The sequence below is a fragment of the Prosopis cineraria genome, unplaced genomic scaffold, assembly GCF_029017545.1.
Source record: "Prosopis cineraria cultivar Desert tree isolate PC_DT_omini unplaced genomic scaffold, ASM2901754v1 PC3, whole genome shotgun sequence".
NCBI classification, from domain to species: Eukaryota; Viridiplantae; Streptophyta; class Magnoliopsida; order Fabales; family Fabaceae; genus Prosopis; species Prosopis cineraria.
This window is the reverse complement of record NW_026555334.1, coordinates 37,082,286-37,147,456: the sequence shown is the minus strand read 5'-3', so window position 1 is coordinate 37,147,456 and position 65,171 is coordinate 37,082,286. Positions and strand designations below refer to the sequence as shown.

Here is a 65,171-nt window from a genome sequence, read left to right as displayed (position 1 = left end):
AAATATATTTTATTTACACTTGCACTATATAGTTGTTTGTAATGTTTGGATATATTTTAGACTTTGAGACATTGTTTATGATAACTTGTAAATATTGATAGGGTCAAAATACTAGTGCAAGTATAATAAGATTATTTTAAACTTGATATGGATGATTTTTGAAGAAATGCAATGCTAAAACCTCTCCCTTTTATTTTTGTTATTAAAGAGGTTGGGAATGAAATTTTGATATAGTGGAGTATCTGTGCATGTGGTATATTGTATAAGTAGTCATAGGTCTAATAAATATGGTCTAGATGTTAGGAATGATTTTTGACACTTGTATAGGGTGTTGGATACCCTTTCGTTAAGAAAGTTGAGAAAAGTTGTAAAACTATGTTTGGATGTCCAACTTCATAGTATGACTTGTTTTAAAAGTAAAACTTATACCATTAGCTAGTTTATGAAACAAGCTTTCTATAAACATCTAAATTATCTCATTCGAATGTCGGATAAAAAAATAAAATATGTTAGAAGTTGCCCAAATCTGCTAGTAGATGATAGCAGAATTGTTGTCATGAGCATGCAACACGTTGTGGTGCATGGCGCCTGCGTTGCAACGCATGACACAGAGAGTGACAAGCCACGGTGTACTACTTTATTTTTAGCAACTTGAGATTTTTTAATTGTTTTCAACTCCTTTTACTCCTTTGAGATATCTTATACTTCCATAACATAATTTTACTCTAATTAAAGGTTTAATGAATGGTTTTGACTTATTTTAGATTATGAAAAATTAGATCCTGTTATTTCAAATTACAAACTTGATAATCTTTTTATGGGTTATTCCCTTGATTATCTTAGTTTTTAGAGTTAATTGTAATTAGATATAGGAAATATTTTAAAGCTAGTCTAAGGAGAATAACACCCTATATTGTGAGAGTTAGGGAAAACCATGAATCACAAGTGAGATAGGTTAGGGTAGTCTCTGTAACATCCCAATTTAAATTTTAATAGTTAATTTGGATTAATAGAAATTTTAAAAAATATTTAGAGGTAAGCAAATTAGTAGAAAATGATTATTAAATCTAACTTAGGATATAATTCTAAATTAAATTTTTTAAAAAAAATTAAATTAATTAATTAATTAAAAAAATATATTATTAAATTATTATTATTACTATAAAAAAAAGAGAAAGGTATGAATCAAAAAAAGGGGGGGAAGAAGAAGTAAACTTTCGGTGCTCTCCCGGTGCAATGATTATGTTTATATAATAATAATAAAAAAAAGAAAGAAGAGAGAGGAAAGAAGAAATAATAAAAAAAATGTGGGACCCACTGAATTTTTTATAAAAACTCACCTATTTTTTTCATTTCTTCATTCTTTCCTTCATGCGTGAGCTGAGGCAGAGAGAGCGTCGGTGAGCCAAGTTCACCAGTGTTGGGTTTTAAGGTAAGAGTTTTTAATAGAATATTTAGGATATGATTTTAAGCTTTTCAAGACTAAGTAAGTGTTCTAAAAATTTTTTTTAGTCATCCTTCCTCTTTGGTTTCTGATTTTGTAGTGGTAGAAAATTTAGGATCTGGAAGAGGGATGAATTTATGTTGAATAAATATAGTTTATGAGGTTGTTAGTAGTATAATAAATGTTCTAGAGTATAAATTTGTTGATGATCTTTGAATTTGTGGCTTATGGATCAAATTCTAAACTAGATCTGAAAATATATGTTGATTTATTGAGGTTTAGATAATTATTTAGGATGAGAAATGAATTATTATGGCTATACGATTATGATTCTAAGCTATAGACTCAATTTTTAATGTTTGAATATTTTAAGTGCGAATTTATGAAATAAAAGAAAATTTTGATAATAGAAATTAGTTTAGAAGTTGATTTTTAGATTATTAATATTTATTGATAAGTAAAAGAAAAGTTAAAAATTTTACTTAATAGTATTAACTCTAAATTTTTATTAATATTTAAAATTAAAAATTATGTTATATTTTTAATTCTATTATTAGAATTATTTTATTAGTTTTAAAAATTGAAACTAAAATTTATAAATAATATGTTATTTGTAGATTGTATTATTGGTGAAGATTGTGGTGGGAGAGAAATTGTAAGAAATAATTTATTGAAAAAGCCACAAGGTAACCATGCTTTTAATTTGTGATTAGTGTTACTTCATGTTAATTGGGTGATTATTGAGAAAATTATGAATTTTATAATATTATATAATTGTGCAATATTGTTATGAATTTTGTTTGATTATTGTGGGAGGTGTTGGGAGATTTGCTATTGTTGTATTTATGTGCCACGTGGTACGCCACTATTGGAGCTCAATGGGTGGCTTGTAAGGGCTCGGGCTAATCTACTTTTGGCCGGGTAATTTAACACCGAGTGAGGGCTACGGCTCGAGGTTAATAGAGGGATATAAGGATGGTTGTTTGTGTGTATTGTAATATTTCTTATATTTTGTTGGAATTATATTATTTTTGGTTCCCACTTAGTAAGCACACACTTAACTGTTTATACACACTATCATAAATTGGCTTTGGTTACTGGAACTTTTGAGTCTCATTACGTGGTTAACAATTTTCAGGAGAAGAGCCACGAGTGACACGTGGAGGAGTCCCAGAGGCTTAGTGGCATAGATCCACTATCTCTTGTGGGTATTTGATTTATAATTTATAATGTGTTATATTGCCAATATTAGGGTTTTTTGTTTATTATCAATTATATGAATATATAAATGTAATCATACCTTTCAAACTATTTCTATTTTTTGGTACAATTTGGATGACTGTAATTTTAATATTTGGTTTACTTTGGATTGGTTAAAATGAAAAATTGACTAAATTATTTATTTTATTTGTTGGAAGTATCAAGATGGACAAATATCATTTAGTTTACTTGTTGGAAGTATAAGGATGGACAAATGTGATTTAGCCTAATGGCATGTGGGAGGTAAAATTTATCTGAAATGTTATATTGTGTGAGTTGAAGCCAATTATAAAATATTTTATATTGAAATTATTGATATAAAAATGTGTTGGGTGGCTGTAACTCAACTATGGTTGAGTTAAATTATTTTTTAAAAAAATTAGTGTGTTACAGTCTCAATGTCACAGACAATCCCAGTATGTTATAACCCATGGTTTCATGTCAAAGGTATAAGCATGATATAAGGGAGACGTGATCATGCATCTTATGATAAAAAGGGTACATTGTTGTCTGTATTGTGACTCCTGTGAAGAACACAAGTGATTAGTGTTATAACTATGTGAAAATGAAATAGTGCATTACCATTCTATGATTATATGTTTACATTGTTGTAAAGTGCAAATATGTGTTCGAACACGTTAAATTGTTTTATGAATGACAATAATTGCCACACACATATAAATTAATTAATATGTATTAGTATAAGTTAAATAAATTTTTGTTACTAAGTAATTATGCTCACCCCATTATCTTCAATATTACAAGAACTAACTCATTGAGATAAGATTGAGGAAAACAAATTGAGGCTTAGGACTATGATCCTAAAGATTTATATGCCTCCTTTATTTTGAGTGTTACATGTGTGTATTTGTTGATGATATTGCCAACTAGGGATTTACATATACACTTGTTTGCATTAAGTGTTGGTTAATGACAAATTGTGTACTTTGGGCATTAAAATGTGTATGTATTGAGTGTGAAATTAAAATGGGGTTAAAATACTAATGCAAGTAAGGGATCAGAATTTTATATGATGGATGAATGATTTATGACATTGAGGCTCCCCTTATTGTTTTTGATATTAAAGGGTTGAGTGTTGAAAATATGTTAGAAGTGATAAGTTTGTAATATAATGTATTGTATAGGTTTATTATGGTCTATTATGTTTGGTCTAGGGTGTAATTGAGGCTTTTGGCTCTTGGCATGAGTTTTGGGCACCCAAGATATATGTAAATTGTGAAAATGAGTGAACTTGTAAAATAGGTGTCCAATCCTTGATTGAGAAACAATTTAATTATAAAACCAAAGCTAATGGCTAAAGCTAGAAGAAAGTTCTTTGTAGACACATAAATCACCTCAATTAGATGTTAGATGAAGAAATGGAGTGTGTTAGAATTTCACCCCATTTGTTATCATATGATAGCAACAATGCTGTCAAAACCACGCAATGCACCATCATGCATGGGGCACGAACTGTGGCACATGGCACAAAGGCAACGTGCCAGAACGCACATCTTATAAGCTGTGATGCATTGTTTGTCTTCTCTTACCTTAATTTGTTATTTATACTTATTATGCAAATGCTTTAAATTGTAAATGATTCCATGCTTTCGCATATATTTAATTACTCTAATTTTGAATTGTAAAGGATACGGCAATTTTTTTAATTTTGAAAATTTGGGACCCTCATTTTGTAAAACTTATACACGTGGTAATCTTTTAGGAATTCTTGATTACCTAAAAATTTGAATTAATTGGAGAATAGTAAGGAAAACCTTACACTGAAAGTCATGTCGCTCCATTAATCAGGATAGGACAAGACGAGATCCTGCCGTCCTAATAAATCGTACAATGTGAGAGAAAGATTTAGATAACAACATTTATTAAAATTTTAAATCACATAATTTATTGAGTTTAAAATCACAACAATACAAGTATAAAAATCATAATAATTTAAAATCAATTATTGAATTACATCAATCACAACTTCAAAGTGTATAACACATTATGATAGCAATTATAAGTGATTTTTAGGCTATAAGAGCTACAACAACAAATAAGTCAAGCACAATATCAAGTCATTGTTCTTCTTCTTTTGTTAAGATATGAAAATAAAGCTAGAAATACAATATAAATAAAAGTTATTAAATAGATAGATATAAGAATAAATTATATTAATATAATTAATATATTATAAAGAAAGATATTTTTACCCTTGATTTTTTTCTCAAGAAGCAATTCTACCCTTATACTGATAAATGAGGCAATTTTACTTCTAAATTATTTTTTTGAGGAGCACTAGACACTCTGTAGAAAGGGTTTTTTGCTATTCAAAAATATAGTTCAAAAGTAAAATTAGCTCATCACTTATTAGCATAGGAATAAAATTTCTCCTTAAGAAAAAGTTCAGCGATAAAAATACACCTTAATCTTATTTTAATTGGTATAATTTATAAATGTTCCATTGATTTCATGTCTCAAATTTTCATATTTTATTGCCGGATGAGATAAAGAATAGCGAGACTAACATTGCAGACAATAAAAATTGTAAGGATTTAGAATAACAAAAATAGAGTAGAAGGACCAATAAAAACATTATAAAATTATAAGGAACAATAATTGCGTTTTCCTAAAAACAATTTGTGTGCCTGTATATCTTGTTGTCATTTAATTTGTATGGGGAAAATAGGGCATTTAATCTAAATGAGTATGCATGGTGGTAATTGCAGACCGGCATGCCTCCCCGGGAATGGACTTAACAAAGACACTTTCTAAGAAATCGTCGACAAGGCGAAGACATGGCTCTCCAAATAGAAAACAAGCTCCAGCTTGCTGGCCGACCATCCTTGACTTCTTCTCTGTTGCCTCTTTTTGATATTTTAGTAAGTTAAAATATATTTTATCCTTAATTTTTTTTAAGAAGCAATTTTATTTTTGTACTGATAAGTGTGACAATTTTATTTGAATTATTTCTTTGAGAAGTACTAAACAGCCTGTAGAAGGGGTGTTTTGCTATTAAAAAAATAGTTCTGAAATAAAATTATTCCGTTTATTAATGTAGAGGTAAAATTGCTTATTGAAAAAAAATATATATAATGAAAATACACCTTAATCCTATCTTAATCGGTATAATTTATAGATGTTCCATTGATTTCATGTCTCATATCTTTATATTTTATTGCCGGATGAAATAAAGAATTTTATTGTACACTTTAAATATATCTCTCATATTGATTTATTGGATCGGTCAGTATTACAGGAGAGGGCTACATGACCCTTGTTTGTTCGGCCAAGAACTCAACAGCATCTACCATTTAATGGTGCGTGTGTTTGGATTAAAAAAATCAACAATTAAGGTTAAAATTAATAGATGTTATGTTGTTTGGATACTTTTTTTTAAAGTCAGCTATACAAATTGAAATTTATTTAGATTATTTGATTCAAAATTTAATTGAAGTGTATAATAATAAAAATTAACATGAATTTTTTTGTATATATTTTTGTGATTCATTTAATATTTTTGGGAAAAAATATTGAACTTAAAGTAATAATTTTTTAAAAAAGGTAGAATTTAAAAATATAAAATAAATTGATAAATAAAAATATTATTTTTTAAAAAAAGTATAATTAAATGATAAATTAAAAAATATTCAATTATGGAAAGCCAAAATAAATTCATAAATTATCAAATATTAAATTAAAAATATAAAATAAATTCATGAATTAAAAAATATTAAATTGTTGATGGTTGATCATCTGAAATTTAATCACTCGGAATAGCCAAGTATGATTAATTTGATATTTCTAGAAAAAAAAAATATCAAGCTTAAGATTTTTTAAAAAAAATATATATTTTTTGATAAATGAAAAACCTTAAATTTTAAAAAGGTAGAATCAAAGGACAAAATTCAAAATATTTAATTATGAAATGTTAAAATAAATTCATAAATTGTATATATAATATCTAATTCTAAAGGAATAAAATATAAAATAAATTTATAAATTCATAATTTTTTATTTCTTAAAATATTACTGATGTATTTTAGTATCTCTATAAACCCACCTATTTTATAAATTTATTTCCTTGTTTTCTTTTACACCTTTAATTTTCTTCTACTCACGGGCGCCCAACAACAGTAATTTATTTCCTCCGAATCCTTGAAGACGTACAGAACGCCCCTAGTCCGTCAATTGTATAATAGCAGTTCACCAGTTTTTTTTTTTTTTAACTGAAGTTCACCAGTTTTTTATATACAAAGTTTTTTGGTAAAGTTATTTTTATATACAAATTGTCACTCATTATTGGTTTCTGGGTCCATGACATGCTAGGCCCAATTATAATGACGCATACAATTGGGCCCGTTCTCCCTTTTCCTCTAATGCAGACATGGTCGTTTGTTATTTTCTTTTTGTATACAAGATGGACAGAGCCCAAAATAAAAGAAAACTAAGAAGGATGGATTTTTTTGGACCAACTAAGAAAGATGGTCCTTTACAGAACCAAATTTTGTTTCGTGTAAGCTGCGCTCAAAATCATCAAAAGTGATACCACTCACAGGTGAAGCAAGACAAGTCATTTCAAATGTCATGGAAATGCATGTCATATAATCGACAAGACATTGCTTTTAGCTCACGCATACCTACTCCAAATATATATTTTTCACAATAAGTGATAATTAGGAGTTGAACTAAACAGGTGACCTAGCGCCAACAAGAACAAGTGATGTGCCACCATGCCGCAAGGGCATTGACACCTACTTCACGTACTTTATTTGAATAGTCAACATATAAAATCGGTTGTTCAAATGTATCATGCATGTATGCAATTATTTCATAGAACACAAATGAAAAACAAAAAAATTAAAGAAGCATGTATTTAGTAGTAATTAATACAACTGAATTCACTAACAATGGCGAGTGCAAGAACGAGATTCCTTCTTTGTTTTCTTAACGAAAGTGAGTATAGTTTGCATGTAATTAAGCATGAGTATGGATACATATAAATCAAACAATAAACACTAGCTTTTCGTCAACAGTTTGACATGGTAGGAGTGGGTCATATAAGATGATTTTTTGTTCTTTCGACGTTTCATGAAGAAATTGATCCATTAATGCACGACACGCAGCTAATGCAACAGCGAAAGATGTTCATAGATATGAGGAAACGCTAGTTTAAACGTTTCACCAAAGCTTGAAGTCCGGATGACTATTGCTTTTCCATTTTAGCATGCATCTGCTAAAACATTAGTCAATACGACATCATTCCATGATAATTAATTACATTTGGTTTGGATTGATCGTTCTAGACAAAAATGACAAGCACAGTTGCTGAGTTACGCTAACTAATCATCGTTAATTAAAAAAGAAGAAAGGAAAAAGACCAGAGTAACCACCACTTTTTCTTGATATGCTCTAGATATATCTACATATATAGACTTGGTTTGCTGGATCGATCATTACATCTTTTTGGCAGAATCTGATCTGTGGTAGCAGTAATCATGAATCTTGGATCATTCACCAGAAGAATCAAATTAATTCCCTGGATATGACAAGTCAAATCCTTGCATGCCAAAAGATGTGCATTATGAATAAAGTTCAGTGATTACCTGAAGGGAAAAGCGACCATATAGTTAACCATGCCTGCCCTTTAAGCGCCAGCATTATATGGTACCGAGAACAAATCTTCTTCGTCGTATTGCTTGCAGATCAAGATTTGAGAAACCCAGTAAATCTTGTTTCCATCTAGTGAGCAGCATGATGAAAGTTCCGAAATTTAAACCATCATTATAGGTCTAAATGCAACGTCACTAAAGACTCGAGTCTTCTAATTCACCTTCCTTTTTTGTTTTGTTGCATTATTTTCAGTCCTTGTGGGAGAGAAATTTGCTTTAAAACTGATAAAGTCCTCCAAACCATGAGGTCGAAATGCAAAGTTAAGGATACTTTAGTCTATGATCTTTCTTTTGGTTTTTGTTTTTTGTGCTGGGTTCAGTCTACTTAATTATGGTGGAATAGTTAGTGTAAAACCTAGAGTCAATAATGACAGCGGGTGATCATGCACGAGTTAAGAAAAAGCGAAGAACAAGGAAAGCGAAAGCCACATATATACACAGTGCGAAGTACAAGCAGCAAAAAGACAAAGAAAGACAAATTAATGCCGGAGGACCAAACTAATTAGAATTAACACACACACACACTCACACTCGCGACTTTGAAACATGATGGCTTTTTTTTTTTTTGGTCGAGTTCAGTAGCAATTAATTATTGCTATGTACGCAAAGATGACTGAAAGTTACGTTTCGGCGAGTAATGATATGTATTCATAGACATGAAAAGGAACTCACAAGGATGAGAGAGAACGGGAAGGAAATCAAAAGCAAGTGTGTGTGTGTGTGTAGTCAATAAAACATGAATTCATTTGCTGTGTTAATGTGGGAGCTGGAGAGAGGAAGACAGGGTAGGTTAGGTGAGACCAAATTAATGTTGTCCCCCATGGAACATAATTTCTCTATTTCCATATACAAAAAAAAAAAATTATATTATACAATTTAAAAAAATTAATTAATTATAATAATTATATTTAAAAATAAAATAAGTGGCTAAAATACCTTATGTTAACTAATATAAATATACATTAATTATTTTTAATTAATGTAAATTATGAGGGGTGATTTAAAAAATGTATAATAAATATTTATTGAAATGAGTGATTTTGCTTATAAAAAATACATATTAAAAATGATAGTTTCTCTAACAATAAAAAATGAAGGGAGTATAGTATTTAATATTAAGTTTTTAAAATTTGGATTGGCTATTAAATCAATGGAGGCACTGGTTCATGGTTTATTAATCATATTAAGGTTAGACCAATTGTAGTTAAATTAATGTATTTTTAAATAAATAAAAGAGAAAATAATGTGTTATAACTTCCCCTCTATTTAGTTTAGCAAAGTGAACCTTGTGATGAGTTATCACAATTACTCTAAATATGTAACATTTACTAGTCCATACAAAAAAAATAGCAAAGCACCAAGTAATTTTACAAAATATATAAAATCTAAATTTAAAAGATTAAACGTGAACTCTTGGCCCCAAGTTTCAAAAATTAATGTTGATGTCTTTTTTATTAATTTTAATTGAAAATTTCTCCTTTTTTTCTTTTTTTATCCTATTCTTTTAAGATTTGGTCTGATTTTAGCAATTTTATCTAGTTGTTGTACGATTCTCTTAATGTTTGATTTTGGAGGCTGTATCGAACCAAATACCGGTTTTCAATTCACTCAGTTAAACTTGAATCAACTAATCTGATCCCATTTTTAAAATCTTGTTTGATATAACATCCCATACAAGTATAGGACAATCATGAATGAAGTTAGTGCTTTTAGATTCTCCTATATATTTGAACTGACCATGATATGGAAATCTAAATCACATTTCCGACTGAACAGGTATACTGTTAATATGACCTGTCGAATAACCAGTCCAGCTTCTATAATCTTAATTAAAACATCTTCCTATCCGGCTGCTGGGATAAGATCAGAAACGTTCTGTATTTGACATCTATTACACACACACACAGACAGAGAGTGCACAATGGATATAACGGTTTCTGTGATTGTGATGATGATGATTGTTGTCCGGCGAAAAGCAAGAGGCAAAAAGGGATTAATTGAGTTTTGTTTGGGAGAAGACACGAGGGCAAGTTGAAGCGCTAATGTAGCAGATTAATGATTGTGACAGATATGTAATAATAATTCACGTGCAGGAGAGGGAATGGGTCCCAAAGATATGCACATGTATGTATTTACAATATATATCGATATTAAAAAAAAACAATACTAAACATTCGCAGTATTTGGTACAGTGAAGAATCAAATTTTTGCGGTAGAAGACAGGACGTGATAAATAAGCGAGAACGTTAAGAAGGTCAAATAAGGGAAGCAAGGCGGTGGCACCACATTAAAGCGCGTATTAATGTCAAGAAAGGCTGCTCTGGCAGAGTTGCTTTTTATAACTAGAGAGTAACAAATTTCAACGAAGCTCAAAAATTGTCAGTTTGTCACTAACGCTCAAAAAGATCTCTGTCCCGTCTGCGGGTTTTGGCCCAGTGAAAGACCACTGCTATGTGTACATGTGTATAAATAAGCGTTATTAGGCAAAAATATCCAATATATTTCTATTAACATAAAAATATAAAAATATTCATCAACTTATTTTAAAGAGTGCAATAATTTCTTTTCCATTACAATTGACTAATGTCTATTAACATTAACTATTAAAGAAAGGAAGTAAATATTAAGTGTAAAAATATTGAAATATTTTTTTTCATGAGCTTATTGTATCCTTAAATTAAACAGTGTACTGCTATCCATTAATTTTTATAAAATAGGTCATATAACTAAATTTAACCCTAAACTTAGGATTCAACCTGGCCGAAATATTCAAATTATTAAATGTTATTTTATTTTATTTTTCATCAATTTTATTTGTGTCTTAAAAAATTAAAATTGTCAATTTTTATCTAATTTTAATTTTAACTTATTAATAGTAAAAAAATTTGAATATTCAGGTTTGATTTGCATTTTTTCAGACTTCTTTGGGCCGCTCAAATAAGATCAAAGTAAAAAAGAAATTCTAAACCCTCAAACCTTGTCCTAAAATTGTATAGATTTATTTAAATTAACTCGTTGAGCTTTGTCTAAATTACTAATTTTTATATTCTCTATTATACTAAAATAACTTGATGTTAATCGTGAAATTCTTAAAATATAACTTAATGAATTAAAAAAGATTTGCTTATTTTATAAATTTAAAAGATACTTACACACCATCATTGATTTAATGATACAAGAAACTTATCAAAAAAAAATTAATTATTTTTACAACTTATGTTTTTTTTTCTTTTTTTAATGACCAACGCTAACAGACATCAATCAAATTTAACCATATGATTTGTTGCATTCATTGAAACAAATTTATGGATATTCGTTTATTTTCATTGATCAGCATAGTTATTGGGTCAGTTAATTTGCCAAGATGCTTGTACTAGTGGTTAGGAATTTGGACAGTTTAACCTAAGATCTCAAATTCGAGTCTCAATACATACAGTAACGTAGCTAAATATATAAAGTAGGTTTTGTTAGTGGTACCCGCAAAACCTCCTCAGAAAATGTCCCACCTAAGCTGGGATTCAGATTAGTTTGGAGTAAATTAGGTGGAAAAAAAACTCAACAAAATAAATCTTGTCAGTAGTACTCGCAAAACCTCCTCAGAGAAAGTTCCATCTAAGCTGGGATTCAGATTAGTATGAAGTAGATTAAGTGGAGAATAAACTCAACCCAAAGTAAGTCTTGTCAGTGATGCTCACAAAACTCCTCAGAGAAGGTCCCACCTAAACTGGGATTTAGATTAGTCTGAAGTAGATTAGGTGGAGAATAAACTCAATATATCCAAACGTTTTAGAATATCATGTGCAAAAGCAAAAATACAAAAAATATTGCCAAGACGGTACCCAATGCCAGGATAATATGTGAGTATTTAACGTCTGACTCTTGAGTGATTATTGAAGCTAGAATTCACTATCTTGCAAATTAAACGACATTGATGAAATTATAATAAAAATATCCCAGGTTGTATTGTGCTTAGAATGGAACAGGTCACCGACCGAAATTTGGACTCTTTGACATGTTTGATTGGATTACATGTAACGGGATACTAATAAATTTTTATTTTCTAATTTTATAAAGTATATTTATAAATTATTTAATGCTAACACCGTTAATTTTAAATAATTAATTTTATGCTAATTATTATTATTTTAAAAAATTAAACTAAATAAACTAAGATTTAAAAACATTTTATTAATTATTAATATTTAAAAGTATAATATATTATTTCTCTTCCATCTTCATCAAACGCACAAGGTTCGCAGCCACAGTGACCCATTTGTCGCAAATCTCACCGCTGCAATCTCCGTTTTGGTTCAGATGTCGCAATCCTCTGTCCCTATCGTTCAGAGTATGTGATTCTGGACATCGTTTCTGCCAAGGAAAAAGGTCATCAAAGGGAACGAGTGGGGAAAAAATTGTGATGATAAGGGAAATTCAATATTTTCATTTTTACAGTTGTTAAAATAAATAGAAAAAAATCTTATTTTTCTTAACATTGTACCAAACAAATTCATTGTGATCTCCATTATATTGTATCACTATCCTCTATCGTTACAAAACATTTCATTTCTTACATGATTCAATGAACCAAATGGGCTATTTGCAACGTGCAGTGTGGTTATGATCTATCACGTGAAGACTAGGATTGGTTCTGATATGTCAACATCTTTTTGTTTAATATGCTTTATAATAAATCCCCACAGCTATTTTATTTGTCTTTCTCATTGTTTTCGGCGCCCAGAAATATTTTGTATGTCCTCAAGTTTGAATTTGAACAATCTTTCTAGTTTAATCATTGGATTGATTGCCCGTTCTTGTTTTATAATTTGCGTTAAATTTGATTTAAAAAAACTTAAAATTTAACGTAAATATGAAAGTATGTCATAGTTTAAAAATTATAAATAATATGGCTTGATCTTCAAACGCTATATAATGATAGGGAGTTAATACAAGTATACGTATTTTTTCTGAAACAGAATACTAGTTAGTAAACTGTGCCATTTTTTCCCGAGGTCTTTGGATGCAGAAAATGTGAAGGGGTTTATTTCTTTCTTGAGAACTGAAATTTTTATTGTTCATTTGGCGAAACTATTCTTTATTACGGAGTGGCTAATAATTATGTACTGCATGAAAAGTCAGACGTGGGTCAGGGGCCGGGAAGGTTATATATGAAAATAATATTTTTATTATTAATATAAACATAATCATTGATTCATATAATTTTATTTAATTTCACTTTTAATTTTTATAATTTTTTTAAAATATTCTTAATTTTTATAAAAAATAAAAAAAAATTAAAATTATAGGAACTTAAATAACACGTATCATCTAATCTTACTAAAACTAAATGAATTAAAAACACAATCTAATAAAACTATAATGATTAATTGATAGAGAATGTGAAAGCAAAATTGTTCTAGTTAGAAATCAAATTTTGAAACAAAAAGCAAATACAAACACAGAGGAAAGGAACACAAGTATAGAGGAAGAGGAATAAATGAAGGAAACAAAGTAGCAAAGGAAAGATAGAGATCAAACAGAAGATTTTCTAAAACACTTACCTTCAACAATCTTAACCTTTAAAGATGTTATAAGAGTTGATCGAGCTCTTGATCACGTTTATATTCACCACGAGATGCCACCATAAGCACTACGGCTTATAAAAGTTATAAACTCTAAAAAAATAAGAATATAATTCAACTTATTATATGATGAAGAAGTGCGTGCTTAGACATAGGCTCTCTCAAGACTTAAAAACTTTAATTTAGAAATTATAGCTTAAATAAAAATACTAATAAAATAATAAAATTTTGCCACATAATTGAAGAATTGTATCTTCTAAAATCATGTAACTCCGCCTTGCCACCACACCTCCATCACCTTGGCTATGGCGCTCCACTCTCCAATGCAATGGCAACACTAACCTTCTCTCCAGCTTGAAGCTGAACTTTGGCTCCATCACTACCATCGGAAGCCTCACCTGTCATCGGGAACACCGCTAAAACTTGGAAGAAAGCATGTTCGGCTAGGAAGATTAAGCTAGTGCTTCTTGAGACAGCTGACTTTGTCGATGCACCATACGAAAGGATTGATCTAATTATTGGCTGGGTCCTTTGAAATTAAATACTAGGATCTTGGAATTTCTTTTAATTTTTTTGGGTTTTGATTTAAGTTTAGTTGAGGTTTCTAGACAATCACGGTGATATGGTTGCCATGGAGAGAGGAGAAACCCAATGGTAGTGGTTGACGGTTTTGATTTCCAATAACTTTTTTAATTTTTATTCGACAAGGATAATTTAGTAATAATCATAACTATGCTTATCAAATAAAAATACATTTAAATTTTATTTTCATACTAAATATATTTTTATAGTCCAATTATATTCAGTTTTTATTTCTAATTATGAGTTCAATTCTAATTTCTTCAAAAAGTCTTTCATCTTAGAGGTAATACAAGATAATTATGCTAATTGGGTTATAAGTTTTAATGCTTGTATTGGCTCCTTTTCTGTTCCCATTACTAAACTTTTAGGAATCATGTATGGTTTATAACCATGCTGGACCAAAGGTTTGAGTTTTTATTAATTGCGTAGAAACTCTAAATCTAGTACACTGTACTGACTATGAGTCACACCTGTACAAAGATATTATTGATCAAACTTGATTGATGCTGTTTTGGAGTTGAGATGTTACAATTAATCTTATGTATAAAGAGATAATTTTTTGTGCACATTTTTTTAGCGACTAATGCTACTTCTAATCTAAGGTAGAGTTTCTTTGATCATCTCCCACCTTGTTGTCTTAAGTTGATGGATGATGATAGATTTTGATCTCTAGCTTTAGACTAAGTTGTTTGTATTTTTTGATGCTTTGATCCATGTTCTATAAAAAAAAAAAAGTTTTTCACCTTACCAAACGAGACCTTGAAGAACTGAAGGCATGAAAGGCACTGGACTCTTGCCTCTATTCGGCTCTATGCCACCCCCTTTGTTGAAAGAGCTGGGAAGATCTAGGCTAGCCAAATTAATTTGGATAATCCAAATGTAAATAATATTCATTAAAATAATTATAGTAAATATATTGATCACACATATAGACAATACATATTTAGTTGAGAAGGTTTAATTTAATGCTAAATTTGTTTATAATTTTTATAAATTGGATATTCAGACATGCCCTAATGTAGATTTCAAATTTTTAACTTGTATTTTTTTAAAAAAAATATTTTTGGAAAGTGCATATTAAAAGATTATTTTTTTTAATATCTCACTCCCTCATTTAAAAAATATAAAACGTTTTTAATCAAACTTTATTTCTTAATAAAATAGTTAATTATCTTCAAACTAACATCACATTTTTATATATACCCCTATCTGATAGGATGATTCACTGTAAAGTAAATATAAAATAATTTATTTATTATGAACACTTTAAAAATAAATATACTGATTACACATTAAAATATTAAAAATATCTTATATTTTTCAACATTTAATCTAATCAAAAATAAAAATAAAAGTCTACAAAAATTATGAAACATTTTAATATTAAATCTGCTATCCAAAATGTATTTAGATAGTTCATTTAAAATTTTTTTAAAAAAATTAGTATTAAATTGAATTCCCACATTAAATTAGTACTAGGTTGATTATGAAGAGATTTATTAAATTCTTTTATAATTTTTTGAAAATTTCATTTTAATAGATATAAAATAAAATCTTTAAATTTCAACAATCCAAATTAATTAACGGTCCAAATCTTTCCAGCCCTCTCAGCGAAGGCCTCCTCACGTCAGTGGAGACTGGAGAGAAGCCGGATCCAAGGGCATTTGGGTATTTTGATGGTGATCGAGACAATGGGAGGGGGTCAGGAAAATAGAGCGGGAGTAGTAATAGAAGTGATGGGTCTTGGGGGGGTTCGCAGGAGTATATTTTAATTTTTATAGGGAAAACAGCTCAAAAGGGTAGGGGAAGAAAGGCCCAGATCCGTACACGTGTAGGGATCTGATGCAACCGCACGTGTAACCGATGCTCACGTCATGGCCGCAATGCTCCCTCAGTCCCTCCCTCATTTCTTCCCAGACCAGGCCAAACCAAACTACTCTTTGCCATCAAAACGCACGCCCCTGCACCCAAAACACCACCTTTTTAGGCTTTTTAAAAGTGAGAATCACACCTCCCTCGTTATAAAAGTGAGAATGATAATTGAAATTAAAAATTAATGTAAAACAAAAAAATTTTGAGTTAGAAATTATTGAAGTTTCAGTTTTAAATATTTAAAATTTCGACGATAAAAGGTTGTTAATATTTTTTTCAAGAGTTCTTGTTTATCATTATCCCAATATAAAAAGAGCTTATTTTAAATTGAAAAGAATTTCTTTCCCAAAAAAAAAACGAGGGAGGGAATGATGGCGGGGAGGATGAAATTAGGAGTGAATCCCGTGGGGGGAGGAGGAGAAAAAGCTGGAGGGCATGATGAGCACTGAGGCTCACGCGTGTGCACCCGCCCTGTTTCCCTCTTTGGATCATTGCTTCTCTCCCAAGCAATCTCCAATCTCTGTTTTGGAGATTCACTCGATTCTCGTTTCCACTCTGGTCTCTGGTCTTTATTAATTACCATAATTACACATCATTAACCGCACCAGCAATGAATAACCTCCTCACAAACTAACACTGTCCTTGCATAGTTGTATCATAGTTATTCCGGTTTTGAAGCCCCCCGCCTGGCTGCCTGCTTCACGTGCTCCTTGACCTTGAACAGCAGCGCCCAACAAACGACAAAGACAAACTCAACAACTCAACTCAATACTCTACCCTACTCTCCTCATTCTAATCAAAAACCGATAATTTAAGCTAACTCTAACGAGTCAGTTTGAATTCACTCAAAAAAAAAAAAATAATGTTTAGATCTAACAAATATCAAAGTAAAAATATAAAATTTTTAATATATATATATATATATAAATAAAATAAATATTAATTAATTTTTTAAATTTTATATCATTGTATACTAAAATACTATATATATGAGTGCATTATTATAGTTATTTTTAAAAAACATTAAAAATAATCATATTTTTATTAGTTTAATCAATAAGATATGTCAAAATAATATTTAAAATATATTTTAATATTAATTTTTATATTTTAAGACTTAATTTTTTAAAAAAAGATTGAATCCTATATATCATTTGCATATTTACAAAATATATTTTATATTTTTATAAAATAAGATAATTAATTTTAAAGTAAAAATAATTTTAAAAATAAAATTTGGACATATAGGAATTTCCGGTTCTACTATTACATAAACATAATAAATAGAACAATATTTTTGAATAATTATTTAGTTATTATCCACACCAAACTTAATTAAAAATTAAGAACAAAATAGTGTAAATACCCTTTGTATGAAAGAGTTAAATAATATAAAAATTTAAATAAAAAATAATTTTTAAAAATAGTATTTTACTTATAATTAAATAATTTTTTTATAATATAATGATGACTATTTTTCTCGTATTTTAAAAAATAAAAATTATAATTTTCCTAAAAGTTATTAAAATTTTTGAACAAATACAAACAATAATTTTAAATTGATGGTGTAATAGTGATTGAATTGAGATTAATTTAATTATAATTAAAATAATTTAATTTAATTAAAATATATAAACTATTTATATATGACTATGATAAGAGTAATATTTAAACAACTAAGACATTAGTGTATAAGTAAAGGAAACATTCATGAATAAATTACACATAATATAGCAAAATAGTAATAGAGCTACTTAAGTACAAATTTGATAAGTTATTATTTTTTATTTTATTCTTTTAAAGTTAAAACAGTTTATATGCTTAATAGAATTATTTAAAAATTAAAATTAGATCAATAAATAAAAAAATATTTTTAAAAAGTTTTAGGCATTCAAGCTGACCTAAATAAGCTCGAAGCTCAAAGATATTAAGGTTGGACACTTAGACTTGGCTATATGATTTTTAAAAAAGGATAGGATACTTTAAATGTAATCAAAATTGAGGCCGATTCATAAGCTTATCCCAGTTGAATTACTGGCTGTATTCTAATATATTACTTGTCTTGGTTCGCATTTTTTTTTTTTGGAAGAAGAAGACAAACTTCAAATTAAAAAGTTAAATGATTATAAGTAAAAGAGCATTAGTTTTGTTGTTAAAACTAATGGCGAAACAGCACGATGAAGACCCAATGCAGAATAGAAAAACAAAGTGAAATATATAACAAATTTATAAAATATTTTTAGATAAAATTATATATTTTAATAAAATTTATTAAATACACTTTACAATAATATTTTTGAATAAAAATATAAAATTTTAAAAATATCTTTTATTTAATACTTTATTTATGACAGTGCATGTGTTATTTACAGAGAAAAATACAAAACAACTACTCCTCTCGTCCCCATATATAAAATATTTTTAATCAAATCACGTAAATTAATAAAAAATAATTATCTAATTAAAAGCATAGAATATTTTAATTTTGTCCTTAATTGTTGTAAATAAAAAATGAATTTCTTTTTTCAAAGTAAATTAATGAGAGTATTTATTTTTTTAATTTAATAAGGATATAATAATCTATTTATTAAAAATTATGCTAACAATTTTTTATATTTAGAGATAAAAAAATTTTTAAAATATTTTTTATATTTAGAGATGAAATGAATAATTAAGAACAGAACATGCCCAAGGACAACATGTCATAACAAATCTCCTCCAATATACCATCTAGAAAGTGCATAAAAAAAAAAAAGCAAGTCAACGGGCACGCTCGTAGCTTCCTTAGCAAGTAAATCAACTACTCTATTCCGCTCATCGCCGCAGAAGCAAGCCTCTACTCTCCAATCACGCCGAAGCATACAACTAGATCTCCTTAAGGATCGTGAAATTTGGGTGCTCAAAGGCCTGTCGCTCATATGCACCAATTGGACAACCTCTCCACACTCTAGAGTCACATTCGCCCCTCTCTTTAACCCATCATGAAAATCCCTATCAACATTGATCTTCATCACCCCAACAGTAGGATATAACATTCTAAGAAATTCAATCCCTGATTAACTAAATAAATAAAGTTAATTACGTGAGTTGATGTAATTTGTGTAGCTAAAGAGGTCTAATGAGTATATTTGATTATGATTCCAACCCTAAATATAGCTCTAGAGTGGAGTCGAGCCACTCAAGTATCAAAATGTGAAAAGAGTTAAAGAGGGAGCCCCTATGTCTTCGGACGCGACAAATGGCAATCAGTAAAGGAGAACCTTTTTGTGCCATTTGCCGTGGTGCATGGTCAAATATCAAATAGGATAAGTCACAAATTTGGTGCAAAAACAAAAATAAACAAAAAGGGAGAACGAAGCAAACGTGTAGAGCTCTGTTAGGGCTAAATACTTGGAGGGATTGGAAACAATTTTGGAGCTTGAGAATACCCAAAATAAGTGTGTTAAACTTTCTTTTCCATCCTTCCTTCCTTTTCTCTAGTTAGATATCATATTTGTTTTGATGAGCTGGTTAGAAAAAACTTACCACTTATTATAGCCTTATATATAAAGTAGAGAGAAATTGATTTCTTTTGTTTCTTTTTACAGGACATATTGTTAATATTTTAATATCACAAATTTCACTTTTTACTTTTCATAAATATTGGTGAGATAAAATATATTGTTAAAATATGTATAATTAGCGTTTTGGCAATTGACATTAGTAAATTATAAGGCCTGTCAATAATTTAAAACTGACGTTAATAAATTAATAAGTAAAATTAACACTTTGACATTTGATTTTGCTGCTTATGATTGAAAAACTGATATCAAATCTTATATAATTATTAACACGTTAACTCATGTAATTTATAACTCATACTCGTAAATTAACAAGTAGAGTAAGAAAATTAACAACTAATAATTATACATAACAAGTGAAGGTGTTTTGGTCTTTTCACCATTGAAGATTTTTTAACTTTTTTCTCTTGAATTGAATTGAAATTGTACAAATTTTTTAAACCTGCTTGAAATTAAGTCTGTATGAATATCCTTGATAGAAATTATCCAAGATTATACTCTTCTAGTCCTATTTGTAAAACAGAGAGAGAAAAAAATTGATCCTATTTATAAGGCACTTGTTAATTTTTAATGCTCCTCTTTACATTTTTATCCTTATTAAATACTTTGAATGAACACACTATTAATAAGATTTAAAAATATTTATTAAAAGTAAAAGTAAAAATTTGTTAAATTTTAAAATAAATTTAACAGGATTTAAAATTTTTTTTGATTATGACAACACATATTAAAAATGATTTATAAATAAAAATAAAAATAATATGTTATAGTATGAAATAAAACAATGATTCAAGTACAAAGGGGGTGCTTGGCTAAAAGGAAAAAACCAAAAGAAGGTACAAGGGAGGTGAATAACGTTAGGGGTGTCGTACGCAGACTGGAGAAAGAGGTGGGGATGTTGGAAAGCGGGAGGGATCACGTGTGGAGGGTTGAGGTATTTGCCGTTTAGGGGATACGAGGAGAGATAGGCCTCACATGGGTCAGCCCAACGGAAAGCCAGAAACGGGGAAAGCGTGTGCCTCCCCCTCTATGCAATCCTCCCACCTCTTTTCCTGTCTCCTCCCCACGCTTCATTTCTCTCTTCCCCGTCACCAACTCCTCTAATTATATATCACCAAAGCTTGTATTTATTTTCTCTGATTCAATTATTATTATTATTATAATAAAATATAATGTTCATATCCTATTGTACGGTTCATCACGGAGAAGAGTCCCTCATCCCTTGCCCCTCCTCATATCTATTATTATCATAAAATTGAAAATTACACCAATAAATAACTCTCTATATATGTTACATTAAAAATAAAATACACTTAAAAAAGAAAGTTGGAGACAGAGGGAGTATGGTATAGCTTTCTTGTTAATATGCATCCGTCATTATTGTATGTATTTTGAAATCGACCAATTGTGCATTTTATGCTGGTTTATACATGTCGGCGAATACCCTGGAGGCTGGAATTCATGGGTCCGCATGCAACTGAATCACTGACCGATCTCGTAAAATGAGAATCCATAATTGGATGCGCTGCATTAAATGTACTTCCTTTCACTGCTTTCCCCCGCCCTTTTATCATCCCAAACATGCGAGTAAAGCCTTTCTTTTCTCCCCCAAACCCCCCCCCCTCCAAAAACGATTTTAAAACGAGGTTCAAAATCCTGCTTCCTATTGTCTGTTCCTCTGTTTTTCCACTTGTAAAAAGACGTTCAACTTTAATATACTGTATTAAAAAATATAATATATTTTTAGTTAAATTTTATCTTTCAGTAAAATAGTATTAATTTTATTTTTTTATATTTACTCTTATTTAATAGAGTGTTTCATCCTACAATAAATATAGAGTGATTTTATTCAATTGAGAAACTTAAAAAAAAACAATGATTGCATCTTGAAAATTAAAAATATCTTATATTTTTTAACATTTAATCCTTTAAATGTCTTAAAATTTTGAATGGAGGAGGTAATATTTTTGGTTTTATTTATAAATTATTTTTAGTATGTTTTACCAAAAAAACTTTAAATTTATTAATTTTATCTTAAAATTTAATAATTTTTTACTTTATTTTCTAATAAAAGAAAAAATTACTTTTAATAACCTTTTTTAACATTTAATGTTGACAGAAAGGTAAAAATGTACTTAAAAAAATGAAGAGGTGTTATATAAATATAATCAAAATTAATCTTCCCACCCACCTTATAAATAAAACAAGGGGAGTAATACTCTTTTTGGCAGGAAATAAAATGATACTCTCATATGCGTGTTTTCCCATTATTACAAGTGCGTCATTGCAAGCTGGAAATTAAATTGAATGAATTGACCAGAAATTGGAGGAGCATTTTCCATACGGATGTTTTATTTTAAACACAAAATAGGACCATGGGAATGGTCATGGGTCAGAAAAGCGAGCAACAATTGGGGAGGATGATGCATCATGCTTGTGCAGGTAACCCAAGACGTTCTATATTACCGTTTCGTTTTCGTTTCTTAAATAAATAAATAAATAAATATATATATATATATATATATATAAAGTTCACAGGCAGACAACACCGATGCTGTAGCAGGAAGGGCAGAATTGCACGCAGAAAGAAAAATCAAATAAGAATTGCTTGGCATCCAAGTCTAACACACCCACACGAGCGGATCTGGAGCTGCATCTGCATGTAGCTCACAGACTCTGCTCCACTTCAAATCCCTTTGTTTATTATTTTCTCGCCGAGAGATTGAGGATCCATCTCCGTGACAAGTGACCCTCCATTCTCCTCTCTTTATTTTGCCTTTTCCGGAGCGAGAAAAAGAAACCGGAGTGAACAGAATCGTGTGTGGGCTCCCCCTTCTGCCTTTTGTTTTTATTTCCCCCTCTCGATTCCATTCCTCATGTTTGATTTTTGAAACGTTCTTCTTCCTTCCCATTCTCACAAGTCTCTCTCAACCCCACAGCCAAACCATTACTCTCTCTCCCCCCCCCCCTCCCTTCTGTAGTACTCATCCACCACCGCATATGGATGAAGGAGAGAGGGAATATGCAATGCAATTGTATCGGGTACCCTTTTGATTATTGTATCCTGCTCTCATCTGACTCAAGATCACATCATTTTCTGTTTTTTTCTCTCCCACCAGAAAGAACCCCCTCTGGGGTTTTAAAGTTGAGTCCTTTCGGTTTCCTAACGCTTTTGTCTCTTGTTCTGCCTTCCTTGGTTCCCTGCCTCCATGAGTTCACGAATCTTCAACAATGGGGGCGACGGTTTCGGTAGGGATGTCAATCTCTTACCTCCGGTTCCTTCTCATGTTTCCCCTCTTCTAGTTCGAACTCCCCAACTTTCTCTGTCAACCACTTTTGGTCAGACTGGTGGCGAGATTGGTTTTCAGATTCTGAGCCTCCTTCAGGGGAACAGGGCAACAATGGGAGGAGGCGGTGAAGCTGTTGAACCTCTCGAGGCTCAAAACGTGAGCTTGCCTTTCAAACTCGGCGAGCAAGACATAGAAGCCAAGAGCTCTTCTGGGTTGAGAAACGGACACGCAAAGCTCTGTGCTAGAGGCCACTGGAGGCCAGCTGAAGACGCCCGACTCAAAGATCTCGTAGCTCAGTACGGTCCTCAAAACTGGAACTTGATCGCCGATCATCTCGAAGGAAGATCAGGTAATCCGCAACCCTGTTCTTAAGATATGGCAGTGCCTCTCTCTTCCCCCTGCGCGCCCCCCCCCCCGCCTCTCCTTGTTGCAATGCTTCCGAAAGTCATCAAGTTACTCAACTGATTTTCGAATTGTAAGTTATCGTTCTGAAGGAATTAAAACCCTTGGATTTTTGTTTCTCTTGACTTGTTGTAATTGCAGGTAAAAGTTGCAGACTGAGGTGGTTCAACCAGCTTGATCCTAGAATTAACAGGAGGCCGTTCTCCGAGGAAGAAGAGATGAGACTGTTGTCTGCTCATAGAATGTACGGGAACAAATGGGCCATGATTGCCAAGCTGTTTCCGGGGAGGACAGATAATGCAGTGAAGAACCACTGGCACGTGATAATGGCCAGGAAGCATAGAGAGCAATCAAGCGGTGGCAGGAGGAGGAGATCTTGTTCTGAAATCATTCGTCCAAAGCCTTTAAATTTGACTCTCTCAAATAATGCAGTGAGCGAATCCACCAACTCCGGCAACCTCTTGGATGAATCCGCCTCATCCTCCACCGATCTCTCCCTCAGTCCTACATTTTTTCCTAACCCGAGTTCCCAAGGCCAGGGATCGCTAACAATGGGTATGCTAGCTTGTTTCATCCAATTCGTTCGATGTAATGTATCTCACTGTCGTTTATGTTTAAGCCGTGGGATTTTTGCAGGCCTTTGTCATGAGATGAAGTTGAAGACAACTGGGGACGTGGAATTCGACAAGTATTTTGCGGGTTGGAAGGGATGGAGCGAGGGAGGAGGACAAATGGGGAAGAAGCTGATGGGAGCGGTGGACCTATCAAATTCAGAGTCGAACTCAGAAATCTCAGCATCTGGGTCAGTGCCCACCATTTCTGGGGAAAGCGAGAACGTGGGTGATAACATGAACATGGCATTCATCGATTTCCTTGGGGTAGGAGCTGTATGATGGGAATGGCCTGAAGAGAGAGTGGGTGGGTGTTGTGTGTCAGGAGCAACACCATTGGGGGTCGCTAATACAGTAGTAGTTGCAGAGAAATCAGGGGTGCAGCAGAAGTAGGTCCTAGACGCACTCCATTCTGTACAGTTAGTTTCGCAAAAAGGTAAAAGGGCACATAAAAGTAAAAACGAACTCATTAGAGGGAAGCTTGAAAAAAGAAAAGCGAGAGGGTAGCTTGAAAATATAATAATAATAGTTATAATAGGAACCAATTTCATGGCGTTGGACGGACGCAGGAAAACGAGAGGAAGAAGGGAGGATGGTGGGTTTGTTATTGGGTGACGTAGACTTGGTCGTTTTGTAATTGAGGTAAAGCCAAGGAGGGTTGAACTGGACTGGACTGGACTGGTCCGTGGAATGAATGAGAGGGGTGGACTCAGTATAATTGGTTGTTTACTTGGAAACACATGTCAGTGGGGTTTGGCACTTTTTGAATTGGGTAAACGTTTGATGTGGGATATGTTTGACCCTGCTCTGTAGATGTACTGCCCGTGACATTTAAATATGACTCCACCTCAATAGTTTATAATATATATGTGTGCGCGCGCGCTCAGCTCCTCACCTCACATCTTATTATATTGATTCTGAACGAATTGCAATTGCATGTCTTGTTGCATTTCTGTTCGTGTCGGCATTTAGACAGAGTTGATGTTCATTCAAGAAATATAATAATGGATGGATGGATGGATTCTCCAATTTTAGCAATTGAAATGGTTAAATTAGGACGTACAGTTTGAGTTAGTGTTATTTTATCCACAGATGACGTGGCAAAGTTTTGGATGAAAAACAGGATGTGTGCGACGGAATTAATACGATGAATATAGAGGGCTGTCTTTGTAAACGTGATGAAAAAAGGGAGTCATCATGGGACGTTATTAATGTGTGAAAGAGAAAGTAGAGTGAAACGTGGGGGAATTCAAGTTCATTATATTCCGACATTGTTCGTTGAGGCCACTAGACCCGAATTGGAGAGCCGAATCAGGTACGGTGTCTCCTTGCACGTGTTTTGGGCCATCGTCCACACAACCGACCAAACTTTTGGGCTTCCTTTTCTTGCCCACCCATCGCTCCTTAAGCTGTCTCTCTCTTCTCAAATATTCATGCATGTTTAGTATGTTCCCTTAAGCAATTGATATATACATAGTCAAAACCTCCCATTAATTAACCTGCTAAATAAATTTAGTTGTCATCATTGTAAGTTGTGCCAAAAAAAATAGTGAAATTGAGGGTGAAGTCAAATACAAATGGCAGGGGCCGTGTGGTGGCACCGACGTGGCGGAGAGACGAAACAACAAGAAAAAGGTAAAAGTGTTATCAAAACTCAAAAGTTAAAGAGTGGGATGCGGATGGATGAGTCGGAGTTGAGGCATAGATAAGAAGGATAAGTGGAGGTGGAAGTCAGGAAAATTGTGTGATTCAAAATGTTGAGGTTAGGGATTAATGATAGGGTTGGTTTAAAAAGAAGAGGAGGAGTTTGTAGAAGCACATGGGAAATCCAAGAGTGAGATATTTGTTGGGGGAATAAAATAAAAAATGGAAGGCGAGGAATGGATATCCTTGGGACATGCATGGCACGAGAATACTCGAGAATATAGAGATTGCTCGGATGCCATCCAATAAAACTCAATTTGCAAATCCAGCTCACGTGCTCCTTCCAATGAAGCGTGCCTTCTTAAATACTCTTTCTACCAATATGGTAAGTTGTGACAAGATTATATTGTTTATTTAGGAACTCAAAAACAAGAATCTAACCATACATACATGCATACATATATATGAGCGTTACAGACATCCGTCTCATGTACATTGTTTGTGCTTGTCGGTGCCGGGGACCAGCCTTGCAATGCACCTCAAGTGCGTATTTTCTGGACTAAATAGGGTTTTCTTTTTTGGGCTTTGTTGCTATTATTCCGTACTCATTGAGCTGTTCTTTTATGCAGGGCGATCTCAACTTTTCAATCGGTCTTAAAGTGCGATCTTGGATGTATTAAGAAGGCCCCGGGTGAAACCTTTCAAACTCCATTTATAATTTAATTTCCAACTCCAAATTAAACATCATCAACAATTAATGTTTCAAATAATATCGTGACATTTTTTTTTAGCCATCAAAGAGTATTCTAACAATTACAATGCACTTATCTAGGAATATATATAGACATCACTTCATTTATACAAAAAAAGAAGATTGCCGACATACATACATACATATCTGTGTGTGTGTGGGTTATCACTTACCAATAACATTGACATTATGCATCATAGAGCCGATAATTTAGGCAGGTCACATTTATTTAGATCAAACATAAAAATATCATATCCTTATTAAAAAGCTCATACAGTCAAGCTCGACTCGAATATTTGAAACTTTTTAAAAATATTTTTTTATTTTTTGAATAATTCTAAATTTTGAATAATTCTGTTAAGCATAAATATTATTTTAACTTCACAAGAATAAAATAAAAAATAATAATTTATCAACTTTATACTTAAGTAGCCTTGTTGCTGTTTTGTTATATTATGTGTAATTTATTTATGAATGTTTTCTTTACTTATAAATTAATATCTTAGTTATTTAAATATTACTCTTATCACAATTATATATGAATATTTTATATATTTTAATTAAATTAAATTATTTTAATTATTATCAAGTTAATCTCAATTAGATTACAATTAGATCACTAATTTAAAATTATTTTCCTGATTAATTTAAAATTTTTAATAATTTTTAGGTAACTATACTTTTCCATTTTAAGAATATGAGAAAAATAACCATTATTATATTTTGTAAAATAAAATTATTTAATTATGAGTAAAATACTATTTTTTAATTATTTTTTAACTTTTTATATTGTTTAACCTCTACATATAAAGGGTATTTACTCTAGTTTATTTTTAATTTTTAACCAATTTTAGTGTGGACGATAACCAAATAATTATCTAAGAATATTATTCTATTTATTATGCTCATCTAATAGTAGAGTAAGGAATTTATACATGCCTAAATTTTATTTTTATTTTAAAATTAATTATCTTATTTTATAAAAATATAAAATATATTTTTTTAGATGCGCAAATGATGTATAGGACTCAAAACTTTTTTTAAAAAAATTGGGTCTTAAAATATAAAAATTAATATTAAAATATATTTTAAATACTACATTCATTTAAAAATATAAGGTATTTTTTAAAGAATTGAATGCTAAAAAATATAAAATATTTTTAATCTTTTGAGATATAATCATTGTCTTTTTTTCTTTTAAAAGTGCCTCTATTGATAATAATTTTATATTTATTGTAGAGTGTTTAGCATGGGTAAATATGTAAATATAGGGTTAATTTAAAAGTAAATAACTACTACTTTATTGAGGTTTGAGATTTGGTTAAAAATATCTTATATTTTTGAATGAAGGAAGTATTATTTTGAGACATTTTATTAATTAAAAATAATAAAAATATGAAAATGTAAATATTTTTAATTTTTTTAAAAAAACTATAGTAATGCATTCAAATACATGATATTTTAGTATAAAATGACATAAAATTAAAGAATAAATTAATATTTATTATATATTATATATTTTTTAAAAAGTATTTTTTTATTCGGTATTCAAACCAAGCTTGAATCCTATCTGGCTTGGCCTAAATTTTCTTGGGCCTATTTGAGTTAGCCGAATAGGCCTAAAGATTAAAAAATTATTATTTTTTAGGTTTGGCTCTAAATTTTTTGAGTTGATCAATTAAGCTTGATTTAAATTATCGACTCTATATATAAAGAGGAGATGTAAATATGGTGATGCAATATCTGGCCATACAAGGTATATCCTTTGGTTTTATCATTTATTTTTTCCTCACTCATGGATGTGTTCTCTTTTTTATGGCAATCATGTTCAAAGTACAATTAGGTATTAAATAATTATTGTGAACACATTTTTTTACACATGTGATTATTTGATTAGATCAAATTTGAATATTGAAGATAGCTTTTCTAAGGCACTGTTTGGAAAAATAACATCTCATATCCAAAAAGTACATTTTTACTTTTGGGATGTGAAATATTATTTGAGAGAAATTTTTTATAACAAAAGCTCTTTCCCAAAGTACATGTAAAACATGGCTGAACGTGAATTTTCTAACTCTCCATTTGGTTACTTTTCAAACATGAATGTGATGATTTAAGCATTAATAACTAGTATTTAATTTTATATTTGACCACAATACCCTTGTCATTCTTGTTGTGCGCGAGAGCTCTTGTTCTATCACTCCCATCTCTTTTGGCCGAGAGCTCTCTCATCTCTCATCTCTCATCTCGTGTTACTATCTCTCCACCCATCTCAAAGCTGCTCCCTAAAGGTGGCATCTCCACCATCTTGCCCAGTTCCTTCGGGGTGGATGAGTCGCCAGAGGAGGAAGATGACATTGCCAATGACAACGAAGAAGAGGAAGATAAGAGCGACTTCATCGGAGGACTTAATATCTTCATGGCAGCAACCTTAGCTGCGGTGGCCTGAACATCTATGGGAGAGTTGGAAGCAGGTTGGGGCAGGGAACTTGCGAGTTCAGGGAAGTTAATGGCAGAATGGCCTTTAATAGCGAGCGCAACCACGTCGTGGGCACACGTCGCCATATTCGGCGTGGCGAAGGTGCCAAGCCAAATCCAGTTCTTTTTCCTAAGCTCTTGGATTTTTGACACCCACTTGCCCGATGCCCTCATTCGAACCCCTTTGCACATGGGATGCTTGTTGTTGCTGCTATCTTAGCCCCTCTTAAGCTTCCTCTGTTGTGCTGGCAATGGATTAGAAGTAGAGTTTAGCCATAATTAAGACGGAGACAATCCAAATGTTGACGAGAATGACGCGATGATGGAGAGTGTATTATTATTACATATTTTTTTAATATTAAATTTTTTATTTTTTATTCTTATTATTTAGCATCTTAAATTTTATGTTATTTTAAATTTATTTCAATTTTTTAATATATTATATTTATATAATAAAAATTATACATTATTATAAATCAATGTCCTTTTTGGTCATTCTATATTTTGAAACACATTTCAAAAGTATAAATTTTTATTAATCTAAATAACTTTCAATTTGTCAAACTGATTTTTAAAAAAATATATCTAAACATAGTTTTTATTACAACAATTGACTTTTATCAAACTGACTTTTATTAAATAAATTTTTATCAAACTAACTTTTGATAAATTAAAAATCAAATACACACTAAGTGTATTTCTTGCGTTCACATGGGCTTAACCCCGAATACTTTGTGCCGAAATAATTGTAAAACCTGTTCTTCTTCTTCTTCTTGTTGACCAGTAAACCTGTGCTTCTAGAATCAATGTTTGTGAAATAACTGTTGTATTAAATAGATCTAAATCTTAAAGGTTAATTCATGTAAAGCAAAATGTAATTTTCAAAGTCTAAAGGGCTTAATCGATTAGTCTGCTAACCAGATATTGATTAGCATTAATTTATATTTAAATTCAACTTGGCACGTACAATAACACACAGATATATATCAAATTATTATAAAGTACCATGTGATATACACGTTCTATATATATATATATATATATATGTATAAGTAATAACTACACATAAGGATAAACCAGCGCCAAAGAGAAAAGAAGAAAAGACCTCACCTGTGGGGTTGAATTTTTTTTTTTAGTTGTCTAGAGTAGACATTTCTCATTAAATAAATCTTTGATATCCAGAGAGTTTCTAGGGTGAAATTGTTTACAATTGAGGCTTTTGAAGATAATTAATCCTCAGGAGCACTCCAAAAATGTTCATTTCTACAAGAGCATTAATGTAAATTACTAAATTAATCAGCTAATAGCTAATGATATGATTAAGGTTAGCAATCAAAACCAAATAGTAACATGGGAATAAAAATTTGGGGACAGGAGGAGATTCAATGAACATGGGCTTGCTAAAGAAGAGGCAGGAAGCCGTATGCTGGTTCACAAAATGTCAGCCTCCCCAACTTTACTCTCTCACAAAAGGAATTTATATCACAAAAGATAGACAACACGAGTCAACCAGAGTTAGATATGTCTCCAACCAGTGTGCGTACCTTCTTCTATATTAATATATATATATATATATATATATATATCACTTTTCCTTTTTTAACACTCTCACCGCCTTTTTCTTCAATCCTCCTTCCTCTCTCGCTTCTTCTTCTTCTTCTTCTTCTTCTTTTTGTAATATATATAATATTACCTCCAGTTTTTATATAAACCACTTCAGTTTTTTTACGAGTCATATTATAAATTTATGAAGCAATTAATATTCTTTTTCAATAATACCCTTCACACGCACACACAATATTATCCAATTATGGCAGCGATCGATAACAATTGAAAGAGATAATGAGGAAGATTTTTATGCTTAATTATATTAACAATATTTTTGCTTTTATAAGATTGATGGGATAGTTTTAAACTAGTTTGAGATCACTAGTTTCCTTAATAGTTATACGTTAAAAAATTAAATATGACTTATAAATAAAAATGAATGGAGTAAATTAGAGTTTATCTATGCATTTAAATGGACTTTAAGATGAGCCACATTGTTCACCACTTATAAAAAATGATGCTTCCTACAACTTTATAAGTAAGACGATAATAATTCATGACTTACACATTCATAGCACGTCGAATTTGTAACACAAACGCAGAATAGATAAAACTGATAAAACATATCATTAACAGGTTGGTTAAGAAGCATACAATAGATAAATAATTATATGAGGGCTGTATTATTTGAGTCACACACAAGATAGAAACCAAAAAGAGATTGGAGATAAAAAGAAAAATCATTAAAGGAGCATATATGTAGTGCGAGGCAGCCTTCCTTCTACTGTCATAGTTGCTTCGGTTCATTTTCCTTCTTATGCGGCCTTTAAAACCTGAAACCCAAATTCAACCATCTTTAGAATTTACAATCGCACCAACAAAGGAATTAAAACTCTACATTTTAGTTTTCCAACATATATCAAAATGGATCGAATCATTAGTTGCGTTGTTAGAGTCTATTTCCGAAATCAAATTTAGCCAAAAAAATCTCATTTAATTCAGATTTCTCAACCCTTTTCTGACTTCTAAATTATGATAGTTTCTGTAATATATACTTAAGGTATTTATTTCATAGTTAAAATCAATACTGATATAAAATATAGAACTTAGATCAAATTTCACTATATACATAAGTTATAAACAAACAACATAATTTATCTCGAATTTAATATATAAGAAAATGCGTCTAATTAAAAAAATATTTCATAAGAAAAATATTTTTATAAAATGCACCATTTACTGTCGTAATCTCAATTGAAGGATGTTGATGACATTGTGTGGGGATTAATAAGATATTATTTTATCATAAGCCGATAAAAAATTAAAAGAAAAAACTTAAGAATAGAACATTGAATTAAACAGAATACACACTGGGGGCTAACCAGAAAGTAGCTTTCACCAGGCTGCAAATCGTGCAATAAGAAGCCAAAGTCATTGGTAGGAACTGGAACTCCAGACGAATGAACTAACATCACATCTTCACCAAACTTTGATTTCATGTCTATGGGTCCCCTCTCCACCTCTGTTGCAACCCCATTGATAAACACATTGATGCTTCCTGAAACTTATCAAAATTAAACAAAATAAAGCTCAACTTCTGTCGGTTAAAACGCTTGAGCTTCGCTCTCCATATACAAGTAATAATAAATTAGGTGGGACACTTTTCTTAATTCCTTTAGCCAACCTGCATATATGACTATATATGTTTGACCCCACGAACAAAAAAAGACCTGTACACATATGTGACTATGAGAGAAGCAGTAGGAAGAAGCATCATCCGATTTTCCGAAAAAGGGGTTTTGGAGACGGCCTAACCAAGGACGAGAAATCAGAAATCAAGTGTTGTACATGAAAAAGGAGTTCGGAAGAGACCCTAAAAGGAAGCAGAAGCAGAAACTGAAATGGTAAAGTGGCTTCATGTTATTCCGGGAAAGTACAGCTTTCATTACAATTCAAGCGCAGGAACTGTCGAATCATGAAAAAGTCTCCGCTTTATTCTCCTGCATCCTTAAACCTAATCAATCACCCCTCCAAGAGAAGAATTTTCTCCATGTTCAAACAACTCACCCACTTGGACATAGTCATACAGTAGTATTTTGCCCTATTACGGGCTGTAATATTAACGATGTAAATTGCAACGAGGAAATACTATAAGAAGAGTGAAGAAATCAGACCAAGCTCATGCAAATTAATTACCAGAATGGAAATTCAGATCAGAATTGTGATCAATTTCGGGGAAACCCATGTGATCAGCAGGGAAAAAAAGAGCATGATCCATTGGTTCTTGGGAAGCGAGATAAGACGAGGAGCAGCCGCCATTATAAGCCGCCAAAACTGCAGGATCAGATGCAGGGTTGCTCTGGTGATGATGATAGGATGGTGACGGACTTGGGCTTGCACTTGCACTTGCACCTGCACCTGCACCGCCAACCTGATGAGGCTGAAGCTGGTGATCATTATCTTGGTGGAGGGCTTCGGCGGCTAGCTGCTGCAGCTGGCGCTGGCGGCGGCGCGATCTGGAGCGGCGGTTCTGGAACCAGTAGAAGATGTTGGCGTCGGCGACGGTGCCGAATTTCTCGAGAAGCTTTCTGATTCTGACAGTGTCGTCCTTGGAGGGATTGACGGTCCCACTGTTGAAGATGGACTCCAGAATTAGGATTTGCTCCGGCTTGGGAGTCCACCTTGACCTCCCTGTCACTCTCTGGCTTCTCTCGGAACCATAATCCTGCCCCAGATCCTCCATTCCGATGTTGTGCAAGTCTTAAGTTCTATGTGTTCTTCAGCTGAAACCTAGGCACGATATATATATAATAACATGTACCATTGAGTGAACGCTGAATATAATAACCGGCTAGCTTTACCAAGAGGAGAATGTCGGGCAATTTTACATAAATGTCCTTCATGGCCTCTCCCTTGCTTTTGAGCCTTTTTTTTTTTTAATTCCATCTACATCCCATATTTTCTATATTTACAAAAATGAATGTGTAAAGTACCTTTGAGTTTTGTTTAGAATAAGAAGAAAATAGGGAGATAGAAAATTAGGAGAAAAAATAGAGTAAAAAAACACTTTTTATCTTTATTTTTTTCCCTACCTTTCCTATAAAAAGTAAAATCAGTCATTTGAGTAGGGTTGACTTATTTGGATCGGAATAAATATAAGTCTAAACTTATAAAAAAAATTATATAGTCAAGCCTAATATCAATATTCTTGAATTTCAACTTTATTTAGGCTGACCTAAATATTTGAGTTGTTAATTTTTTTTATTTTTCAAAATTTAATTTTTAATTTAAAATTAATATTTTTATCATCATTAAAAATATAAAATACACTTTTTGAAATACTTAAAAAATTTATGAGAATGATTTTTTTAAAAAAAAGTTGTGGGTGTTAAACTTTAAAAATTTAGATTAAAATACATTTTAAATATTATTTTAAAATATTTTATAGATTAAAAGGAATAAAATATCATAACATTAATATTTTTTAATCTTTTTAAGAAAATTTCTATAATAACGTGTTTCGGGCCGGAATAAATATAAGTCTAAACTTATAAAAAAATGTTTATATAGCCAAATCTAACCTCAATACTCTTGGATTTCAACTTTATTTAGGCTGACCCTAATATTTGAGTTGTTAATTTCTTTCATTTTTAAAAATTTAATTTTTAATTTGCAATTAATATTTTTATCATCATTAAAAAAATACAATACACTTTTTGAAATACTTAAAAAAATTATGAGAATGAATTTTTTTAAAAAAAGTTGTGGGTGTTAAAGTTTAAAAATTAAGATTAAAATACATTTTAAATATTATTTTAAAACATTTTATAGATTAAAAGGAATAAAATATCATACTATTAATATTTTTTATCTTTTTAAGAAAATTTCTATAATAATGTGTTCAAATATATATGACGTCTTAGCATAACTGAACAAAAATTAAAAGCATTATTTAATTTTAAATATTATACACACACATATATTTAAAAACTTGAGTTGCTATTTGAGTTCGGGCAAGAATTTTTTGAGGTGTATTTGACAATAACATAAAAAATATTTTTTTAAAGCTCAGCCATAAGTTTTTTGAATTTATTTAGGCTTATCTTGAATTATCGACAAATAATTTAAAAACTAAAAGACTTTATATAGGGAGAGAAAAATATTTTTTTTACCTTTTTTCTTTTAAATTTTTTTACATATTTTTCAGTTTTAATTGGAAGGTAAAAAGAAATAAGGGAGAATGATAGTTTAGTCCCAAAAGAAAAAATTAATGATAGCTAAGTTTTTCTTTTTTGAAAAATTAGTTATAAATATTAATTTAAAAGTTATTTTACAGAAAATTTTATCAAAGATCTAACTGTCATTAATTCATTCTTTTAAAATTTTATTGTCATTCTCCTAAAAAATAAAGTATGAAAATCAAATGTGAGCCTTAGAAAGTGTTAGAACATTCTTTTTGGACCTCTACTTCATCAGGAATAAAGAATCCAATTTTCTTGCAGAGAACATATAATAGTCGGTCATTATAGTTTTATTAATTTTTGCTTTTAATCTTTGTAGATTTTTTTTAGTGTTTCTGGTTCCTATTATTTTAATATAATTGAGTGACATTTGTTATTCAGGCCCCCATAATTTTAGTGTTTTTAGTCTTATAAAAATTGAAAATACTAAAAAATTGTGGGAACTAAAAGCAAATTTTGATAAAATTATAGAAACTAATAAATATGTTTTCCTTTCTTATATTTCTTATATTGTAATTCGACAAATACTTCGGTATACACATAGACACATGGGATGTATACTAAAATTTGAAACGTTTGCAGCTATATATACACAGACTAGATGATGGGATATGTGACTGTGAAAGGTTTGAAGAATGGATCATGCATTCATAACTTGTTGTAGATTATTAATGTGTATATGCACTGGATATGGGAAATTAAAAAGAGAAAGGAGATAATATGCCTAGTCTTTTTTTTTTTTTTCAAAGTATGCTGTAGACATCCAAATTTGCACGATAATCTTCATGTCACCTCAAACTAAATGAATTTTATACCAAAATTTGAATTATTAAATGTAGAAAACGAACTAATTGTTAACGACTCAGGTTCAATGTGATCCTCGGCTGAACCTTGGCACGATGTGTGTGTAATAAAATATGTACTGTGCATTGAATACAGTAACCAGCTAGCTTTACCTTGGGGACAATGTCGAACACCTTAATTACATAAATGCCCTTTAATTTACGTCGCATTGAACCTTATTTTCATCCATATTCTATTTTCCATGTTTACAAAAATAAATATGTAAAGTATTTTTTTTAAAAAAAGAGGATGAAAATGAAATGCAAGCCTCATAAAGTGTCAGAATATTATTTTATTTGGATATTTACAATAATTGGGAGGATCCAATTTTTTCATTATTCTGAGTCAAAAGGAGTTCCATTATTCAGTAGATACTCCAATATACTGCATAGACGTGGCTTGATCGAATCCAAAATTTTTGCAGGTATATATACATACAAGCTAGATATGTATATAGTCAAATACAGTGACATCGAATATATCAACTTTTTCAAGCCAAAAAAAAAGAATATATCAAGGGAGAATTACAAATACGTCTCACATAAGGAATTAGTTACTGTAAGGTCCATTGACAACTGAACTAAACTATATTAATAATACAGTAATTAATTATCTTGTGTGGAACTTCAACACCATTCTCCCATATATCAACTTTTAACCAAGATCATCAGCGAGCAAACGATAGGCAAGTTTAAATTATTTAAGTATTATTTGTTTGTTTTTATTGATATATGTATATGGAGAAAATTTATATACCTATGCTTATATACTTAATATATTTGTATCCAATTAAATTAAATTATTTATAAATTTTTTATAAATTATTTTTTATATAATAAATTTTTATTATTAATTAAATTAATATATTAAAGTTTATATATCGTGATTTGGTTTGATATAAATATATTAAATATTTAAGAATAAATATATAAATCTTACCCTACACACACGCTATATGGTAATTGGCAAAGCAGATCTATGCCATAAAACCCGTATTCAAAGCGAGGTTCATGACTTCAGAAGAATGGAGTATGTTCATATTATTGAGGTCATAGCTATAGCTAGGCCCGTTGCTTTAATTGCATAATGTCGTCAAAACTTTCTGTTTCTTTCATTATTTTTTTTTCTTTTTAAATTTAAAATAGTCAAGTCAGCTGAGATTAAAATAATTCAAGGATTGAATACCAAAAAACATAATAATTCAAGGACTTGAATTTTTTCTCCTAAATTTAGCAAATCAGGTTCCAGATACCCAAGTTACTGACAGCCGCTCTGGAAATCTATAAGTAAAAGCCAATTTATTGATATATATTATCTCAATGGAAGTCAGAGATCAATAACTATTTGGTGGTATTATTGGTTTTTTTTTTTTGGTAATACTATTTGATGGTATTATTGTATGCCGTGAACATTACATGGAGAATAATATTACATCTGAGCTCAATGAAAACCCTTGAATGAAATAATTTAAATACTGAACTTGTAAGCAAGAATAAACAAGTAAAATTTAAAATTGATATTTTTTTAATAAAAAACCGTACCAAAGATAAAAAACAGACTGAATTTTCTGTTATAAATGCCCTTGCAAACTCACCACAAGGCATATTGGTCATAGTGAAAAGCGGTGGTGGAGTCACATACATTTAAGCGGCATTACTTGGAAAAGATTGATTATATGTACAAGAGCATATATTTTCATATTTTACACCATCTCTTTTTTTATATTTTGCACCCCTTGTTTTAAATTTTAAATCCATTATTTCATATTACTTTTTTAACCTAGATCCAAAATTAAATTTTTTAACTCGAAGCTTAGTAAATTTTAGCTCTCAATTTTACCATGCCCAAATAAAATTTTTTTGTAAAAAATATCATTTATAAAAAAAATTTTCTATTATTATTATTATTATTATTTTATTTATTAAGATGTAAATGAATTTGTCCACTGTACCAGGCTATAACTATTTAAGTACAATGTCTTAGATTTGAGTTTGTGTGAGAGAGCTACCACCAATTGAATTAGATAATGCTCAAATTTGATTCAATCACATGGTTATAGGTGTGTGTGTATAAACCTTGCAACTCGATTAAACTAAAAAATGAAGATGTAATTTAAACGAGCATTCACCAAGTGCTTGTGATGTGACCTAATATCTCCTCTCAAAAATCTTATTATTGGAACATAATTCTTTAAGGGCCGGTAAGAGAGGAAATTTCTAGGTTATTGCTTCCTAATCATATGATTTAAGGGTGGAACATAAGCTTTTCATAGATAATCCGACTCTGCAAAAGATTATCTAACGCTGAAGTCGACACGTCAAGTTTCTGAGCTCTGAATATTATATATCTAGGCCTCTCTTCGTATGAACTTTATGTGTAATATATTTTCAGTTTTATAATTGGAGAATATTAATAAAAAACTGCTAAAATAACTTAATATCAAACAAAGATTTGAACACATGGGATACTTGTTAAAATTAAATTTGAATTTTCACCTGTCAATTATTATTGTTTGTTTGTCATAAGTCATTATTTGATATTAAATTATTTCAGAGATCGATATTATCCCTTTTATAATTGTCTACTGAATAACTTTATTTCATTTTATTTCTGAACGGGTTCCTACTACTTGCCGCGCACGTCTTCAAATTGAAGTTATATACATAATTCACATACGATTATATGGCCACTAGCCTGTATATGCCTGTTAGTGGAAACTATATAATTAAGATGATACATGGACTACTCCCTCAGCTTTAATATCTAATTTTTTTTTAAGAGAATAGGTTATTGTGGAGATCTTCTTTTGTTCATTTTTTTTTTTAAATATAACCATGCATATGATTGAGTTAAACTCAAGTATTGTTAAGTCTAGTTAACTCTCTCCATAAGAGTTTTTTATATTTACGTAGACTCAAACTTAAGACATTATATTAGTTAAATGGCCATAACTTCTTTCGCCAAGATCAACCCTTTTTTTGGGGTTCAAATTACTAAGAAAAATAATGGAAAAATGTTGAGAGTGCGCGCTTGTGGTGTTCTAAAACTTGTCGAATGTTAATTTCTTCATCGAAAAATGTTGAGAGTGTGTGCTTGTGGTGTTCTAAAACTTGTGGAATGTTAATTTCCTCATGGAAAAAGGGTTTCCTGAGTTCCATATGCCTTTCATTTGTTTTTTTATAATCCATATGTAGTCTTTGTGCGCATAGTTAAATACTATCGCGTTTAGGAGAACCATAAGTCCACAACATACTGCTACTCTGCACTCGCACACACGCCACGCGCACACAGAGAGAGAGAGAGAGAGAGAGAGAGAGAGAGAGAGAGAGAGAGAGAGAGAGAGAGAGAGAGAGTTGATTAGGGTGCAAATTTGATGATGAATTCGTTAATCTCAAATCATAATTAAAAACGAGGGGCAAGTGGTCAGGCCTAATGGCTAATAGGTGTCGTGTGAGTGATGGCCTCCCGGGACACACAAAATTTCACATATTTAGGGTAGATCGCTGAAACATGTGTACGGATTAATCTTATTAAATAAACTAATTATTAATTTGTTTTTTTTCTCGTGCTCGAACTAAAGTTGGGTTGATTGAAAATGCATCATAGAAGTACAAATGTGAGAAATCTATTTTGGGCCACAAACGCGTCCCACTCGATTGCCCGGAAATGGCTGAAGTCGGCGGAGAACTCGGGGTTCACATGATTTAATTATGAGCCTACTTTAATTAAGTGCCTCAAGGAACGTTTCAAAATTGCTGCTTTATAAAGCTCTCTCCTTCACTTAATGTGGACTAGCTATATATATAATTCAAATGAGGCTATGATTTAACTACAACATAAGCTCAAATTGGGGAAAAGGCGGCAATATAATATGGACCCTGCAATTTTATTCCATAATTATAAATATTATTAAGAAATATAATGCTTATGGATATGTAACGTGCGGATAATATATAAGAAAGTAGAAAGTAAAAAGGAGAATATGATAAAAGACCCTGAAAGAAATCAAATTACTTAAAAAGATACAGGGAAAAGCAGCATATGTAGTAAATAATGGCCAAGACGAGCATGTATGAAAGAGAGAAGTGAAAGGGTGAAGACTGATTGGTTAATTAATTAGGGTTTTTGAGGGGAAGCATGTGCATGTGGGGGCATGCATGGAAAGCTGGGTCGTCACTGCTCACTGGGAAGCAACAAAGATGAATAAATCCAAAGTGTGGGTTCCACTAAAAACCTGCAATATTCACCTAATCACCTGTGGTGACCCCTTTTGTTATTTTCTGTGTGTTCGATCTTAAAACAACATGAGGGCAAGGCAAGGCAAGGCAAGGCTCTCATACCTCCTAGATAAAATGTTGTAATTAATGGATAGGAAAGAAATCAACACTCTTTCTTCTGCACTTGTTTCGCACTCAATCTCTCTGTCCACGAAGAAAGAAACTTTACACGGAATATATTCTTTTCCCTTCTTCATTCAAACGAAGCGGGCATTCGGAAAGTCCGATCCGTCTTAAAAGTGGTTTCAGTCCTTAGACACACACACACACACACACACACACACACACAAAGTACTATATTGAAAGGCGCCGTTCGAAGGACATTGGAAGTTTTTGAGGTGCATGCATGCAGCAGTATTCGGGCATGCATGAACCTAGATAGATCCTGCTCAGGAGGGTCTAACAAATCAAATAATTATGTTGCTGCATGCATGCCTCGATAAGTTGGCTAGCTCTATCATGTGTTTTAAAAAAACAGAGAGGTAGCGAAAAGCTGGGAATGCCGAATACATGTGCCCCAAAAGAAAAACAATCATGTTAGATGGTGTCTCCCCTGTTGAATATATTGACGCTATGGGGTTTCATGGCGCTCCTCAGTTCCGATCCAGCAAATGCGCAAAGAGTAGTGAACATACACAGCATCTTTATTCAAAGAAATGCATAGTGAAAGTATACAACATCTTAATTTAAAATATCAAACTTCAAGTTTATGAGTTTCCTTCCTTTATTCCTCCAGATCACCACTATTTCATTTAATACATACTCTTTTTTTTTAAAAAAATTGATATACATTAAAATTTTAATTATTATTATTAATATTAAGATATTTATATAGAATATTTAATAAATATATGATAAGAAAGATGCATAATTTTTCTAAACATTAAAATTACACATAATTCTTTTAGAATTGTGGAATAGTTAGTTATACATTAGTCAACAACAACAACAACAACAAGCCTTTATCCCACTAGGTGGGGTCAGCTACATGGATTGCAAGACGCCATTGTGCTCTATCATTTATTAAGCTTTTAATTATACATTACTCATTAAGTCTAAATTTATTTGAGGCAAGGCTCCCAACATCAAGTAAAGTTAACTTGCATTTAAATAATATAATAAATTATATTTATAATTTTATTTTGGAAAAGACAAGTCATTAGGCAACCCATCCTAGCGCCTCATCAATTCAGGAATCCTTTACACGTCTTCCTTATTCTTCCTTCGATCGAGGTGCCTATTCTCGGAATACGAACACATATTCGTATACGTACACCATGTAAAATATACAGGTTTTTCTTTCAAAATTAAATTTAAAATTAATTATCCAAGTTCAGAAGAAATAATTGTATAGAAGATAACATGAGCTGGTCATAAGTAATAGTTTTTTTTTTTTTGGGCCAAGTACTGCAATAGTTGATAAGCCAAGCATATCTTCATGAGGCAGTTGTTCTGCAATCTGGCCATTATAATGAAAAACATATATTATAATTTTTTTTTCATAATCCTAATAATGTTGTAATATGATTATAATTCACTTCCAATCAACTAAATATGGACTAGCATTTGTTTCACTTTTTTCGGCAAAAACTTTGATTTTTTTTTATTTTTAAAAATCTCCCGTTGCATACAACGGCAAATATGAAACCTGATCGTATCGTGAATTCCAAAGGTGCGTAATATCGTTTCGGTAGTGAAACGGGTCGGTGGACTTGAATCCTGTATTAATTGTCATGTCAAACACAACGCGATCGATCAGAATGAAGATCAAATTTTACGTTTGCATTTCCAGTCTCGTGTTAACAGTACCATGCAAAATTCCTGCTCTCCTGGTAATTGTGAAGAAGAAACATTAGAAGCACACACTAGACTGGACGTTGCTGATTAATTATTTTATTTTAGTTTCTAATTTATGTATATGTATGTATGTATAACCAAAAGATAGAAACTCAGACACATTTTAATATTTTATTATTAGTAATTCTACGGGGATGAAGATTAACCGAACAAGTTGCAGCAATATATATTTAACTCATGGAGATAGTTATCTAGAGAAAGATCCCCTTCTGTGTATGTAGTCCTCTAACTGCTTGGATTGAAAGCATTGCAATTCTTCCGACCAGAACTTCAAGAACTTCAAATTTCCCCATCTTTATGATTGCATCCGCCCGCGAAATTCTCATGGAACTTGTCGCGATTGAACGCAAAATTAGAGGCGACGAAACCCCTCGTAGAATTGTCCAATGCAATTCGTTGGTCAAGCCGCTCTTTTGACAAGTATGATCTGTTCATAGAACTGGTTATCAAACAGGAACTGTACTCCTTTGGTTCAAGGATACAAATAGCTTTTCTTTTTCCGTTGTATATTGGGTTACACAACCTGACCAGCTTAGCATATAAGGTTCCGTCCATTGTGGGATCGGGGGGGTTTGATAGTGGGCAACCCCAACTGTGTGCGCACCCAAAAGGTCACCATTTCTTACTCTGTGAATCCCTTTTTAGCGAACTTTTGTGATGCTTCAGAAACAGACATATTCGGCGTTGCCAAATTTTTCTTCACTTCATCAACATCAAACTACCCAAACCCATTGCCTCTTCCTGTAGGAACTTCGTACTCAATCGGGTCCTCCAGACATTAATGCCAGGGCATCTCTGGTGGCCAGTGTTACGATTGATGCCTCAGCTCATGATACTGTTGAAGGACATGCAGCTTCAAGGCTTCCTTTCACCTCATCAATCAGATTGAATCCTTTAACTCTCGTACTTGGTAATGTGTCTTTCTCTGGTTCGTTGTTCCCAGAGGAGTTTTTAAGTACGGACGAATCACAATCCTTCAACAAACAAACAAACAAGAATGGTAAAGACATGTGAGAAAATAATGCTCATTAATTTGTTGGGGAATATTGATTTTGAAAATGGATGAGTTAACTTGATAATCTGACAAAACAGTCGTGAAAGTGATGCGAATCAAATCAAAGCTGCGGTTATGGAGTTATGGCGCTGTTGAATTGCTTCTGCACCACTTGTTGAACAAATGGACTCTGCTTGTGGCCAAGTTGAGGTATAGAACCCAACCTGAAGGTCACCAAATGCGAAAGGAACTAGTACAACGAAGCAGATCATCAAGATGGGATGGGATCTTGATCATTTTCGGAGTTCTTTTACTTTCTGAATTACTTGTTCACTCTGTGAATGTGGTTTTTGCGTGCTTCGCAGCGAAGGGATTTGGATGTGCACATACACGCACACATAGAGGGAAAGAAGGGATGCGGAGGAAGTTGCTTGGCAGCTACATGTTTAAAAGAGAAGTAGCCAGTGCAATCAAAAAATGGATATAAATTCAATGAGATACAATGAAGATAGCTCAATTTGTATGATTCTGATGTTTTCGTCTTTAAAAAAGGACGACTCTGCTAAAATTTCCCATAACAAAAACACAAATAATTGTGAACAGTGCTATGAGGTTGCTGTGTTGAACTTTCCGTGACGCGTCTCCTGAAATTAACAACCTACTCTGTGTATGGCAATGTCAGTTTTGAAGATCAATTAATCAGCTAGTATGCATAGAGTCAATAGAGGGATGAGGGTAAGTCCCAACTGCAAATGAATCGGGTATTCGAAATCAAGAGCTGGCTTTGCCGTACCAAGTTTTTAGCGGGCCCCACAGCTCTTGTGTTTGTTATATCAGAAACAATTCATATTAAGTTTGCTATATAAGGAGAAACATGAAATGTGTCGCATAAGCAATGGAGTTTGAAGGATTATAGTAACTCGAGATTCGAGAATACCATCTTTCCTGAAAAAAAAAATGAAAAAGGAAAATCCTGGGGTCCAATAATTGGAAATGACATGGAATCTGCCAAGTCAAACAAATCAAGGCAGGAAATTGGAAGTGCAGCTTATATATGTAAAGGAATTGTAAGTGCATATGGAGCCCATTGCCTGAAAACTTGAAATTAATCAGAACACCGTTTCAAATATTTGTTCTCGCAGAAACACTTGATCTAAATCTGTACCAATTCATTCACCCCCTGCATTTCTTTCCCTTCTATTTGAGATTGTATAACATGATTAAATCTCCCCCCCCCCCCAAAAGGAGTATACCCTCGCCTTCCCCCTTTTCATAACAAATTTTGATCACGTTACTTCGAAAATAATCCACCCTGTCCCCGTGGCTTCGAAAATTATGCTATTTCCCTTCTTAATCCAAGGATCTTTGCTATGAAGGAACAATTGTATTGCAGAAATTGACATTCCTTGTAGGTGCGCCGTTTTCATATGGGGAGGGGTTTGAGCATGTCAGGTCTGCAACCGAAAAAAAAGAAAATCTGTATCACTAACTGCACCTTTTCTCCATTTTGTGAAAGTACCTTTTTTTTTAACAAGTTATTGATTGGAGGACCTGCCCCCCTTTTTGGCACTGCTTCCAGTATTTTGAACCTGATCCATATCTAGTTGAGAGGATTTAAAGTGGAATTAATTTGGATTAAGCCGAGACTTTTTTGAGAGAAACTTTGCCACCAATGCTATTGCATTTCAAAAACTTGAACTCAATTTCTAATTAAGCTAGCACAACTCTGAGTAGTTGCTAGTAGAGAAAAGAATGGCTTTTATTAAAAGGCTCTTTGAATTAATCTTTTGACGTGAGGTGAGTCATAAAGGATACATTGCTGAGGTAAATCTGTGTTTCTGGTTGTTGTAAAGGCATCTTTTCCCTGTAAAAAGCAGAGGCTCAAATCAAGGCTTTAAGCCCTTTATGATAGGAACAAGTGCTAAAAGTGGCACTGCACTGCAATAGATAGTCAGCCTTACGTCCTGAGAACCGCACATCAAAGCACTCCCAGTGATAATGACGTCCTTGCCCAACTAAAAGATAAAGCTCAAAACTAAAAAGACAACTCTAAAAGTATAATAAATTGATTCTTCACCACTGTAAAGAGAGTCTTTTAGTCTAAATGCCACGCCTCATAGCATTACATTATTGATTATTCACATCCATCACATATAGAAAGTCACAACAGGATCATTTCCCCCGACCAGACAATATTCACAGAGAAGAACATGTTCAACTTTTTCAATAGTAGTGCTAGGTTCCCACGCTGGAAACGAATTAATAACATTGAACCAGCACTATATATATGTGTGTGTATCCCGATCAGGATCCTCTCTATACTCTTTCAATACATTTTATCAATATTGAATTATATCGATCCATTTAATTATTCATTTAATTTAATTAAAATATATATATTATTCATTTAATGATGATTATAAATAAGCATCACAAACTATTAGGAGATAATTGTGAATAATCTATTTTTTTTTTTTTACTGTCACAAGTAATATGATATCGTTACATCGAATGAATAATTAAATAAACGAATGAAACTGAGTTTTGAGATATATTGAAGGAGAGAATGGAGAGAATTCAAATCCATAGAGATCCTCCAAAACTAACCCTACTTTCTTAAATTCTTTTTGGTTGACAGAGAATAAATGCATGATTGGATGGTTGGTGATCCCAACAGATGATCTTTGTTGATTATTGTGTTAATGCCAAGAACCACCACATTCTAAATATGCTTGATATCAAAATCGGTGTAAGGACAACGTTAAGAATCACAAACGATTCGACATAGTCGTGATACATTCACAAGAAATTTTCTGCATGGAACCAAAAGTCAGCCATATATCCACAAGATGCTGAAAATTTGAAGCTGGAAAACTCATTGTGAGCTCTCCTGGAATGCATGCGCACGAGAGATAGCAGCTGGGTTAGCTTCCAAAATTTGAGAGACACCCAACACACGGTCTTTTCCATCTCCTTCAGCTTCCAACTTTTTTGATCTACGACCATCTAATTCACACTCCTTCTTGTCAGGTTTTATACCTAATGTAGCCCAAATTGGACTTTTTGAGGCATCTTTTGGATCATCAATCCTAAGAGTCTTGGGAACCAGAACACACTTCTCAGTCTTCTCTTCATCGGTGAAGACTGTATCTCTAGAGTGTTTTCCCAAAGTTGGAGAGCCATTGCCTGAGCAGCAGCTATTACTAGTTGACGATGATGGTGAAAGACAACCATTAGACCCCATAGAGACGGTCCCAGTGCCAGCAGACCAGTATGATGGTGGTGCATATTGTAAAGGAATGCCAGGTGGGCACATGGCGGGAGCTGCCACCAACGGTGCAGGATACCACTGGATTGGTGCCGTAGATTGATGAATTGGAGTCATGGAAACAACATTGTTCCAATCTGGATTCCAGGGAAACAACAGTGGAGGAACAGGGTAACATTGCATTTGATTTGATGAACTAAGCTGATTAGAAACACATTGCTCTTTTTGCATGACAAGTTCTGTACCGCTACCACTTGCTACGGAAGATCCACATAATGATGGCTCCTTCCTACTTTCTGCATCAACTTTTCTGTTCTGGTCTCTTATAGTAAGCATTGTCTCCATGGATTCGCAGAGAGGAGGGGCGTCTGGACCAAATTTCAATACAATACCATTATCCATTGCCAATGAAGACCTGAAAGCAGCTGATGATTCAGGAGACGAGATAAGTTGGTGACTACATGAGTCTGTGGTTTCCAACCTAGAGGTTGAAATTCCATCAGAAGACACTATAATGTGGCGAAACTGAGAGGCTAGGTGCTTGTTCTTTCGTCTCCCAGCACCCACCGGAACATTCCTCATTGTTCCACCAGCGGTCCAATACCTTTGGCAGTTCTTGCAGAAATGTCGAGGCTGATTAACATTGTAGTTATTGAAATAACAAAACTTTGTGTCCAGACTGTTGCACCGTGGACACTGAAGAATCTTGTCTGGTTTCTTGAATGATTTATCTTGATCTGTGCTACTAGTTTCCGCTCTATCTTCCGTAGTCTTGGGATTGGCTTTGTGTTCATTTTCTAGCTGATTATCTTGAGACCCTTTCTTACTGGCTGGTAAATCAGAGGCATTCTCTTGTTGCTCAGAGTTCTCTGCACAAACATTTTCTGCTTCTGTTTTCTTTAAGCTACTGCAAGCATCCTAAAATGTAAACCAAAATCAGTGACAATTTAACTAGAATAAAGATTGACTTCACTGCAACATGTTGTATAACCTTGATATCTCAACTTTTTGCAAATATTTGAAGCGATAAAGCATCAATTGCCAGGGTCCCGCCCTTCATTTTTGAGAAGACTATTTCTAGCTCTTAATATTACCTCGGTCTCGATCGACAGGTTCCTCACCGTGTACATGAGCCTAAGTTCAATATAACTTACACAAAAAATTGCTGAAAGAAAGAATTCTCACAAACTTCCCAATCCGATGATACTATGAAAAAACTCAATCACTCAGAAGTTAGAATACCGAAAGGCAAGATTTGGAGGAGGGATTAGAAGAGCTAATTTGCAGAAGTGACAACTAGACCAGATATAAACAGTATGCAAAACCGAACAAACAAATACTCCATTTATCTTCCTGTGAAAGCCCACACAGAAGATGCCCTGTTGTTGATTTGGGGGAAGAAGCAAGAAAAAAGCAATGATTAATAGTCCCTTGCATGTTTCTGGGGAAAAAATGAAAAATTTCCCCCTCTTCATGCAGCCATGACAGTATGAATATGAAGATGAGTCAGGTACAAAGCGATAATTTCCATGTCTTCGTACACGTTAACTAAATTTGATAAAGTTCTCACGGTAAGAAATATGAGGCGGTAACCAACCAAAAAATAATAGAAGGCAAGATTAACCGAACACGCCACGCCCGAGAAACTATTTTCTCTATCACAACCTATATGTATGGAAACAGTCATGTATTAACAGAAGCCAGAATTCACGTTCGTTCGAGCCCAATCCTTAAGTTTGGGATTAACGAGAGACTATGTCACTGTAATTCCAATAAAATAGAATGTGTAAATGAAAAGCAAAGGCAGGAAGCTGAAACGGTTGCTGTGGATGTATGTATGCGTGCATTCATGTACCATGGTTCCGGAGTTGGCCGGAATCTGAGGAGGAGCCACTTGAGAGGTCACCGGAATGTGACATTCCGGCAGGGGAATCTTCCTGCCAAATAGCTTGATAGCGGAATCCTTCCCGGACATTTCTCCCGGATCGCTCATTTATAAATAAGATTCCACGTTTGTTGATGCAGACTCAGGAGCTCAAGACCCATAGAAATAGAGAATCAGAAAGAGGCGGAAAAGGGCGAAGCTTTTCTTTTATCTCCAGAGCTGCAGATACAAGGAGGGAAGAAAACTTGCCGAGAGAGCCTTCCAATAAAAAGTAAAAGAAAGAAAGGAAGGAAAAAAGAAAAAAACCCACAAAACCCCTGTCAAGAAAAAGGTCCCTGCAAAAAGCACAAAGAACATGATGCATCAGAAACGAGAAACAGAGTACCATCTTTTTTAAGCTTTATTTATGGCTATTGTTTTCTTTTAAATTTAATCCCAATTTTCTAATCCGAGTCCTCAGCGGAAGAAAGGCCCCCTTATTGAAGGGAAAGTGATTTGGTATGGCGATAAATAAGAAAAATAATCTTTTTTAGAGAAGACATGGAAGCATAGGGCCGTACGCATTAAATAGAGATCCCCTCCCTGATCACTGTTGCCCATATTATAATAATAAACAAACTCGTCCCGACCTTTATTCAGCACCAAAGCAAGCACCCGGTCATGGACAGAGGCAGCAACAAGACGATGGAAAATGGGCTTTCATTTCATGCATTGTTGATGGATGTAGTATTTCGTAAATTGGCGTATCAAAAGGAGAAAGAGGGGCAGAGAGGAGATTGGAAGAAGTGGTGGGGAGGAGACAGGTGGCAGCTGAGTCAGCAGAGGAGGGAATGGAGGGTGACGTGAGAGAGAGAGAGAGAGAGAGAGAGGTGCCGACATGGGAGGTCGCTTTTTAAGCCGCCTTAGAAAGCGGGGAGGGCCCCACCCATCCATTTGCTTAACATAGTCTGTGTGCTTTTGGATGAGTGAGAACTGAAAAGTCGCCAGGCATGAGTCTCTCTTTCCTTCTTTCTTTCTTCTCTGTGGACTTTGGAGGGCTCTGTGCTGTCTACTTTCCAAAACACAAGTTGCTTTCCTTTCTCATGTGTTTGTTGCTGAGCTTTTCTCACTTGCCATCTCCTTCTTGTTATTATACGATATCACATCCCTTCCCTATTTGGTCTTTGCCACTCGCCACTTCCTTATCAACGTTAGTTATTGCAATTTGCAATTGACTTTCATCTCGTTTTTACAAATTTAGGATTTCATCATCATCACTTTACACCAGTACGTAATACAACTAAAACACCGACAACAAGCCGTGACCAGTACTGCTTTTGATATCAGCCTCCGGGTGGCCTGAAACAAATTCCATCTCATATTCACTTGCACTGCTATATACCTGTCTTTTTCAAAAATTACATTTTAGTGGAATCCTTTGTGTTCTTATCTTTTAATCGATGCACATGTTTGGACGTGGAACTATTAAGTACACGGAACTTAAAAAGTAAAACATTCTGTGATAGGTATGATCTAATTTTATGTCATGTATAGATTGGCGGAAGGAAGAGAAAGGTAGGGGAAAAATTACGAGAGAAATTATATTTTTCACTGCTTGGATATGCAAAGAAAAATATGTAGGAGGATGAGAAATCTAGGGGAAAAAATAATAAGTGGAATCCCCATGTTTTCCCTTACTCTCAAATTTTTCTCTTTTAAAATGAGGAGATTTAATTGTAGAACAAAATGCTCTTTCCAGGGTTATCAGTCAATTGTATGGTGTTGTATTTTACTTTTTAATCCATTATTACATATTTTAATTTTGAAATTATCTTGAACAAATGATTTTTTAAAATTAGTACCAAGATGAAAATTGTATTTTTAATTACATTTAACAATTTATTATGAAAATTATATAAGTTAGATGGTAGAATAGCAAGTTTTATGGTCGATAATGTTTTTAAAAAGGTCAAAATTATGATTATCCAGGTGAAACGAATCACTTTTTTCGCCTCTCTGCCTTCTTCTACTCAGAAAAATATAAGGATAAAAAAAAATCACTGGCCCAATTTGTTCATTTGGTCTTCCCCTGCCACTTGATTTTGGAAGTGAATTGTGTTCACCTGGACTGTTGTAATTTTGAAGTGAAAAGAACTAATATAATGTTTAAAGGTATAAAAATAAACATGTAACATAGTCGTTAAGAACTCGTGTTTAATTAGGAGATGAGATTGTACAAGTTCAGTAAATTCAAAGTTGGTTACAAGAGTGAGAATTAAAATGAAAAAAGAAAGGATAAGAGAAAGTTGAAGGATAAGAACGAGGGGGCTTGGGCAGACCTGGGCTTTGACACTCAATGAGTGCTTTTGCTGCCCCTTTTGCACACAACTTGGATTGGACGCCGCCCCCAACACTCGCAGTTTAATTTTTTTTCATTTTTAATTATTTTTAGAGTGACAATCCATGCTTATCTTAAACATCGATCGCCTCTCTCCCGTTTCTTCCACTTGTAATGCTAATCCCAAACTTAAGAGCTTCTGAGAGAATCTCAACGTTGCGAATATGAGATTAAAATATAAAGGACTCTGTCTTTTCCATGTTATTAATGTTCATGCTTCCAGTAATATTCTCTGTTAACAAATTTCATCATATCTTCTCGATCATTCTGCACCCTAACAAATCTGTTCTCATTCCCTCACTACCTAACCTACATATATTCTCATTATATCCGCTCCAAATAGTCCACCTCACTTTAATGCTACCAATCTCCATTTTTAATTTCATTTCTGAATTCTGATCAACTTCATATTCTCAAATCCAGACAAACCGATACGATGAAGGGGCAAGGTCATAGTAAATAAAAAAAAAAAACAAGAATGAAGAGCAAGTTTCAAATAAAAGTGTCCACCGCCCTAATATATATAATATCTTTTACACGATATTAATTCCGTGCCTCTTTGTTTCGCTTTAGTACAATTTTCAGGAAATGTTATTAAATATTTTTTTTTCAATAAAACGATAATTTGCAATGACAGTGTAATTTATCTCTACGGGATTCAAATTTTAAAACTGGTTAAATTAAAAACCAATTGGTAAGATATGATAACAAAAGCTTGTGTGCGCCAGAATAATTCGAGATTGACAGTTGACTGATAAAACCGTGCGGTGGAATTTCCAGAAGATAATAAAACTAAAAGGTAGAGATAAAGTTGAATTCAATTCGATGATATTCCAATCTTCCAATCCATATCTCACCGTCTTCTGTTATTGCTTCATTTATATGATTCGCCCAAAAAAGTTATTTTAACGTCATACATATATATATATATATATATATATATTGTCGGTTTTCATATGAACCTTAAAAAAAGGATAGAATTTGATTTCTTTTTTCGCAAAAAAAGAAGAATCTGTCCATATTATTAAATCTACGAAAATAATAGTTAGGGACCTCATAAACTCATGAGAACATTAATGGCAGCTATAAATTCAAAATTATTAAAATCTCAATAACAGATTATGATTCTTTTTTATAATTAAAAAAATATGAATAATCAATTAAAAAATATACTAAATATACTTGGATTATTTATAACATAATTTGAAAATTTTGAGAGTTAGTTATGAATATTTTTTTACTATCAATATACAGATAAATTAATTAAAAAATTAAATAAATACACTTAAAATTATTTGTGATGTTAGTTAAAAATTTAAGAAAGTCAATTGTGAATTACAAACTAATCTTTCGTGATTTTTTTTGCACCAATTAAGAATTTATAAGAATCATTTATGAATCACAAACCAATTAATTATAATTTTTTGGTATTGTTTGAAAAATCAATAAAAGTTAGTTGCAATTTTTGTTGCGGTAGTTAATTAGAAAGTCCTATGTGAATCTCAAGTTAATTAACAAAAAATAATTTTCTGCAAGAAAAAATTATAATCTGTTATTAAAATTTTAATAATTTATAATCCGTAATTATTATTATTATTTTTAGATGATCGGTAATTATCATTTTCCCTTAAATCTATGTGAACCGGGCAGAAATTTGCTGCCCCTCTGAAGTTTCAACTCGTTGTTGTGAATTAGGATATGACGTTGTCCCCGCCTCAAAGGCCCAAACGGACCCATCGGCCCGTATACAGCCAGTGGCATATATTGCATTCCAGAATGTGAATGAAACTATGAGCTGTAGCTTTTTTTTTTTTTTTTTTTTGGTTGGGGGGGCTGTGCGATGAGCTTCACTCTAAATTTAGATTATATTTTTGGCCTCCTGATTTTCGAAAGACATTAGTCGCTGATTGTGTTTAATTAACTTCGAGTGAGAATTTAATTTTTATGTATTATTAATTTAAATTTAAGCTTAACATTTATTTTTGTTTCTATGTCATTCAATTACATTAAAATAAGAAATAACAAGAGCATGCATAAGTTTTTTATCTCGTTTAATTATATTAAAGCAATAATTACCCAATATAATGGACATGCGCGCGCGCGGGGGTGTGATAGGTTAATTTAAAGGCATACTTGACCAAAAAGAACAAAGAAAAAATGGTAATAAAATTCATTCAGATTATATAAATGACAATTTAGTCATTTAAAATATTATAATGTTACTAAAATTTTTTTAAATTTTTTTATTGATAAATTTTAAATTAAAAAATATTTTACCTTTATTAACAAATTGTGAGTTCTTGTCATTATTTGAATAAGGTTTGTTATTTTAAAAATTTATTTTTTAATAATAGATTTTACACTAACAAAAGTGCTATTTCTTAAGTAAAAGTTATAATTGAGACTTATTTTTTAATAATAAAAATTTCACTTGATGAATTATTATTTCTTGTTCAACTCCTGCAATTTATAAAATAAAAGTTGTGATTGTTTAAATAAAAATTGTAATTGAAATTTATTTTCAGTAAGGGTAAAATAATTTTTTCACTTTAAAATTTATTAACACAGAGATTCATAAGAATTTTATTAAAATTATAATATCTTGAGGGATCAAATTATTATTTATATAATTTTAATGAATTTTATTATCATTTTTTTTAAGAATAAATAAAAGGAAAGGAAGAGAGAGAAAATCTCCCTATTTGCATTTGACAGGCTGAGCGGGTGAATAGCTCTTCACCGGAGGGCTCATATCCATGGAACATAGGAATGAGCCTTTATCAACATGGCTAAGGAAATTCTAGCTCGGTTGAAACTTGAATATAATTTCAAGGACAAAAATAATTCTACTCTGATTTTTATGGTTAAGATAATTCATTTCCATGTCAATAATGGATATTTGTATATATTTTACGTAGGGTACTCAAGCTCGCATGGTTGAGTCAGAACGGAATCATTTTAGCGGAAGTTCTGTCATTATTCGTAGTTGTATTCTCAGAATTTAAATTCAAAACTCTTGATTAAGCCGATACAATTCTCTTATTTGTTGAAATAAGTGTTTTCTAATATTTGTATCATTTACTTTTTAGAAGAAAACTTTTTATGTTCACGTATTTTTTGTTCATCCATATGCAACACATGAAAATTGGTTTTATGAGAAGGCCCATCGATCTTCCCTTTTCATTTGGATTCCCATTGCTTTCTCATTCCCTTAAAAATTCTTTTATTGGATCAAACGTGACATATACATATATATTAACCAGTTTCCTCAATGCCGCTTGATCGATAAAATAATCCCACTTGTACGTCTGTTAAACAATTGGTGAACACTTAAAAGCCCACACTCATATATATATATATATATATATATATGGAAGTGACAAAGCTTTCAATTGACACTTATTGACGAACTTTATTTGCGTTATAAAAGCTTATTGTGTCTCTAAAGGAAAAAAAAAAAAAAATCATATCTATAGTAAGTCTCATGAGGTCGTACTGCGTAAAACTGGTCATATGAGCATATATTATACTGATTAATTATTGGCATCGTCCTCTGTATATCAATTCTAAATATAAATCAAACCCACTAGTTTGAACGTATGAGCCTGTGAGCTCTATTTAGGCCTTGTTAAGATCGATTAATTTATTAACTGATTTCTTAATTAATTTGTAGTTCTGTTCGTGACAACTCATCATTATATATATATATATACACGCAGTTCATGTTCAAAGGAAGGTTCTTGATCATTGATTCAACAATAAAAAACCAAAGGGTTAATTATGACTGATTAATTAAGTTAATTGTTAATTGAATTAAGAGAGTTGTGGTGAAAACGCACTAAGCTACAATTTCTTTACATAACAAAGTGTGGACCATCAGTGTCTTATCTCTTATGTATATGTATGGTGTGAATTGCATAAAAGTAGTGGAAAGTAATCTTCAGGCTCATATACATAGGGCCCTGCAGTGCCAGTTTAAAGAAAATTAATTAATTTATTGTTTATTCCATTATTAAGAAATAAGTATGTGAAGACTCATAAAGAGTCCAATCGAATGATTGAAATTGAGGACCGCACAACTTTCATTTTTGCTAAGCGAGTATCTTGTCTGACATTATATATGAGTTTATTAATAAGTGATGTGTTAATATATATATATATATATATATATACTTTCTAAATCCGAATATGTGTTTTCATCCTCAGAGCTTCGGCCAAAGCCTAACTTGCTTAAACATTTTGAAGTAAAAAAGAAAAGAAATATAAGGCTAGAGATAGAAATAGGTTAGTTTACTTGATCAAAGGTCTACGACTTGACTTACTTTAAACTCAACTTAAAATACTTGCTAAATAAACGAGGTCAAATTTAGATATTTTGTTAGGCCTATTTTTACAAGGCTGCCCAATCTACAAGTCTAGCATATCAATCTATTTACATATGTATTATTATATAATATATTACATACACATCAATTTAAATTTTTAATTTTTAATCTATCTGTTTTTTTTTATTTTTAGTTACTCTTTTGGTCCTATTTATAAGGTAAAGAAAGAATGTTTGCTTTGATTTTATTTATAAGGCATCTTTATAATTACTATGTTCATCTTTATAATATTGTTCCTATTAATTCTAAGAAAGTTTATTAAGTGCCAGAGTATTTTATTTTAAAATAGATATATTTAATATGGACAAAGCTAAAAACTTGTTGAATTTTTAGATAGAATTAATAAGATCTAAGATTTTTCTTGGTTACAGTAAAAATGCTGAAAATAATTTATAAATAAAATCAAAATGAGTATATTTTTAATTATATTGGATTTATATATTGATTTTAATATTGTTACTTTATGGTTGGAAGTCATCTTAATTATTATATATTGAAATTGATAAATTATGTTATATAAATATAGACTTAAATATAATTTTATTTAAAAAAGTTTACTTTTAAGAATGCTTTTAAATAAGTTTTTAAATCAAGTCAGGTTTTAAGTAAATTCAGGCCTAAGCCATAAAAATAAAAAAATATCTTATGTAGATTTTAACCCAAACTCAAGTTTCTAACATACCATATAAACTTAAATTTATTTAGTCAAAACTTAACTCAATCAAGTCTATTTTTACTCCTAGCTATGTCCACGTTAACACAACATTCATTTGGCGTGGACTCAACTAAATGCCCACAGCAAAACGTGTTGCGGACTTGCGGCATGCCAACACGGCTGCTCGGACCAAGTGTGTTTCGGAAAAGCTGGATTTCAACATATATAACTAATTTTTTAAAAAAAAGAGATATAAAATGTCTAAAAACTAAAAAAAATAAAAAATAAAAGGAGCTATTTAGTTTTCACATTTTATCTAGCAGAAATACTAATAAATAATGATATTCTGAGCTTGTAACAAACTCCCCATGAAACTTAAAACATCCAAAATTGGAAATCACAGAGGAGAAAAAGAACCTAAACTTAGATGAGGCCCTTAACCTGTCATCAGGTTCACCATATTCCGCCACTATATGTATATATATGCTGCGGACGTACTCAATCTGTGGCAGAAAATGACGCTCACACTGCGTCTTAATTATATATATATATTTATATATATAAAAGTGCGATCATATATACAAGCCTATAAGCTGTCAACAACTATATAGCATAACCATCCTTTTTTCTCTTGGCAAAAGAGAAAAAAACTATGTAGTTTGAAGCTTACATGAGGTACATGAGGTAAGAATGCACATCTGATCATGTTTAAATTCCAAAGAACAAAAACACTATGAATAAATATAACGAACACATGTCGGCCGGAAGCCTCTTTCACGGAGCTTTCTATGTATTTCAACTTGTTTCATATATAAATTAAAAAATCGTGTAAGCACTGGCCATAATTAGCATATATCTGTCTCTTTATTGATTACTAGAGAAAAACGCCACCATAGCTAGCTAGCTATCATTATGCATAAGGATCAGGTACAATATCTCACATACAAAGCCAGAACAACTGATCGACACATATATTGTCTTGTATAGGTTAAATATCATACGGAAAAAAGAAATCATCAGATTATATAACTAGCTAGATAGCAGAAGAACATACTGAACACACATCAAACCGACGACTATATATTATGTTGACCCTGGAAGTCGTCCCAGTGATCTGCGCTCGATTAACCATAGTCCATAACTAATCCCTCCCAAACCAAAGAGGTTATGGTTTTCCTGGGGATTTTGGATCGTGAGCTGGGTTCGCTTTTGCCCCAGCATAGTCTATCATTGTCATCATCATTCTTCCCTCATCCCCACCATTTCCTTCCTCCTCAAACTCAACCTCAGTCCTCTGCAAATTCAACAATCCCCGTCAGGAAAAACAAAGAGTGTTGCTAGTAAATAAGAATTAGTTCAGATAACTAACTAATCAGAAAAGGCAAAGCCTGAGATAGATAATATGCATAGAAGAAACTGACAATATCAAAGTTCGATCGCCTTATAATTCTTATCTCTTGTAGGTTTGTTAGATCTTTCAAGATCTATATTGTCTTTGGCCCAACCAAGTAAACTTTCAAATTTTGAAAGACAAAAATCTGTAATATAGCTTGTCAGTTAGGGCAACCGACCAATTTTGTATACATACTCCCCCTCCCCCCCCACTCTCTCTCTCTCTCTATATATATATATATATATCTCACCCCTTCATGGATTTTAGGAGATAAATAATATGAATATAAATAAGTACGTTTTGGTCAGATGATGAAAAGGGCAAGAAGCACAACAAAAAGAGAAAGGAGCTAGAGAGACCTTGGTAAGATGGGGCACTGGTGAATCTATTCCTCTAGCTTTGCTGATTCCTGTATATTCTCAATAAAAATTACATATAATTAACACACGAAAATACGTGGATGGAAACAAAGGTACTGAAATATAATTAAGAAGCGCATCAAAATCCTAAAGTATCCATAAAAACCCTTGAAAGTCGGAACATACTGGTTGCTGGAACAGCAACAGCGAGGACAAGATAGAAAAGACCCAGAAGGAAAACCAAGAGCCTGAAAAAGCCTTTCTTCTCCATGATCATTCCAAGAGTATATGATGAGCAATTGAAAGAGACAGAGAAGAGGACCGAGTACAAGTTTGTCATTGAACTATTGATTACTTTTGGGGAAGCCAAGGGGACGAAGGTCCTTATATATAGAAAAAGCAGCAATATATATATTCACACCAATGCTTGATGCACTTGCTCGACAAATTTAAATAATTACAATTTTCTATCTAGCAAAGTAATGTGCAGGGGCATCTCGTAATTAGGTATTCTCTCTCAATTATTAACGGCAATATGTATCAGTCGTATGCATCAACTAATTACGCCGTTTCCCCCTTTAATAACAATGACGACACACTGTTAATTAGCGCTCTTAATTGTTACTTTCACTTTTTATGATCATTAGTTCTCAAACACGCGTGCGAGAGCGGGTTTTGATTTATTTACCAAGGCCATCTAGTCATGGCGAAGAGCCTATATCTTATTTCTTCGTCAGGCTGATATATACATTTTGCCATTTCTTCTTTACCACGCGTGGTCGCAATTAATCATGGATACAACAAATATTAAGCAACATTATATAGTCATGCCGCTGGTCAACTAAGTAAATAAGGGGTTTAAACAACGATCCAAAGCAACATTTATGAATGGGTTTAAACAACGATCCAAAGCAACATTTATGAATGTGTTTTCCGCGATAACATATAAGCAACTAACTCAGCGGTTAACAATATGTCGTGCTTTTAGTCAAATATAGCAAAATATAACGCTTTGAGATGTTGATGGAAAATCCCTACTTTTTATAGGGGGCATGTGAAGCACATGATTATATGACGATTGGTGGTGCTTGAGTGCTTCAGATAGCCATGCAGGAGAATATAATCACCATAATTGACTTCCCGCCACGCTCGTGCTCTCGCAGTTTGGCCCCCCTGCGTCAAAATTTTTGTTTTCGTGACACAGAGAATACCACGAACCTTTAAGAGCGTAATGATTGGCCTCATGAAAAAAAAAATTGAGGTGAGGGAGAATCCAAAAAACCAAACAAATCCCAGTGCTTGAAAGTCCTCATGATTCGGACATTGGATTCTGGAATATTAATGTACTAAATGTGGCACCTCCAGGTGGGGTTGCTTTCGAACAAAGCCTTCAGTGAGGGAATAGTGAGAATGAATAAACAACAGGGTGTTCATAATAAGAAGTGGGCATGGGCAAAATAATAGAGGTTAAGGTTTAAATAAGAATAAGTGCGTTGGTAGGTGGGAGTCAAAAGCCCTGCTCGGGGCGTCGTTATCTGAGGACGCCGACATGTGGATGTCTATGTTGCTCACCCAGGTTGTTGTATGTAATCAGCTTGCATGATGATTATTCCAGTCCAGTTAGGGCCCTGGCCCCAATAAATAATTAGAATCTCATGATATGTGTAACTGTGCCTTTTCTTATTCATGCACACAAATATTTATGGGAATGGGCCTCCAGATGGGCTTTTCACCTGCCCAATTCTTCTTTAATTTCGCGGCAACTGGCAACAAGGACGAGCCGAGTTATGTGGATTGTTATTGCAAATAATGTCCACCAAAATGATGACATGTACGTTGTCTTACTTTTCTGGTTTCTGCGGAATCTACTTGTAAATTTCTGATAAATAAGTAATGCTGTTTGTCGAAAAACAAACTACAGATGGTTGGAGTGTCGGTGGACATCGTTTCAAGTGTAAAACAATGACACAGAAATAAAACAAGAGTAATTTCGATCCTTGCAATTAATTGTTGGGCAACCTGCTCTCTATGCGTTGCGGTACTTCATTCATTGTCCTCCCAAGGGCACTTACATAAGCCCCAGCTGCAGGTGCGCACGTCCTTAAATCCAATATTCAGACTTCAGTCCCAAGCCCTTCTTCGTGCTTGAGAAAGGTTTGCCTTGGAGTCCTAGACTTGCACGCATAATGGGTATTGGGTAGGAAGTAGTCAACAGCGAGTGAAAAAAAAAAAATGAAATTGGATCCGAGGGTTAGTTTTTCATGACATAATGAATCAAGTTCAACTAAAAGAGATATTTATATTTAATATCTGTTTATGTTTGGAAAAAGATTATTTTAATAAAATAATATTTGTAAGTGATAAAAAATAGAATTTAATAATGAATGAGGGAGAGGGTGGTGATAATTAAACAAGATTGGAATGATTGGGGGTGCTTGATAAAGTCGTGAATTGTGCAAAACTCTTTCTCATGCTTGATGTTTCCCAACACACAATCTACCAACCCCCTCTCCCTCCCCTGTCACGTAAAGCTATCCTCAGTTCATTATTTATTATTTACACTCCCTTTAATTTAGAAATAATTATTATTTATTTCTTCTAAATAGACCTGGAGGTGTAGCCATATATATCTGTGCATTCAACACGATACATTACGATGTCAAGAACTATGGTACAATTATTGTATAGTTATAAAATCAAGTTTACATTCAGATTCATATATATTTAATTTCGAAAAATATCTGAATTCCATATATATCTCATAAAATAAAACACGTACACAGCCGAAATCTTCCGCTGGTGGGGTTAAAAGGAATGAATCGTTCCTTTCATTAAATTATGTAAAAGAGATCTCATCAAGGATCTTCTATTTCATGTTTCTCGTTCCATAGACATCGCCGTCGTCGTCTTCTTATAGATGTTAACCTAACTCTCTGCTCTAATATAATTAACCATATATTATACTCTACCATTAATCTGATCTCTCGCCCGAATGAAAACCCTGACCACGCTTGACACTTCCAAAACAAAACTATATTAATATTTCTCGTCATGATTCCATTTTAATTTATACAGCTTTGATGAGAGATCCGACTTCCTTTTCTTTTCTTTTTTAATTTATATTCCAGGTGGCAGGTGTGTCGACCTAGAATTTGGTTGGCCACGTTTTAATATAGGGAAAGGGGGAAAAAATACTTTACGCTCGTCGATTATTTAATATTGGCTTCATGTACATGGGTGTCTTTAATATTTCCGCACCACAAATAGGACAGAAGCATAGGTCATGTGGCCGGTAAAAAAAAAAAATATATATATATATATATATAATTATTGAACTCGTCGGTCTTAAGATATCGATCACTTTGATTTTATTTGCATTTTTTAAAATTTCAATGAGTATTCATTATTTTTCTGTAAGTTTACTTTTCAATAATAATCATGAGTCAAATCATTTTGAATATACTTTCTTTTTCCATCAGTTATGAATTTTTTTAGTCAAGTAATATAAAAAATTACAATAATTCGGACTTTTTTTTTCCGTGGACAAGGAATATAGCAGCAGAAAGTAATATCTCTTGAAATGCTAAGAACAAAATAGACCCTTTTCAACTAAATTTTTATTGAATTATTTAATAGTATTATTAATTAAATTATGCATGTAATATTCTTAAGTAGATGACAGATATTTTGGAATGGAGATACTAAATTTATGCCCAGCAGGATGTAAAAAATTCGATTTAATCAGTCACTTATGAACTCCTTTTAAAAGTAATAATTAATAACTAATAACTAATGCAGTACATATTTTTACATATTATACAAGCCTGGTGATCCGTGTAAGACTCCACGTAATTTAATTCGCAATTTTTTGTTACATTTTCTGTTAACACGCGTGTGGCGCCTAATTTTGTCATTGGAAGAGCCTTACGACTTATGATAAGTAGGTCATGTGCTCAAAGTCAAACTGTCTTTGGCACCAATTATTATACAACACCACCGTTTTGTCTTTAACGATGACCTTTCAATTATATATAATTAACTAATTCTTTTTTAAACAGGAAACAAATATACATCCACCTCATGGATAGAGTTAAATTATTCAGGGCCCTTCAATTTTGTCGATAACCCATCGAATCATGTTCCTTGAGCAAAGTGCATCTAATAACTTCATGCCTTCATCTACCTCGCGCGCAAAAAGCTCCAACGTATACATGAAAAGCGTCTTTTGAGAATAAAAAGGATGAAGAGAAAAACAGGAACTGAATCCAATCTTTACGTAGAGATTAATGCGTCATTATCGGTATTAATATTAAGTTTTGATTGAGGGACTCGAATTTTATATTTAAAATCTCATACTTAAATTTTATGTATTTAAAATTATTTGTTTTGATATATAATATAAATAATTTTAAAGAAAAAAAAAGGGATAAGCTAAGATTCAAAGTTGAGAATAATAAAAGTTGAGAAGATAAAAGTGACAAAAATGACATAAACACTGACAAAGAAAACGTGAAGAGAATGGAAAAGCTACAGTAATGACTTGAATTTTAAATGATAAAAGTAAGTAAATAATTTGAAATTATAAAAAAATTGTAATAAGAGTTTGATTTCGATTTATATCAAATTCAAATTCATAAATTTTTATATATCTAAATAAAAAATTTGATTCAAATATAGATTTTGTTCTAACGCCAGAGTTAAGAGATACAATGCGAAGGATGAGTTGGGATCGTACAGTGGAGTTGGTTGGAGGATTTTAGGAGTAGGCTTTGACTTGAAAATGACCCAAAACCAGGATTAAATTTGGTTGTGACTTTTTAATCATTTTTTAGATAAATACAAAAAAATTGAGAAAGAGAGTCACACGCACCACACACAGTGACACACTGCTGTAGGCCGCTGATGAGATTGTAACGATTACATGAGGTAAGCGTGACCATACAATCTCGTGTGTGTGTGTGCGTGTGTGTGTGTGTGTGTGAGAGAGAGAGAGAGAGAGAGAGAGAGAGAGAGATGATATTAGGTGGTTGTTGTGTTTAGAGCCAGGGGTAGTACATGTTCACGTGACCAGGTGGGAAAGGCGTGCTTCTCATAATATCACGTTTGCTCTTTGGTCATATTTCGCTAACCGACAAGCGTTTCTGGGACTACCTCGCACCCGGTTTCTGTTCACAGTCTCACCCGTCCTCCTTTTTTTAATATATTTCTTCCCTTTTTATTTATTTATTTTGTGCCTCTCCCCTTCATTCATGTTTATCCCCCCTATTATCATTTCCTTGCATTATTATTATTATTATTATTATTATTATTATTATCTCTTTTCCTAAGCTAATTAATTTGTATTTTTTTCTAAGTCAGAAATTATGCATCCACCTAATTCCAATAAACTTCATAATTTTCTAAAAAATTGTAAATTTTTTAATTATATTCTTATTCAATGTCCTGTACAGATACTTTAGTAATGACAATTGAATTTTAATACTTATCTAGTTCTATTTATAAGACATTTTTAACATATTTTACCATAATCAAATAAAACCTTAAAATTCGTTAATTCTATCCAGAAATTTAATAATTTTTTAATTTTATCCCTATTAAATATATATACCTTAACAATGTATTTTCTCTCTCTAACATTCAATGGAGATCAAATGAGAAAATTTATAATGAAACTTTAACAAGATGACTTATAAATAAAATAAAAAAAACTTTTCTCTTTATCTTATAAATAAGACCAGAAAAAGTATGTTATTTTTAAATAATAATAATAAATAAATTAGAGGTATGAGTATGATAAAAAAAATTATAACAACTATCAAATATTTTATGTTTTAAATCAAACAAAGCTTTTAAAAAAAATGGAAAAACGGAGGAGTATATTATTATTCCCATTCCCATAGTAATTAACACTTCAATTTCCAATGTATGAAGGCATATTCCTTTAAATGTTTTGTCAACTGAATATATAGTGGTTTGAATATGTTCTTTTTATAGCATGCCAGTGTGGTCAAACACACATGAAAGAAAAACATATTTTTCGTAATGTAATTGTCACGGGCGCTTTTGAAATATATCTGGAAGTCATCGATATAATATAAATATAGATGCATATTAAAAACAAGAGAAATAGGCCTTTGAAAAGAATCGTAAGAGTCAATAAAATATGGAACAAGCAATGTGGAAGGTAGAAGAGCAAATTAAAGGGTGAAAAAGTTTGGTACAGAGGCAAAAGAAAAAAACAAGAATAAATAAAACAAGTTGACTTTTTTCATTTCATCCTGTGATTGTGAATTCAAGTCCGTTAAATTGCAAGTACTTGTGCTACGTATATATGTATGTGCCACCTATTTAAGCATCTCGCTTCCTATCTCTCTCCCTCTCATCACCAATCTTGAGGCGTGTCTTCGCTCTCTCTCGTCGTCTTTTTTCCAGATGAAGATCACCTTCCTCACTCTTCTCCTTCTTCTTCTCGCTCTCTCTGCCTCTGCTGTTCCTGCAACCAGTAAGCTTCTTCCCTATTTGATATTTTCTTCCTTCGTTTTTCCATCCCTTTCTTCTCCATTGACTTGTCTGCTCACAGGATCCCATTATCTGAACGCCCAAGATGCGTTGCCTCTCTCTTATTTACCCCAGGTCACTGCCTGCGCTAGCTTATCTGTTATATTTTTCATCACTACCAAGTTAAACGAATCTGAGACCTATCAAATAGTTTCTTCTGGTTTGGCTCTTACCGATTGAAATTCTTGGTGATCTGAGTTGCAGGTGAGTGATGCGGTGGAACTAGGAAATGTTTCCGAGGTTGTGGACGAAGCAGGATTGATAGAGAGAAGGATGGATTTGGAAACTCAGGACTATGGAGGCACTGGAGCAAACAAAGATCACGATCCAAAACCCCCTGGAAAAGCTTGAATCGTGAATTTTAAATATGTAAAGGACGGGATGTAATATATATGCATATGCAATATTTATGTATATATTATTATATCTTGATATGTCCTAGTCTTATAATCAATACAGGCTTGACCCCTTCCCTATCCCTCTGTTTAAGCTTAATTCTGCTCTGTATGGTCTTACTGATTCTCAAGTAAGATCACTTCTCATTGGATAATTAAGCCACGCTCGTCTCCATGTTCCCGGTAAATTGAAGATCCAATCAGGCAAACCAGATAGCAAAGCATTGGTCTCTCACCATCAGAGTTACAGGACATCGATTATCTTTTATCCGATGGTGCGTTCATCGCTCAGATTAATATGTACTTTATAAGTATTCCGACGAATCAAGTGGATGAAATCTTTTTCATCCTGAATATTTTTGTATCAGTGTTAGCTTTATTTGATGGCCATTGTCAGCTGAATAAAAGTACTCTATATCAATTCAAGCACCCAGTTTATTGCAGAATATGCAGTTTTTGGTGCTTTCCTGACTGGATTTGATAGCCTGGATATTTCGCCTCGTTTCATCATCAACACCACCGCCATCATCATCAACAATAGCACACGCACTATCATTAATTTTTATTAATTATTTCACAATTGGGGTTAATAATAATATCATGACAAGAAGCTTCTTGTAATAACGAAGGGTCGCATTATATCACTGCCAATTGCTTAACAAATTAAATCTATGGGACTCGGTGCCAACCACAGACTTCTCAAAAGCCTTGTGCCACTGAGGGAGAAATTCATTATTTATATGTCACTTAATTTCATATTATATCATATTAAGATAAAAAAAAAACAGAGTCAACAGATGTCCACGTCCGATTAAAGCATTTACTCTGCCACAAGTTGAGAGCATTTGTAATTTGCAATTAAGGAGTTTGAGATTGACTTTCACACCACCTATAAGCTAAGCAAAAGTGCTGCCTAATACGGCCAAGGGGAATAAATATGAAACTTTTTCACTCAACCAATATGTGAATTTGATGGAATAAACTATAGTTT

At 32.3% G+C, this 65,171-nt stretch overlaps 5 protein-coding genes and 1 pseudogene across 8 annotated transcripts; 2 read left to right on the top strand and 4 right to left on the bottom strand.

Moving 5' to 3' along the window:
• Positions 1 to 22,640: 22,640 nt before the first annotated feature.
• On the top strand, positions 22,641 to 25,138 carry LOC129306895 (transcription factor MYB54-like). The gene is made up of 3 exons (XM_054947687.1): positions 22,641 to 23,608; positions 23,803 to 24,216; positions 24,298 to 25,138. Exons 1-3 carry the CDS (start codon positions 23,179 to 23,181, stop codon positions 24,552 to 24,554), a joined length of 1,101 nt encoding a protein of 366 aa, XP_054803662.1. The 5' UTR covers positions 22,641 to 23,178; the 3' UTR covers positions 24,555 to 25,138.
• A 3,764-nt stretch (positions 25,139 to 28,902) lies between these two features.
• Positions 28,903 to 30,881, bottom strand: LOC129305580 (dehydration-responsive element-binding protein 3-like; annotated as a pseudogene).
• Positions 30,882 to 31,339: 458 nt separating this feature from the next.
• LOC129304612 (WUSCHEL-related homeobox 11-like) lies at positions 31,340 to 33,458 on the bottom strand. Of its 3 annotated transcripts, none has more exons than XM_054944331.1 (3): positions 32,890 to 33,458; positions 32,065 to 32,257; positions 31,340 to 31,526 (listed from the first exon to the last, which is right to left on the bottom strand). In XM_054944331.1, exons 1-3 carry the CDS (start codon positions 33,434 to 33,436, stop codon positions 31,520 to 31,522), a joined length of 747 nt encoding a protein of 248 aa, XP_054800306.1. In that variant the 5' UTR covers positions 33,437 to 33,458; the 3' UTR covers positions 31,340 to 31,519. The 3 variants fall into 3 exon arrangements, with proteins under 3 accessions (XP_054800306.1, XP_054800305.1, XP_054800307.1); XM_054944330.1 differs by having other exon boundaries at positions 32,076 to 32,257; XM_054944332.1 differs by having other exon boundaries at positions 32,076 to 32,251.
• Positions 33,459 to 45,566: 12,108 nt separating this feature from the next.
• Positions 45,567 to 48,842, bottom strand: LOC129307048 (cyclic dof factor 2-like). Of its 2 annotated transcripts, none has more exons than XM_054947908.1 (3): positions 48,688 to 48,842; positions 48,029 to 48,393; positions 45,567 to 47,091 (listed from the first exon to the last, which is right to left on the bottom strand). In XM_054947908.1, exons 2-3 carry the CDS (start codon positions 48,164 to 48,166, stop codon positions 45,781 to 45,783), a joined length of 1,449 nt encoding a protein of 482 aa, XP_054803883.1. In that variant the 5' UTR covers positions 48,167 to 48,393; positions 48,688 to 48,842; the 3' UTR covers positions 45,567 to 45,780. The 2 variants fall into 2 exon arrangements, with proteins under 2 accessions (XP_054803883.1, XP_054803882.1); XM_054947907.1 differs by having other exon boundaries at positions 48,619 to 48,775.
• A 7,478-nt stretch (positions 48,843 to 56,320) lies between these two features.
• LOC129304617 (uncharacterized) lies at positions 56,321 to 57,582 on the bottom strand. The gene is made up of 3 exons (XM_054944339.1): positions 57,414 to 57,582; positions 57,228 to 57,277; positions 56,321 to 56,769 (listed from the first exon to the last, which is right to left on the bottom strand). The coding sequence occupies exons 1-3, from the start codon at positions 57,565 to 57,567 to the stop codon at positions 56,641 to 56,643; spliced, it is 333 nt and encodes a 110-aa protein (XP_054800314.1). The 5' UTR covers positions 57,568 to 57,582; the 3' UTR covers positions 56,321 to 56,640.
• Positions 57,583 to 63,571: 5,989 nt separating this feature from the next.
• Positions 63,572 to 64,626, top strand: LOC129307127 (uncharacterized). The gene is made up of 3 exons (XM_054948007.1): positions 63,572 to 63,729; positions 63,808 to 63,860; positions 63,990 to 64,626. Exons 1-3 carry the CDS (start codon positions 63,660 to 63,662, stop codon positions 64,134 to 64,136), a joined length of 270 nt encoding a protein of 89 aa, XP_054803982.1. The 5' UTR covers positions 63,572 to 63,659; the 3' UTR covers positions 64,137 to 64,626.
• The last annotated feature ends 545 nt before the right edge of the window (positions 64,627 to 65,171 follow it).

Excerpts from the sequence above, each read along its gene's own strand:
- LOC129306895 (XM_054947687.1), top strand. The coding sequence starts at position 23,179 with ATGAGTTCACGAATCTTCAACAATGGGGGCGACGGTTTCGGTAGGGAT. Across the intron at positions 23,609-23,802 it reads TCATCTCGAAGGAAGATCAG|GTAAAAGTTGCAGACTGAGG; the intron begins GTAATCCGCAAC and ends TTGTAATTGCAG. Across the intron at positions 24,217-24,297 it reads CCAGGGATCGCTAACAATGG|GCCTTTGTCATGAGATGAAG; the intron begins GTATGCTAGCTT and ends GGATTTTTGCAG.
- LOC129304612 (XM_054944331.1), bottom strand. The coding sequence starts at position 33,436 with ATGGAGGATCTGGGGCAGGATTATGGTTCCGAGAGAAGCCAGAGAGTG. Across the intron at positions 32,258-32,889 it reads TGATCTGAATTTCCATTCTG|TTTCAGGAAGCATCAATGTG; the intron begins GTAATTAATTTG and ends AATTTTGATAAG.
- LOC129307048 (XM_054947908.1), bottom strand. The coding sequence starts at position 48,166 with ATGAGCGATCCGGGAGAAATGTCCGGGAAGGATTCCGCTATCAAGCTA. Across the intron at positions 47,092-48,028 it reads CGGCCAACTCCGGAACCATG|GATGCTTGCAGTAGCTTAAA; the intron begins GTACATGAATGC and ends TTTACATTTTAG.
- LOC129304617 (XM_054944339.1), bottom strand. The coding sequence starts at position 57,567 with ATGACAAACTTGTACTCGGTCCTCTTCTCTGTCTCTTTCAATTGCTCA. Across the intron at positions 57,278-57,413 it reads TGTTGCTGTTCCAGCAACCA|GAATCAGCAAAGCTAGAGGA; the intron begins GTATGTTCCGAC and ends GAGAATATACAG. Across the intron at positions 56,770-57,227 it reads CAGTGCCCCATCTTACCAAG|AGGACTGAGGTTGAGTTTGA; the intron begins GTCTCTCTAGCT and ends TTGAATTTGCAG.
- LOC129307127 (XM_054948007.1), top strand. The coding sequence starts at position 63,660 with ATGAAGATCACCTTCCTCACTCTTCTCCTTCTTCTTCTCGCTCTCTCT. Across the intron at positions 63,730-63,807 it reads CTCTGCTGTTCCTGCAACCA|GATCCCATTATCTGAACGCC; the intron begins GTAAGCTTCTTC and ends GTCTGCTCACAG. Across the intron at positions 63,861-63,989 it reads CTCTCTCTTATTTACCCCAG|GTGAGTGATGCGGTGGAACT; the intron begins GTCACTGCCTGC and ends TCTGAGTTGCAG.